The following is a 72,089-nucleotide window of genomic DNA, read 5'->3' as shown; positions in this document are numbered from 1 at the left end:
GCAAAGGCGCTTTTCAGATGTAGGTAGTCTTGGCGGCGAGACCGCAATCTTTGCGGTCTCGGGTGGCGGTATCAGGCCTTGGGCGGAATCCTTTAGTCCATCTTCCTCTTTGCGGCGGCGATACCAGGGTTCCCCGTTAAAGGGGTTTCTGAAGGGAGGCTTTGGCCGTGCGCCGAAAGGTTGTCATTGCTCTCCCCTGCGGCGGCGGCGTAACGGGGGCGGCTGTCTCTGCTTGAACATATGTTCTCCAGAGCCGGCCCATCCCCCACACACACACTGAAAAACCCTGATGCTCCCTAGATCCCCGGCTGGGGACTGGGGAGGGAGAACACCCAATGCCTGAGCCAAGGTCTACCCACATTTGAAATTCAATAAAGTTGTGGCCAATTTAATCCCATAGCACGTTGTCTCGAGTCGTTATTCCGCATGACGGGGGGACCGCGGGGGATCTGGGGACTCCGCCTGTCCACGCAATGACCGCTCCCCGCTTAAAAACGGGGGGCGCCCTTTGCGTGGACGCGTGCAGCCCCTGGATCTCGAGCGGCTCCAATAGCTTAGGCTTGGCCTTGCCTTCCCTCAGGTGGGGTACCTGGAGGTCTCCGCCTACCTCAGTCATTTGCCCAATCCCACCTGGGGGAAGCGTTGCCAAGGAGACCAGTCCAGGTAGGGGAGGGATTACCTGCCCACACAATAGAGGGAGGATCTTACCTGGGAATCCTCACTTGGCTCCAGAGCTTCTCCCACCCTACCCACCCTCAGTTAATGCCTTATTTCGCAGGTTAACTTTTCTTCACAGGTTTCGCAGGTTAACTTTTCTTCACAGGTATGCGGGCGCTGCTACGTAAGGTCGCTGTTAAAGGGCCGGAAAGGAATTTCCCTGCATTGGCAGGTTTCGCCTTTCCCGTAGCAAAACGTCACAACTTTGGCAGTATCAGGCCTTGGGCGGAATCCTTTAGTCCATCTTCCTCTTTGCGGCGGCGATACCAGGGTTCCCCGTTAAAGGGGTTTCTGAAGGGAGGCTTTGGCCGTGCGCCGAAAGGTTGTCATTGCTCTCCCCTGCGGCGGCGGCGTAACGGGGGCGGCTGTCTCTGCTTGAACATATGTTCTCCAGAGCCGGCCCATCCCCCACACACACACTGAAAAACCCTGATGCTCCCTAGATCCCCGGCTGGGGACTGGGGAGGGAGAACACCCAATGCCTGAGCCAAGGTCTACCCACATTTGAAATTCAATAAAGTTGTGGCCAATTTAATCCCATAGCACGTTGTCTCGAGTCGTTATTCCGCATGACGGGGGGACCGCGGGGGATCTGGGGACTCCGCCTGTCCACGCAAATAAAGGTACAGCCTGCTCATAAGCTTTCTCCACTAATATTTTAAAAACCTTCCCACCCAAAAAAAAACCCTACATTTTTACTGGACTGAATGTGTCATTCACATTACCAGTGGGCACAGCAAAATTTAGGCATCCAACTGTATGGGAAGACTGTCATAATGCTGAAGACTAAGGTATATAAGAAGGAAGGTGAAATATTATTGCTGTTAGGGGAAAGAACTCTGAAGAGATATGTCTGGAGTGGAAAGCAGAACATGCAAAAGCACAGCTGCCCGAAGGAAAGAACAGAAGTAGACATCCATTAAATAATTGAATTAACCTCTATTCAGCCTTTTCAACTGACTGCTATTTACTTTGATAGCTTGCTGTTTGTTTTCTTCCAGGTTCACACACAATATTCTCTGAGCCTCTCAGCAACTGCAAGAAAATTTGAAGTCTGTATCTCAGTGTTGGTAAAAAGTGCTCTGCCTGAAGTAACTATATAGAGAAAAATTAAAATAGGACCTCTTGTTGCAGTTGAAAGTAGGGTGGCCCAGTTTTCTGTGAGCCCACTCTCCTAAATATTAATAATTCTTATAATATTTTCAGCATTTTAACATTATTCTCTGATGTTGTTGCGTGCCCATTTCTGCAGTTGCAAGAAATTGAAAGAACCATTCCATTCCTTTGGGGCATAAACCAGATGTCCAGTTCTGTGCTAATATCTGTTGCCACCAAAATATTTTGCAGCAGTTCTCATGAACCAATCCAAATATTTGACCCAAAGGACATCTCCACCAAACATGACAAAAGCCTGCATGTTATTATTGCTAATACTGCTAGCATTGTACTTGTGGGGCAACACTACCAGGTATCCTGGTAATTTGCAAGGTGTGGATTGTTATGTACTGAAGTTGTCACCCTGGGTCAGCAGGGGTATACTGTAGATAGTTTTCACTCAGGTCCACATATGCAAATAAGGGACTGAAAGTGACGTTCAGTGATTGGATAGTTACAGAAAGTGTTACAGTTGTGTTGTAGTGGAGCTCTATATAAGCAGGCTGGCTGAACCCTTCAGTTCAGTTCTGTTCTGGCCTTTGAATAAACAAGAGCTGTTTGAAGAATCACTGTGTCGTCTGATATGTTCACCCATAACTTAACATGGATCAGTTCTGTGCTAAACAGGTTTCGATTTGGAGATAGTCCAGGTAACTGGGTATTTGGGTCCATGCTGCATCCCTCTTCATCTTGATGCACAAGATTAGCAAATACCAAGATATTGAAGAACAACTCTCAATGAAATATCTCTGAGATACTACCAGTGCTATTGACAATTTATGATGCAGGTACAATTCCACAGGTCTTCACCAGTTTTGTGCCAAAGCTGACACTCTAATTCCCAGTTTTTAGATCTTTGGATGAGTTGGACCTTCATGGTTCAGCTGGAGAAGTGTAACATGGACTCTCAGAGCCCCATATTCTTCAACAGGACATACATACATACATAGTTCTTATGTTATTCTTTGATGTCATTCCAACCTATGCATTCTAAGCTTTAATACTTCTTGTGAAATAAGCTTCATTTGTGATGTTCTGAGTAAACATGCCTGAGTTTGGATGAACAGGGCCAAGCTACACATTTCACTGCAGCTGTGTGTAATGGTAACCCAATAGCCCCTTTCCTGTTGTTGAGAATATTAACAGTTATGCAGGTTTCAAAGGCACTTCATGTCTCTGATAGGCAAATGAATATTTGCTGCCTCAACAACACTTCTGCACAGGGCACACTGCAGACACACCTAATAGTTAGACTAATTGTATGTGTGAGTTCTTTGGGGACACTGCTGTGATAATTTTATCTCCTGTCTCCCCTGGAAAATAATTATGGTCTTATCAAGACAATTGTTGCAAAGCATGTCCCTAGAACAAGATAGATTTTTAGGGGAAGTGGAGAAGGAAGGAAAGCTATGCTGAGGCCTCCTCACCAGTGTGCCTATTGCATGATCCAATGGGCCACTGTTGGGCCAATTAATTGTGTGTAGAAAGTAGATGCAGAAGTCCTTCTCTTAATCCTAGAACTTGGGGCAATCAATTCAGTACAGACGTAAGGAAGCACTTCTTCATACGGTGCCCAGTTAAATTATGGCTATTTTTTTTAATGTACCCAGTACTAAAGGAAAGAGTACAGTATTTCAGAATCACAAAAGCCAAACTACACTACCAACACTTGACTCTATTATCACCCAAAGCATGTTTCAGCATTTGACAGAGCATGTGACTGCTCTGACTGTATATGGCAAGCATCCCCAAACTCAGCCCTCCAGCTGTTTTGGGACTACAACGCCCATCATCCCTAGCTAACAGGACCAGTGGTCAGGGATGATGGGAACTGTAGTCCCAAAACATCTGGAGGGCCGAGTTTGGGGGTGCCTGGTATATGGGACAGAGGCATGTACTCTAACATCCTGGTGCACATCACCTAGTCTGCTCAGTCCCTGACCTTTCCCATGTTGAGTGGCAAAAGTCCAAATAGAGCTTTTATTCATGTTCATGTGAATGCAAGCAGAACTTTCTGAATATTTGAAGATTCTGATAAAGAAAGCTTCCTGATCATGTGAAGGGTTCAACTTGCATTCAAGTGAAGATGCACACAAAAAATAAAATCAACACCTGAGGGTTGGGGGCTGAGTGGGGCATTGCTTTAGATGCATTTTTCAGCAGGACTGTATATAATTTCAAAGTGAATTTCTAGACGTTTATGGCTGTGAACATATTTCTAAAGGTAAGTGGATCCACTCTCATTTCAGAAGCCAAAGGGTTGGCTGGATAAGATTTCCAATGATTGCAAGGCAGGACTTCAGTGCCCTGAATACTTCCTTGCCTCTTCCTGTGACAGAACAAGAACCAACAATGAATAATAGTTTTAAGAAGCAAAGCAAATTATGCAATGTGAGATCAAGTATGCAAATTTTCTTATTTTCTTAGATTTAGGTCAAATAGTCAGAATTCGCCTCTTAGTACTGTATTTTGGGCTGCCTTGCAGCAAGAGTTGAGGTTTTTATTTCTTTAAGTACACACAGCCCTGGCTAATGGTTAAGGTATTCCCCTTAACCTCTCCTAACTCCAGTGACTATATGGAACCAATAGGTAGTTGCCTCCATATAATAGCAATCTTGCCATAGACAATAAAGCTAAAGTGCTCTCTACAACCTACAGAATTCCAGATTTCGCTTAAGTAGCTTGCTTTCCATCAGCTTCTCTTCCCTTTAGGGCATAAGACTCTGGTTGTGCTGTTTTTGCATTACAGGGAGGCAGATCAGGTCCTCCTTCCTTTCTTTTCCCTAACCCCAATTTAGTTACACAGCACACTAGAAAGCATCATTGTGGTGCTCCTAAGAAGAATGTTAATTGGAATCTTGGGGGGCCAATAAAAAGTCTTTATTGTTGTAACCCTTAGGATTTCATCTCCCTCTGCCTTCCCCCCGAACCCCTGACACTAGTGCCTTCCTTCCCTCCACCACCAGCCCTAGCTCCTAATCCTTATTGCAGCCTTCAAACTGTCTTGCCCTCCAGCTGCAATTAACATCCTGAATATATTTAATTGCAATTAAAAAGTCACACATTTCATGCCGCACATGCATCCTATAATGTGCTGGTGTTATCACTAAAGACATTGCTTTCTGCCCTTGAATACAAGAAACCTCCTTTTCTGAAGGTCACTAGAATAGCATAAGCAGAATCAAAGCCCCTTAAGGAGAGCTATGTTATTTTCTGACATACAGCAAAACCAAAATAACTTTCAGCTGCACATAATGGAAGAATCCAGAGACAAAAATAGAGAGCTGAAGCCAAACTGCATTTCTTTCTGTCTTTCTGATATAAAGCCATGGCTTGGAAGTGGGCAGATTCCTTCTTTAGCTGAATACATGCATAGTGATCTCAACTTTTCCATTTTAGAACAGCCTTTGGGAAAGAATTGTTTTGGCTCAGTTCAAAGGGTGCCCATCGATGCCTCCACATGTAAGGATCTCTGCACTAAAGAGATGGTTGTGCTGGTGCTGTGTTGATAGGGGACTTGGTCCAAACAGACCAGACCATCTCCTTACTCTGCATATTGATTCTTTTAGGTGGTAGAGCCATTAAGCGAACATTAAGAGCACTCTTCCCAAATGTTGGGTGTGGATGTGGGTGGTCGTGGTAGTGTCTGAAAAACAATATCCTTTGCATTTCAATGAAAACATTATCAGAATGGAGAATAATAAAACTGTAATGAAAATAACAATCACGCAACAATCTTGATGAAAACATGGAGACAGCACCATCACACACCAGGTTGTCTCCATGTTAGTAACCCCACACTTAGGATCACCACCAATCATGCACATCCCTCCAGTCCCTATTTGTGAAACAAGCCCCAATAATTGGTGGGGTTGTAGTGGGGATGAATATCACTTATGGTCAAACTGCTGGAGAGAGAAGTTTGGAAGAGAGATTCTTACTGTCTCACAGCAGACTTGGCACAATGGCAATTGGTGCAAGCATATTAAAACTTGGTTAGATCTACATCTGCCTTCATCCACCTTTAAACAAGTATTCCTCACAAAAAGTTTTAGGCTAGAATAAATCACAGCCACTTAGCTTTGCAAATATCTGAAAATATTACTCACAGTTCCGGGAGTTACAGCAAACATTTCTCCAACCACTGGCAGTAAAATGAAGAAGAAGAAGAAGAAGAAGAAGAAGAAGAAGAAGAAGAAGAAGGGAGGTTCCAAATGACTTAAAAAGAAAGAACTTGTTTCCTTACAAAAGAATCATGCAGAAAGATGCAAGCGGTAAAAATCTCCATTTAGAAAGACTTTTCATTCACGTGGTTTGTCTTCAACTGTGAGCCATACTGCAGCTCCAGCTTCTTCCAGGAAGGACAGAGAGAAAGGAAGAGGTAAATGCTTCTGGTGGCCTGCTGAGCCCTTCCCAACTGGAAACTGAGCTCAGGGCTCAGGTTAACCCTTTTATGCATGCAAGTGCAAGTCAGTAACTGTATATTACAACACAAACTACACATTATTTTGAATGTGTGTAACTACTTAATATGCACAGTTTTTGTTCTTTAAATAGCAGTTGGTGGGGAACTGAGCAGAATTGGGATTGTGGGAAGAGGGTTAAACCATTTCGCCAATTCTTCCTCTGCCTGCCCCTGTTGAAGTAGCTATTTATCTTTAAGGGAAGCTTCCATCAGCCATTCTTACAATGAAAGAAAATTCAGTCTGCAGCAAATAGGGTGCTGGCCACAGATATCATAGTTGAACGTTGCTTCTTATTGTTGAGGGATATAACAAATATGGGGGCAATGTAAACATCTGTTTTGAGTCTCTATTTCAAACTGATGCCGTGACAATCAATGTTCAGTTGCCTGGGATATAATGTTGGATCAAATGCAGAGAGCACAACATACAAATGGCAAGACATTCAGGTCTGTAGGCAAGAGCACTGAACTCATGCCAGAGCAATGGGCTTCATGCCACAGCACTGACTGGCAAAGGAGCTCAGCTGGGATTGATGATCTAAATGACCCTAAATGAGTCCTGAGCTTAGCAACAGAGGCTGAGTCATAGGTAGCAGGTTGTGCTTGTGGAGCCAGTCTTGATTAGAGAATCTATGGAAAGTTGCCTTCTCCTACAACATGCCACTTTACTTGCTTGTTTGAGGAATCTGGAACTGTTTTCTCTGCTAGATCATGTGTTAGCCTGTGACACAATGTGACCTAGACTGCATAGACTGAGAGTGATGTTGGTGTGTCGGCTGGATGACAGTTCCTTCCCTCTTCAAACTATGTAGAACTGCTTTAAGACAGTGTGTTTTACGCTACTTATCCTCCACAACTTTCATTTATTAAACAAATTTTAGATTGCAAGACCCTTTACAAAATAACAGTGTATTTGTTTTATAGAAATACATTCACTCTAATCAATGCCTGTTTTATTAAATCTGAAGACCTCAACCAAAACTGGAAATAGAGCTACTATGCATATTGGCAAACATGCATTTTAAGCCTAAGCTAATATATGTTTCATAAATTGATGCACACCTTATGAACCTGTCCTTTATAGGTTGTATCCTAGGGGACTGAAAAACTTGTTATTTATCTTCTTTTTTAAATTGGGAGCAGAATCTGAAATATATATTGAAGCCATTCATAGAGAAAATCTGAATGCAACTGACTGGTGTATTTAATTGCTTAAATGTATCAGCTCTGTTAACTAAGTGGAGCAGCAAAAGAAAATAATAGAGATAAAAGAAATTAACTCAATATTTCTAGTCCTCTCTGAGCCATATTAATTTAAAAACAGAGCCACTACCACAATGTAGTCTATATAAATTAAGATAGCAACCATATTTCAAAATTCATTACTATATATATATATACCCCAAAGTTAAAATTGAAGCAATTTTTTAAACCTAGGCTTCGGTATAGATTGAAATCAATGCATTAGTTTTCTTTTCTATATTATTTCAGCAAATGTCTTAACACAAAGAGAAAATTGTTCTCTGGTGTATTATAATTGGTTCTACTACAGTAATATCACAATTGGTAAGAAATAAATGGCAAGGAAATAAATATACCATATATTTGCTGTGGGGTGAAAAATAGAACAATGCTGCAAGTCTTTCTACATCACAAAAACACATATTTTGGAGGTAGGGATGAATGGGCCTAATGCAATCAATGAAAACAAATGAGTCCTCTTGAATGAAACCAAAGGCCTATCTAAACCAAATGCACAGAGTGTGAGAAACAAGACAAATTTGAGCTCTTAATACAGGATGGCAAATATAACCTAATTGGCATTACTGAAACCTGGTGGGATGAGACTCATGACTGGAATGTAGAAATTGAGGGATATAACATATTCAAAAGGAATAGACCAAACAGGAAGGAAGGAGAAGTAGCATTATAAGTAAAGGATGTGTAGACTTGTGAAGAGATCCATGACCTTAGAGGCAGACTGAGAGTATATGGGTAAAAATTGTGGATGTCTACTACAGACTGCCAAGCTAGACTGAATACTTGGACGATGCCTTCTTACAGCAGATTACCACACATTCAAAAATGAGAGATACAGTAATTATGGGAGACTTCAACTACCCTAATATCTGTTGGAACACAAACTCTGCCAAGAATATAAGATCCAACAGATTCCTCAATTGCCTCACTGACAATTTCATGTCCCAGAAGGTGGAAGAAGCAACAAAGGATCATTTATCTTGGGCCTGGTCCTCTCCAACAGAGAGGAACTGATTAATGAAGTAAAAGTACTGTGAACCTTGGGAGAAAGTGATCATGTCCTCCTAGGTTTCATTATACAGAGGTAAGGGAACTGAATGTAGTTGGACATGCACTCTGAACTTTAAGAAGGCTGATTTCAAAAAGCTTAAGGACCTACTGGATGAGATCCCATGGTCAGAAACGCTCAAAGAGAAGGGAGTCCAAAATGGATGGGAGTTTCTTAAAGGTGAAATACTGAAGGCACAAATCCAGACAATTCAACAAGTAAGAAAAGTGGGAGGCATCTAAAGAAACCAGTGTGGCTGCATAAGGAGATGAGCTGAGATATTAGAAGGGCAAGTATAAGAAATGTTAGAAAGGGGAAATCGTGAAGGGGTATACATGAGTAGCCAAGAGCTGCAGGCTGAATACGAGGCAGGCTTAAGCTCAGAATGAGCTCAGGCTTGCAAGAGAGGTTAAGAATAATTTAAAAGGTTTATTTGGCTTTGTTCGAAGCAAAAAGAAGAACCAGAAAGTGGTAGGTCCTCTGCATGGAGAAGATGGAGAAATGCTATTGGGTGGCAGAGAGAAGGTGGAAATGCTCAACACTTTCCTGGTCTTTGTCTTCACCCAAAAGGAAAGTGATGCCCAACCCAGTGATAACAGAACAAATGTTGTAAGGAGGGAGCTGCAGTTCAAGATAAGAAAAGAGGTGGTAAAGGAACACCTAGATACTTTAAAGGAATTCAAATCTCCAGGGCCTGGTGAGCTACTGTGTCTATGCATGTGTTACCTTTGTAGTGGCTTGGTAAATCATATTTTATCATTTAGAGAACAAGCAGAGATGAGCCTCACCTCACCTATTCTCCCCTCTCCCTCCTTTTTGTCTGAAAACCTCTGATCTGATCTAGATTAACCTCAACAAACTGACCTTATTAATTTCAAACCATACTTTAAGAAACAGGATCCTTTCAGCAAACCATAGCCAAGTTTCATCACAATTTAGGGCCTGGACGGCAAAACTTGTTTTTAACCAGTTGGCCACCTCTACCAGGGTTGCCTCCAGTGATAACTGTGGCAAATGTTTATTTACATGTGTGCAGACACACACCATAGAGACACAAATACATGCACACTCGCCACATATTCAGCACACACAAACCCACACATGCAGCACACACACTTGCAGACACTCTCCCCAATGCTGAGATGGTGTTTCAGAGAAACAGCTTCCCTCCACCCTACCCATCACAACAATGATGGAGTGGAGTGAACACAGCCTTTCGCTCTTCACAGATCCGACTCAGGAAATATGGATGCATTCAGATATAGGTCTCCATAGAAAGGGACCAAGCCCTTTCCTGCTGCTATGATGTTGCACGCTCATATGTGAACTGATTTTACCTGTGTGGTGCCTTCCAAATACAACACATATGTCTCTGGACAGGTTCCTAGCTATGATAACATGCCTAAGGATATCAGACCAGCAGAAAGCTGGCCTTAAAGAGGTGGCTTAATTGGGTGCTTCAGTATACGCTGCCTTTTTCTCTCTCCTCCTGAACAATTATGTCGCTTTTTCCTCACAGATGTAAGTGGAGCAGAAATGCTTCCATTGTGACACCATTACATTGTCAGAGATCTGATCTGTCAGATTTTATCTGTGTCAGCAGCAGCCTTGTGAAAGCAAAACCATCGTTATCATTTAATTGCCTTAATCCAGGACAAATATAATTTCGGGGATAAGGGATCCTGGTTTTTACAGCATAAGTTAATCAAAACAGCAAGTGGCCACGAGATAAAAATAGATGAATATTCTTCCTCCTGAAAATTAATGCTTCAGTCATCAGGGTAAGACTGACGGGTTTGGCAGCATTTAAAGGAGCATGCTTGTTAAAATACATTTGCTATAAAAATGTGTGAAGAATTATGAAACTTTATAGTGATTGGAAGTAGTGAAGAGCAATTCTGATATAGGAGAGCTTTGGATATTTTCACTGCCCTCATGCAATTCCATGCAACTTGGCGTTAATTTTTCAGAGTCTCTATGAATGGCCTATATCATTTATATACTGGAGGCCCTGTTGGTGATCCTGCTTATGGGGAAAATATGTTTGGCAGCAACATGGGACAAGACCTTCTCTGCAGTGGCACCCTAGCTGTGGAACTTCCTCCCTTCAGCTATTTGATGGTTCCCCTCAATGATGACCCAGTTGTGATACATTCACCACAGTAGTAGAATTCATCATTATCAATTATTTCTACTACTATTACTGGTGGTGGTTGTTGCTCTACCAGTACTGATTTTTCAATATATCTCACATTTGTTTCCTCTTTATCCTCATCCTTATTATAGTGTTTGAGGATGCCAGACATGAACAAGTTGACTTTTTGTCTTTATTCAGCTTTATAAAACCTGTTGCCCAGTAAATATATTTGATTTGTACCATAAACTTGATATAAACTGTGGAAGCCCATGCATTTTATGATTGCCTTTTCCTGTATTCATGAGCTTTATAATTTACAACGCTCACGCATTTCCACTTCGGTACCTACACAGCAGGAAACTATACTCTTTTTTTGGTAGAGGGCCAAGACATACACAGAGGGCATATATTTCCATGTCATTCAGAACAGGATCTTTGTAAATACTTGATTCATGTGCAAATGGGTACTTGTCACTCAAACATTTACACTAACCTAAGATATTGACTTGGCAGCCACAGGCATGCCAGTAACTGAAAGAGCCATGTCCATCTCAAATTCAGTTTGTGCACAAACACTGTATTTATCCATTGAAGCTCAGCTGCCAAAGATGTAGCCTGCCATACCTTATGCACACTTACTTGGGAACAAACTTCATAGAACACAGTGGGATTTACTACTATGTATACTTACGCAGGATTGCACTGTTAGTAGAAATGTGAGATTTGGTTTTCCCTTTCTTCTCTGTTCCTTGGCTTCCCAGCCCTCACTCAGTACCACTGCTTCTAGAATATTTTGCCCCTTCTTGACAAGAGTGAATAATTCCTCTTAACCTGATGCAAGATCACACACAAACATTGGCAGCACAACTAAACTGCTATGGTCTGTTCTTTGTCGTGGACTTTCTGATATTTAAACTCACCCAAATCTCTTTGGGATCCCATTTAGCACAAGTGTCTGCCTCCAATGTCCTATATTCTCAGCACCAAACAGCAGCCAATATGGGCTGGGTTCCTCTGCCTTGCGTAGATGTATAGGAGAATATTTGGGCTGCTCCGGCTTATCAGGCAGCAGTGAAGCTGAAGCTACTAACATTCATGCTGGATCATAGCTCATTCGGTAGAGCAAGGAACTCTTAATCTCAGAGTCATGGGTTTGAGCCCTTTGTGGTGCAAAAGATTCCAGCAGTGCAACCAGATGACTCTTTTGGTCCCTCCCATCTCTGTGATTCTATGATTCTGTTAGTGATACAGAAGCCCTGGCTGTCTTTATATATTTTCAGCCTATCAACTACAGCAGCAGGATAACTTAAGAATGAGCTTTATGCAGGTTGTCAAAGGGCCTCTTCAACCACCCCTTTTATTGCCCATCCGTGATGATTTATGCTCATGATGCTATGAGGGCAGGCATACATGATCTTTACATTCCACCTTGGTATCTATTTAACACATAGCTGTCAACGTTTCCCTTTTTTAAAAGGAAATTCCCTTATTCCGAATAGGATTCCTCACAAGAAAAGGGAAAAGTTGACAGCTATGATTTAACATGGAGGCAAATTTGAATCCACCCTTCCCTAAGTACTTGTTTTCTGACACAAGGCAACTAAGAGAGCAATCCTACGCTCCTCTGGAGAGTGGGCAAGAGGTTGCAGGATACGGTGAACCTCCTTTTCTGCAGATGGAGAGGGCGATCCACGGTTGGATACCTTCCCTGTGCAATCAAATAAAACTCTGCTGCCATTGCTGATACACCTTTATTAAGGGTCAAAACTGGGTGTCCTAGGACAGAGGCAGATCAGGGGCAAGTTTGGGAGGTCCAAAGCCCCTCCTAGGTCATGGCTCTGAATGGGTCAGAAACTACATCAGCCTTGTATCTGGTTCAGACATTTCCCCTCCCACTGGAACAAACTGAAGGGGAAATATCCTAAAAAGGAAAAACAACAGTGAGGAGGGGGAATGTTGCTCCCTTCCATCCTGCCCAGGTATGAGCCCTGCATGGTTTAGGAAGTGGCAGTTTCTCCACCACTATCTCCCTCTTCCCCCCAACCTTCATAGGGTTGCATTTGCTAGAACTTTTGGGGGTTCTGTGGCCCCTTGGGAAATACAGCACAGCAATACATTTGTTTCAGCTAATGAATGTTGGGCTGTGCAGGGACCAAGGTAATATTTGATGTAATTCCCATTACTTTGAAACACGTTTCCCTTCAGTGTTATTTAGAGATTGCAATTCCCCAAAGATACAGCTTCTGACAGCCATTCTAAATTCTTTAGCACCTGGGGAGTCAAATTACAATAAATCTCATAAAAATCCTAGCTCCGAAATTGAAATGAATAATGGTATTTAGAAAATGTGATTTAGATGTCTGGATAGATCCGCTCGTACATTCTAATCGCCTCCCACAAGTCTGCCTGTCTGTGCTTGCATGCTGTTCTTTTGCATAATATAGCCATTCATGTGGGACTAGCCTAAAAGTTATTTCTGGACTATTAATATTTATGAGGTTTGGTAGGACTATTGCTCTTGCTTTAGAGGCACCTAATGTAACAGGGCAATTAAAGGACTAATGTGAAGGCGGAATGCCTTTCTATAACACACACAAAACAACGTAATATCGGCGTCCATGGCCTCACTGCTTCCTTGTTTCCAAATCCTCAGTACTCCAATACTTTTGCTACATGAGCACGAAGGAATAATCATGTGGCTTTATGACATTTTATGGTGACTCACAAAATCTAAACACAAAGTTAGATACTTACCTTCATTTCCTTTTCCTCTCTTTATCTTGTCAATAGATTAGGCACTTTGAACTTACCCTTCTTTTCCCAAATGCATCATCTTATACTGCTATGCTCAACAAATCTTCCCGGTTTGGGGAACACCTTTTTAGGCATCATGGGTGACTGGGGTTGGAGGTGAGGCTACAGAAGTGCTGCTGACATAGTGTTGTCGGTAAACAACAGAGCTGCATTAACAAGAAGTTTCTCGCTCAGAACCTGCCCCTGCCTTTAACTCACTAAGTGAGTTCAACTCTCTCCATTTCAGTTTCCCATCTACAATATGGGGATGATCATATAATGTTGTTTTGACCAAACTGCGGGAGGTAGTGGAGGACAGAGGTGCCTGGCATGCTCTGGTCCATGGGGTCACGAAGAGTCGGACACGACTAAACGACTAAACAACAAAAATATAATGTTGTATGTACAAAGCCACGTAATGCATGTGTAAAAGAGCACTTTGGAATTCAAATGAAATTTAATAGGCCCACTTAAGAAGCAATGATAAAACTGCTTTCTAAGAGGGCATGCTAAATTTCCTTTGATGTCAATAGTAATATAACAGAGCTAATCGAGAAGAAGGAATTGAGACTTGCACACACAGCAAACCCCTGAACTGTCTGGGGAAAACCGGGACATCATGTTCTTTCACGTGAGAGGACAGCAGCCATTTTGGGTGCCACAATCTTACCCCCCCCAAAAGCGTGGCCCCAGAAGACAGTGTCCCAGTTTTTCGCCTTGATGTGTTAGAAGGTTTGACCAGTGCTTTTTTCTGGAGATACTCAAGGGTTAAAATTGTGGCACTTACTGTAATAACTTCATAGTGGGCACCAGCCATGTTTTTCTAGAAGAAAAGCACTAGGTCTTGCTTTGAATCCAGGTGAGCTTGTACACATGCACATTTCCCTCTCCTAACCTAAAACATGATCAGTTTAAAGGGCCCTAATAGTTTAAAGGGCCTCAATGCCTTTCTAGGTTTTCCTGTTTTTTAACCTGGGAACTTCCAGCTTCTCTGAGAAATGTTTGGACGCTTTCAGCCATGGTGGTAGGTGGAAGTGGACGACTGCAGCTCTTTTATTTCCAACCTTTGCAGGCAGCTTATTAGAAAGGGAGGTTTTGCAGGGCTGGAAAAAACTCCCTGCTTTTATCCAGGTGATTCTATAGGTGGAGATTTATTATGGTAGTTAACACATTCACAGGTAGGTCATGGCTGGATTCATATTATTCAGCTATTATCTCTGGGGACTCCTCTATCCTCTTTTGTAACTCATTTCTGACCATCCTCGTTAGAGAACACCCTGGCTCTCTGCCAGACTGCCCCAAAGTGTTAAACTCTGTTCCCATTGGGAAAGCACAATTATAACACACTGCCACAGGGCTTAGCATTTTGTGTTCAGCTTTTCAAGCCAGTTAATGAGTTCAACGGATGTGCAAGCCACCCTCCATTCCTCATATGTGACATGAGGAAGGATACATTTATGGTGCGGCAAGAGAAATCAGCGAAAGAAAACCAAACTTGAATCTTATGGTTCTTACCTGATTGCTGCTTCTCATTAAAAAGGGAAGAGGAGGGTTTATTATCTGTCCATGTTTGATGGTAGCTAATAGCAGCTAGCAATGTGATGCAGGTGAGACTGCATTGCCCTCCTACAAGTTACCAAGGCAGGGGGGTTTCAAGGCAGCTGGGAGCTTAGCACAGTGCAGGATCAGTGCCAGAAATGTCTGCTGCTTTGCCAACACAATGCAGAGCTTGGTCAGAGGCAAAGGTTAGCAGGGTCAGAAGCTAAAGTGGATGTGACTCTTTCCTTTGTACTGTAGGTTACATTCCATGCCCACAATAGCCAAAGGTTTCTGCATCTCTCCAGCCAGACAAGGAGGAGTGTTGCCACTGTTCAAGGACATGTTCCAACCTTACAAAAGCTCTCAAGGAGAGATTGGAGCAGGGGCAGAGAGAGGTGGAGCTTGGGAGTGGGGCATGGCCTGCCCCGAGGGCTGTATTCCGCCTGTGGACCTCCATCCCAGTTCTGTATGTGACTTTTCCACCTTGTGGTTTTCTCTCTCCCATCAGTGTCACCGGCATGTTTTTCGAATTGCCTCTTAACTGCTAGCGACACCATCTATTTCTTCTTCATTAACCTTAGATGGCCCCATCCCAGAAACCTCATCATGCTTCCTGACAAAATTGTCTTGCCATGTGCTGTAATTGCTGCCATAATGCATCTTTCAAATCCAGTGCAGCAGCAAGACATTGTGATCCACCACAACACTCAGGAACAGAAATATGCACCAGTATAAATTGGTTGCTTTCCAACTTTCAACCTGCAATGAACTCTTTCCATGGTGACTCATCATTTGCTGGGGAACACACACACACACACACACACACAATGCCCAATAAAATTGAAATAAACCATGGCAACTGTTAATTCTCCTCCACCTACTGGCTTTGGAATTAAGTTCAGGAGCAACCGTCATAGCTGGCTGTAGAGCAGTGCTGCAACCAAGAAGCTGTGGAGTAACAGCAGATGAGGCAATACAATGAAATTTGCTTGAATCTGAGATTTCAAAGGCAGAATTAACGTCCGGGGGGAATTTCCAGCTGGAGCCTTTAGGCTGCTGTTGAACTAGACTGCACAAGGAAACAGGCAAAAGTGATAAAGTCCTATGCAAGTGCAGATTGCCTTGAGTTCTGGCACAGGGAACTTGGGCATCACAGTGGGAATGCAACACTTGATCTGGAAAGAATCTTACCAAAGGCATAACAGAAGATGTGTGCAATGGTGGCAAAGACAGGTGCGTGGATTGAATAAAGGGAAAGAGTGCAAGGCCCCCCATTCCCTAACAGATTGCAAGGCACCCAAGGAAGCCACAAGATCTAGTACACAGTGTGTGAACCCATTCAGACACCTTGTCAAGAAGGAGGGGAGGTAGGAAGACAACCAGAGGGGAGAAAGATCACATTTTACTCCAAGGCTAAGGTATCTCACCTCCTTCAAACCCCAGAAATGTTGAACCCCAAACCTGACTGCTGTTTATTTACATTTCATGTTTTGTGCATCTACTTTTGCCCTAAGCTTGTGTTCTGCAGATATGTCCCGTCTCTCAGAAGTGTAAATTCATATTTTAAATGAAACATTATTATTAAGTTCTAGTTTTATTATTTTTAATGCAGCGAGTAGGTAGGAGGTTCATCCTTGGAGAGAACATCAAATGAACTCTGAAGCTAGAAATGCTTTTGTAGCTAATTAATTTAGGATATCACTATATCCATGATGTAAAATAGGCAACCTTTATGTTTTTGATCTTGCGTGCTAAAGATGTAAACATGAGTGTTGTAAAGAGCATGTAATTAAATGTTTGCCTGCCTAAAGGAAAAAGGAATTCAGATATAGCATCAGCAACATTCTTAAAGCAGTCAGCTAAGCATGTGACTGTATTAAGGATGGAGAAAAATGTGTCTTGGATTAAGAACATAAGTGCCCCAGTGGATCAGGCCAACTAAACATAGTGGTTAAAAAAATTGAATTGTGCAAAGAGCTAATAGAGAGATATTATTATCTATCTGTCAAAACATTAGAGCTCTGGGGCAATCAATGAAACAAATTCTGTTAGCCATAATAAATCAGAACGGGGCTTCTGTGTTCAAAGGCAGTACATTTCTGATTAAGAGTGGCTGGAGACACACAACTGAAGACGGTATTTATTTCCAATGTGCTCTGTTTGTGAATGCTTGACCAGATGGACTCTGATTTGATCCAGCAAAGCCATCCTCAAAGACAACAGACAGCAACAAAACAGGTTTGCCATAGCTTCACCTTCTAGGGAGGCAGAGTTCATTCTATAGTTCCTAGACAATGCAAAACACTGCAGTATTTTTTTTAAAGCCTCCAAATCTCTTCTTCTTTTTACACATCACATGCTGCCTTCTTTCCCCTTTCTCCAGGGAATGTATACTGATTTGTATATGGTTTGTTCATTTGATATGTTCTTCTGTTCTGGTGGGATTTTTATTGTACATTGCCCTGAGCTCCTTCTAGAAGGAAGGCAATTCAGTTTTATGATATGCAAACAACTTTTAAAAATATAATAAGGTCCGGTCAAAAAATTGAGTTTGGATCAAAAATAATTCAAAAATTTGCTGATGTTTATATTTAATATCATCTAAGCAACATATCAGAAGGTTACTATTTTTTCTTAAAACTGTTGATTCTCAGTACTGTCAGAAAAGGAAAAAGCCATGAAAAATTAGACAAAATCAAGATGTCCTGAGCCATTTTTTTCATCAAAGCTTTATTTTGACAAAATTGAAGCCATCCTTACTAATTAGCTTCAGTTGTTTATTTTTGTTCAAATATATATTGTTTATATAAATAAGTGAAAAGGTTTGTTACAACTTTTCAAAGAGTCTTGCGCGAATAAATGAATATGAAACATTCTATTCCATGTACTTATACTGATCAGTTTTGGCACAAATGTAGTACAATAAATATACGTTCTTCCCAGTCAGTACAGTGAACAAGAAAAAAGATCTCTCTCAGCAGAACTCTCATTAGCAACATGGATTTGGTCCAATTCCCAGATTCAATCACAATACAATTTTACCCTGTCAGTTTCATAGGGAGGGTCATTCTTATAAATGTGCCTGCTATTTAATATCGCCTTGGGGCTCCTGGCAGGCCACAAGCATTTCCTAATGTGATAAATACCACCTGGCACCATGTGGAGGTGCATTTTATAAGAACACTCACCAGGTGAAATTGAAAAGGTAATGTCATTATGTGGTAACTTTCTCGTCAAAAACGAACATGGGAATGTGGTCCCTGCCTCATCTGAAAACTGGCTGGCTTTTAATAACACTGGAAAATAATCAGTTCCATTTCCCTCTCTGAATTAACCATCCAGTGTTTCCTTTTTAAAAAAAAGATTATTCTTTCTCTTTCAAATCCAGCATGTACAGCTCTAGGTAACTTGGCTGCAATATGGTCTACACAAAGCCACTGTAAATTGTCGGCATCATTTGCTTTCCATTCTTAACTCCATCCTAATCAAAAACGTCACATGAGCAGGTAGCACAGACATATAACACAAAAGAGAGTGACTGTGAAAGGTGCTTCTGGCTGCAATCCCACATCCGCTTACTTGGGAGAGTAAGCCCCATTGAGTTCAACGAGGCTTACTTTTGAGTAAGGTATATGAAGGATTGTGCTACACATCACACAGAGACCAAAAGACATAATGTTAGATGTGTATATAAAAATAGCACAAATGCTAGTGCTATTAGTAATCTTCTAATCACTACAGACTAGCAGTGCTCAACTAAGAGTATGGACAAGTCATCCAACATTTCCTCTGAGACAACATTTGCCTGATTTGCACCATTTTTCGACAGAACAGTTGCCCTGAGGTGCATTTTCCCTTTTTTGTGATGAAGTTTCCACCATCCTTATGTGATGGGCCAATGATTAATGTTTCCTACAATTTTCTAGGGTGTTGTTAATTCTCAATCAGACCACGTGGAGCAATTTCAGGAAAAGAATTGGGAAGTTACCAGCTTGACTTTTTCCACCAGCCTCAAACATTAATTAGCAAAGAATACAGATCTGAAATCTGCATGCATTTAGGCCTCAATTTCTATTTTTCACCTGAAGAACGGTGACACAAACAACAACAAAAATCTTGATATAATGCCAGCACAATATGATAAGCAATGCTTTGCGCATCTTTATATATCTAACAGGCACTACTATACACATTAATATGGCACTTTACAGTACATCTCAAAGCTTTAAAAGAAATGACATCTCATTAGCTTGATTTCATGTTAACATACTTATGCTTAATATTGTCATCCATGTTAATGCCTTATCAGTTGCTATCAAGCATCTAATCCAAAATAAAACCACAAAACTGCCTGGCTGTAGTTTCTGCCTCTGGTCTCATAATCTTCTAACAAATCTTAGAAGCCTGTTGATGGCAACAAACCAAAAGGTATTCTTAGAAGCCTGTCTTTTTACTGAGATTTGGCATGAGCCAGTCAAAATTCAGATATTTCATTCAGAACGGTAAGAATGTACTTAATTTAGGCTGAAATGTGAACTTGTTTCAAGGGGTTTGGTAAACCCTTTGCTACACATAAACTAGATGTGGTAATAAAAACAGTGGCAATGAAGTCATGATTTGCACTGAGATTTAACAGTCACAACCCAATAGAGTTAGAGACCCTAACACAGCTGCCACCCACATATTGGTGGTGACCAATGTTGATGGAGGGTGTGGCGGCAGGATGGCACATTTGCATATCTGCTGGGGACCAACACTGCAGGGGTGAAATCATTGCCATGGCAGAGGTCCCAGCTGTGCCCTGAGGGGCAGAAAGCTACCATTCTCTCCAGAATGCTTGGGGTTATTAAAAACCACAATAATAGAAGCTTAGCTAGAACTGGAAAAGGTACCACCAAGACCAAGAGGGTGCCAGAATGGGTAACAAGCAGTCAAGGAAGTAAAATGGAGGTGTTGTCGAAATGAGAACGAAAAGGAATGCAAACTTTGGCAAAAGAAATGCAAGTAGACAATAATGGATGGAAGGAAAATAATAATTTAAGAAGCATGTTGTTAAAAATGTTAAACCCAACAATCCCCAAGAATAAAAAACACCAGGAGCAGAGAGGTAAGTGGATGTTTAGACAGCAAAGGAGTCAAAGGCCTGCTAAAATAGGAAAAGGAGACCGTGGAGAATCTGAATGAATTATTTGCATCTGTTTTAACTGTGGAAGATGTAAGGCAGATCCCTGAACTAACTTTCTCGGGAAGGGAGTCAGCATCTGAGGCAGTGGTGACAAAAGATGAAGTCGTAGGCTTTACTAAGAAATAAAGTGAACAACTCACTGGGTCAGTGTGGAATCCCCCCAAGAGTTCTCTCAAATGTGAAATTGCTGGTCCTGTAACAAAAATGTGCAGCATGTGTTCTTATTTGAGATTTAGGTGCTGAACCTCCAGGCCATGGCTGCTCCATGATGTGATATTCAAAACAATCACTTTGCCAAGGATCTAACTCTCAGTATGTTTTAGTTTATAATTCAGGCAAACATGTAAAATAGATACAGGAGGTTCCTAAACTGCTTTTGAGGTTGTACCCAAGGAAGGCTCAACTGAGTAAGATTTTATCATGTCCTATATTCCTTTAGATCACCGCTATCAAAGGGGCTGGCTTTCTCATTTGAAGGACTTTTTCGACTGGCATCATAAGCCTTCTTGAATTCATAAAAGGAGGAAGCCTGCTTAGGAATAAGCTATTAATTTCCCTTACCCACCTCTGAAAATCTGCTGCTGAATTAATTTGTGGCTATGGGACATACAGTGCGCCTAGAATCTGCTGGTGCTCTCTGAAGACCTGATTTTGTCCAGTGAGAGTACTTCCTTTGGAACATATCAGTTTATTCTCAGCAAAATATGGAGGCTGAATTATGTAAAATCATGGTGTTACCTCCTGAGAGGACTATCTGAGTGTTCATTACAGCAATAGCTGAATTAGACATCGGGATGCATTTCAGAAATTGCACATAGAGTCAAGAATTCAAATGCAAAAATAAAACTAAAGCGAGCCACTTAGTATACAGAGGTTTCATGAGGTAAAATTGATTTTTCCTTTATGAAGTTTCATGAAGATTGCAAAAATAAGAACCTTTAGAGATGCCAACCTATACTCACTTTCTATACCTAATATCCAATGAGTAGACCTGGATGGGATTGTGCTGTTAAAAGTGAGTTACACCGCAATTCTAACCATGACTACTCAGAGGTAAGCCCTATTGAATTCAGCTGGGCTTATTCCCAGGTAAGTGAGGCCAGGATAACAGCCTTAATGAAATTCAGTTTTTGTAAAGTGGAATTAATAAAGCTATGCTCAGTCACACCAGCAGCAGTTCTGTCTGTGTACATTCGGAAACTGTCAACTGTGGCTTAAGCACCGCTGACTTGACTGAAGCTTAAATATGGAACATGTTAACTCTGGGCAAATTAGTTCTGACACTGCAAGAAAAAAGATCTTTTTATTGCTCTAAATGAGAGTGATTCAGCCTATGAAATAGACCCACCTATAATCCATTTCACGACAGCATATATATGGAAGGAATCATGGGGACAGGCCCTAGTGATACAAAACACAGTATTTGAGGCTTGAATTCATTTATCCCCCCCCCCCGAAAAACCCTAGGCTTTCTGAATAAAAGCTTTTTGCCAGAGAACAAGGATTTATAGGGAAACAGATGGTGCATATGGTCCTGAAAGGATAGCTCCTGTAGCTCATAATGAAGTGAGCAGCTCTCCCACTCAACAAAGCCTTTGCTTAGCTCTTTGCCTACTGCCTCAGCCAGGATATTATTGTACAATGAGAAACTGACTGTAGCATAATTCCAGGGTTCCTGGAGCTTCCTATCTCTATCAACTTGTATGTATTTGGCAGATCTCAAATCTTAAGATTTCGGAGCGACTAACATACCATATGACACAACATCTCCCGACTCTAACCGTGAGAAAGATCATTCATTCACCACCTACCCAGATCTATGTACACAACACAGTTCAAGATGTACCACAAATGCCATTATTCATTTCACACATATAATTTCGGAGCCATGCATTATATGTTGCTGCCACTCTGGTTTGATGAAATTGCATAATAGGTGAGCTGATCTCTTAACTGGATTCCATAGGCCAATTGGCAGACCAACGCTGTGCTATAAAGATGTCTGTGAACATGACATGAAGTCTGGCAACATAAACCCCATTGTATGGGAATCCCTTGCAGATGACCGCAGTGCCTGGAGACAGGCAGTCAAGTCATGTATCCATAGCATAGGAGAAATGACTTCTGGGAGGATCACAGAGAGAAGAAACGCCATGGTGCATCTGCAACAGAACAACCGGACGTCACCATCTGCCCCAGCTGCAACAGATCATGTCTCTCCCACATCAGTCTCTACAGCCACAGTAAGTGTTGCAACCTGCCAACAGTTTGATCTCACCAGTAAAGGAACACTTGTCCATTGTCTCCCAAGACAGACGGGTGCCAACTAATGTGTTTCATTTTTGTTTTCAACACCAGACTCTTTTTTTGTGTGCTACACCAAGACAGAGTCCTCTTGTCTGGCATTGCTACAAATGTCTGCATCTGCAGTTAAGCTTATCCACTATAGAGCTAAGAACAAATTACCATTTCATTTTGCCTAGCATGTTTTCTGTTCCAAATTGTCTAACTCTTATCAGTTTGGAAGCATAAGGATTCCAATCATTAAACAGCTTGCTCATTCCTATGGAGCCATGCAAAAAGGTATTAGTGCTATACAGGAAACTTCTAAAGTTAGAGACCCGAGCTTCAATTGAGAAATAACACATATCTAATCAAATTACTCCATGGGAACTGATGTAGAGCCCCATGGAGAGACATGCAATGTTCTTACTGCTGATGTTGCTAAAGGTGCTGCAGCTGTATTTCTAGGAAAACTCTGAGGCTGCAGTCTTGTGATAAGTTAGGCTGCTTACTTACCACCAAGGGTCAAAGCAGATACAGTTGCTGGTCCTGGGACATATGCCAGATAGCCTAGATTGGCCATGGCTGCCTGTTAAGTGTTTATTCAGTGAGGTGGCCCAAGGGCAATTGATATCATACAATAGGCAGTCATTGTTTTAAGATCACAGCCTTCAACTTAAGCTCTCTGGATGTGATAAACATAGTTCTTGTCAACTACAAGCCATTCCTGTCAAAAACAGATCCGTTTTGGTTAATGCATTCATCATAGTGTTCCCACCATGAAGGTTTCCCTGCTTAATAGATAGGTTGCTTGTTTACCATGTTATTAGAATGATGAATGCTTCTATAATGTAACCAAGCATAATGCTCTAGCCTGCAAAGAACACCATTGTCATAATTTAAATAAGGAAAAGAAAAAATAAACCAAATAAGAATCTCTTAACTGAGCATTAAGTGGTCTAGAATACACTACAGCCTCACATTGTTTAAACATTAGCTTGCAGTGGAAATCAATGATAGCAGACATGCATATAGTGTCTCAACAGAGTATCTGAATTACACAAAGACAGTACAGGCAGAATGTATTTTAATTCCTCTTTTCCCAAAAATTATCTGAAGGTTTTCTCTGAATGGTATGGAGGTGATTTAAAACAAACAAGTCATTCTACTGTCTTGAAACTGAGGATTTTCAATAGAAACACAATCTGTCGCAGCATTAAGCCTGATCTTAGGCATCTTAAATATCCAATAATTAATTCCAATATATTTCTTCAGAGCCCTTAAGAGTTCAGTAGTAACGTTTTGGTTTTTTTGCGAGAAAGAGATCTTGTCATTCCTGTTCAAGTGGCATATTAAATTCTGATGAAAGAGATCTGTATAGTTGTAGGGTACATTCTTGTCTTGATGTACGGCGAAAATACACAGGCATATCAGCACACATCAAAGATGAATATATACCCCTAAACTACAGCTGACTGTGTTCAGTCCACTTTAGGGACTGTTTGGTCTTTTGAGGTAAAAATGTATTTTCTGTCTAATATGGCACATGTTTCATCTACACAATTACATCACAAAACAAAAGATGGCCTTAGCATGGTATTGTACTACACCGTACTTATAACAATTAAATCTTGCTCCAAGTAGGATGCAGTACTTAATCTTTTACTATGTTAACGATGACATTGTCTTAATATACAATCTATAATAAACTCTAAGCACACCAAATAGGTATGATTTGTTTTTATAAATCCTTGATTACATATACTTATCTACCAATGACACTTTATATGTAGAGAGTGGTAAAAATATATAGATATGTATTCAGACTTCAGTTTTGTAAGGTTTAGAAATGCATCAATCTGTTGCTGCTGAGTATTATGGGTGGAATGCTGAGCATTACTACAAATGATCCAGTCAAGGAGGCAAGTTCTCAAATGGGGACCAGATAAGAGGCAGACCCACCTTATGCCCAGGACCCAAATGGGTCTCAAAACCCCAAACTTAGTATTAAAAGATTAAAAACCAGTTGTCTTATATGCCAAAGAAAGGTGCTTGGCTCCCTGTGTCTATGCCTTCTTTCTTTCTTTCTTTCTTTCTTTCTTTCTTTCTTTCTTTCTTTCTTTCTTTCTCTTTCTAGTCTCCATCATGAATCTCAGCAATGTCTGTGAAATACAATCTGATTGACAGGTAACATCACACCAGTTACAACGATGTCTACAGGACCCTATATCTTCTCGTTTAAAGAAAAAATGTTTGAACAGAATAAAGCAGTCCATATGAAAGGTGTAATATGGCTTTGTATAAAAAGGATGAATGTTACTTAGGTCTGATTTCTTTCTTTTTTCTCAGAGTGCTTTTCGTTCTTTTACAGTGCATTCAACTGGCATATTTTAATAGCCACTCTTTTTTTCCCTTTCCTGTACTACATCCCTACCATTACTTACAAATGCAGAGAGAAGGAATAGACTCTATTTACAAACAGGTTGGCACTTAACAGAATATATTATTGATATTTGCTCCTTTTCATCTTCTTCCTTTCCACCCTGTTTTCCAGCCCAGGGCAGGCATGTTCCAGGCTGACTGGCAAAACCTGCTGCCTCATTATGTTATGCTACATTAACATGAAAAATAGGATTCCGGCTGGTACACATTCTCCTCCCAATGGTTTGCTTGTTGCCGAAAGGCAATACCTTCCACCCCAATTCATGTTCGATGCTCAGACATTGTTAGTCAAGAGAAAGCAAGGGCTGCATATTTTCTTCTTCGTTTTTATCCATGCGCTTTAACACTCCAGGGTCCACAACTGACTGAGACCTGTGGAAAAAAGTATTTTTTTTATTAAAGAAAAGCCTGATATTAAGACAAATGAAAGTAGACTTCACTTATTTATTTATTTTTTAAAAGCTAGCCAGTATCTAGAAAATCACTTGGGAAATATGGTGTGATACCTACAACCAGTGTATATTTAATATTTAAAGATGTACACCTCTCCTACACACACTATATCAGGGGTGGGGAACTTATGACCCTCCAAATGTTGTTGGAAATCGATGCTTATCAGACGCTGCCAGCATGGCCAATAATAATAAAATTGTCATTATTAAGTCACAGATGATGGCAGCTATAGTCCAACAACACCTAAAGGGCTACAGCTTCTCCATACGTCCTCTAAAGAAAGCTGGTAAACTTTTCTCAGGACAGATTCAAAATGTATTTTTTTGAGGTTTGTCACCCCAGAATGCTACCCTGAGATACAAATTCTTTCTATGCTAACAGATAAATCACTTTCAATCATTATTTTACACTAACAAAGAATACATTTTTTTGGTCATCCATGTGCCATTCTCTTGATGAAACTGATCCACTCACCAAAGAGAACAACACTGAATTCTTTATATCAGGGATCACCAAGGTGGTGCCCTCCAGATGTTGTGGACTACAATTCCCATCAGCCCCAGTTAGGATGGCCAATGGGCGAAGATGCAGGGGCTTGGAGTCCAGCAACATTTGGAGAGCACTCTATTGGGTACTCTCAAGTTTACATGATCACTTACTCCATGATAAAAACATATAGAAGTTAAGGGCTTCTTATCTTGCACAAATCAGTGAACCTCTTATAATTCACTTCAACATCCAATTTACTCATTTTAGATACAGAAATAAGTCAGGTGTTGAAATAGTGTGAGAAACATTAGTTATACAAATGGAATTGAATTCATTGGTGGGTGCAAGCAGAAGGCATCTTGAGCAACCAACCTTTCTCTTCCTCTGCAGCCCCCTGTACCCACAAAGCCCCTTCAGCAGGTCAGTGGGCTCCTGTATGGTCTGGGGCTGCACCAGGAGGGGAAATCACCCAAAACTGGGCAAAAGTATCATGTTCCAGGTGGGGCAAAAGCATCTCTACCAAACAGGCAGCAGTCTGCCCTCCAGCAGAGAAGAACCAGGGTTCCAAGTAAGTAATTCTGAGCACATTTGAGCTAAAGTCCCTTCCAGTCTTTTGTGTTTCAAAAGGCCTTATTCCTGAACACAGTGCACAGATGTCTATAGGTGCATGTGTCCTGAGTGAGTGCAGAGACATCAACTTAATTCACAGGATGGCAGCTACCTAGTAGAAGTGAAACTGCTATGGATCAAAGAGGACAAACCACCCTGAGATCTTGTGATGAAGGACGGTATATAAATCCAAGAAATAATAAAAATAAAATTCTGACTGTAGAAATATCAGATTAAAAAAACCACACATATCTGAATTCAATGAATCTTACGAAAAAATAGTTTTACTAGCTATTACTGAAGTCAAGCAAGGATTTCCATGCATTTGTGCTAGCAGTAAGGTAAAAACGTCCTGTTACTGAGGAAAGGGGATTAGATTTCATACAAAGTCTTGCCAGCTGCAAGCTGCTGGCAGTGGAATATTTCCAACACACCATCTGGCTAATAATGCTCTGAAACTGGCATCACATGCTACCTAGAGGCCCTACTTGGCCTTTTCAAGAGGAGCATTAGCAGGCACCCAAAACAGTATTTACCCCAAAGCCATGGAGCAGAATGATTCTTGGCTGAAGCAATACATGCGCCAGCTTCTTGAGATTAACTTGACCACTAGCCGAGGTGCAACAGAAAAGCTTAATCTACTTGACTAATGAAACAAATTGTTTGTAGATCTCTGGTGGGTGGCTTGGAAATGCCCAAGGAGAATATTAAAACATGAGTGGGTGGATGAGCTCAGGCTGTGGCTTAGGAAGAAAGGATTCAAACAGATACTTTGGGATAGTGACACATGGCACCCCCTGCACTTGAACTTAAATGGACTGGCAACCAGCCTGCACTAATATTTCTGACAACGCAAAGGGAAATATGTTACCCTATTATCACTGAGCAAGGACCGTTTCCTTCAGCAAAGCTGGTCAACTAACAGAGAACAAAGCTTCAGAGTTCATGCAGCTACATTCCATTAAATTTTTTTTCATCAGAAAGAAACTGCAGTCACTGGAAATGCAATGCTGTTTTTTCTCTAAAGTCCTCCCTTCAAATGTAATTTAATATTTGTTACTGATGTTGTTGAATTGGATGGCTTCAGATCTCAGCATAATAATGTAGTCACATATGTGGTTCCTAACAATACTGTCTAACCTGTTACTGAGAGGTTATTTCTCTGGTTCCTGAATTTCTGAGCTCTGTAGCACACAGCGTGGCTTGCACAGGTGTGGCAAATGAGCAATGTCTGACAAGTTGGGCATATCTCCTTGGGCTTGCTTTGCTGGATTCGTGTTTCAATTCCATAGCTTTTGTTCTTCCAGCATAATGCCTGAAGGGGGAATTCACTTGGTTCCCCCATGATAATATCTGATATCTGTGTCCCAATGGGTTGTCCTCCACATCTGGAATCACACAACACTCCACAGGGCTGATATGAAAGTGCCATGACTTGCAATAACTTCACACCATCCCGCCTGCTCCCTTAGATCAGAAGGAGAGGCCATCCTCTGTGTCCTGCTAAGTGTGGAAGCACAGCTGCGTGGGACAAAAGAGAGGAATTCCATAGGGGTGAGCAGCTGGAGCATGAAACGTGGATGGAGAGAATTCTGACTGGCTGTCAGACTACCAGGTAGTACGAGCAAGGGGGGGAGGGAACTAATTCCACCCACCCACCCAGTTCACTGGCAGCTCTAGCAGCCTGGACACTGATGAGCTGTAGCTACTGGGAAGAGAGATGAGGTGTGTCCGCTGCCAATTACTGGACAGCCCACCTATAGATCTGTAATAGGATATCACTGCTTTTGTCTGTTGCTGGGATTGAGATGGCTTGTGAGGAGGCTTATCCCAATCTCTTGCTGAGAGCTTGACTTCAGGGAACAGTAGAGGGGCTGCTGCCCACAAACACACCCCTTTGTGATCAGTGTGTAGGAGACAAGGCGTTTGCTGCAGTATGGTTCTGTTTGTAGGTATTTCTATTGAATCAATGTCCTCTTGTTTGCTGGGATTTGTATTTCAATCAGTAGAGTAAATGATTATTCAGGCAGTATGTGCAGAGGGGTGAGGGTGAATGTTTAGCCTGTGTTTTAGCTGCTGTTTTATAATTGTTTTCTAATTACCTATGATCATGTGATTGTTGATTTGTTAATGGTATTATATGCCTTGGTGGGGTCAGCTCTAAATTGCCCAGACATTGTAATTGTAGCCTACAGCTGTGGCTGTTCTTTATTGTTGGTAAGCCACGTTGGGACTCCTTTGAATGGAAGGTGGCGTAGAAATACATAGTCAATCAAATCAATGAAGTGCATTTGGTCCCTCTCCATCACTACTTTCTGTTCTGGCAGGCTTTTATTATATGAGACAGACAATATTTTTACGATCTTTTTAAACTGCTGACCCTCTCTCTTTGTATTTTACATCATTAATGAAAATGTAATGTTCTATGTTGCAAGCTGCCTTGAGCGGAGTTTTCTTTTTCCACTTCAAAATGCATTAATACAAAACAATGAATGTTACTGCATCAATATGCATTACAGTTTAATGGAATGGCTAAATTACATAGGGGAAGCACCACAGCTCATGCTTTGCATCCAAAAATCTCAGATAAAATTCCTGATATATCCAAGTAGATAAAGAATACTGCTTGAAAACCTGCTGCCAGACAGTGTCAACAGTGATGAGCTAAATGGACCAACACTATGACTGAGTCATGGCAGCTTCCTATGTTCCTAGGAAATAATATGCTACTGTCCTGGCCCTCAGCAGAAGTCATTTAGTCTAGAAAATCAACTACATGAGAGATAGCTATTGACATGCCCTTTAGAACTTTGTGGACTCCGACTCCCATCAGCCCCATCCAAGCATCGTCAATGGTCAGGAATTGTAGTCCATCCAAAAATCTGGAGGGTATCATTTTGTCTACAGCCTTCTTTTCTGCTTCAACAGGCCTGACTAACTTACCGCTTCATGGATTTGGGAGACAGGTCCTTTTCGACTTCTTTTGCAGAAGTGTTGTATGAGTCCACACTGTATTCGCTGTCGTCGTCGTATTCGTGATCAAGCAGCGTTCTTGCCCACGTGCCCATATCGTAAGGTGGCAGCATTCCACCAAATTCAGAAGGCAGAATCTCAGGGTGGATTAGCTGGTGCAGGCTGTTGAGGTTATTTCCATGGAGAAATATCTGTTAAAAGGATGAATCAAAGACATTACAAGCCAGCACCTTCAGCGGATATCAGTCCTTCCTGACACAAGGCAAATCCATGCAGGGTTTTCAAAAAGCAGCTATGTTGGGGATGTCTGATGTTCAACAAGGAAAAGTAAAAAAAAATATCCCACTAGTGCATGTATCTCATTCTATGGATCCTAGATAATAAATGTATGTGTGTAATGTGTATGTATATGTTCTGCTAAACTCTAAGGAATGTTGCATTTTAGGACTACTTAAAGGTTTCTAATTTATTAGAAATCATGCGTACTGGATTGTACCCAGTGCGATTAGAAGTTCACATACCTCTTCCCCAATGTAGCCTCTTGTGCCCACTGAAAAGCTTCTCCAAGGGCAGGCATTCTCAAGTATGGCCTGAGGTGTGGGGCAGGAGGGTACAAAAGGGAAGGAGGATTGCCAAAATTAGGTTGAAGTAGCCAGTGCAAGCAAATGGTTGCAAAGATACTTCTTGGTACAAGTGGACTTCCATTCACACAGCACTGGATACAAACCCGCTGGGCAGAATTTTAAAATTCGGACCACTTCCAGTGCATCTCATGCCGGAATAAGTTTCATGCAGCTGACACTTTGTGGCAGAAGCTGAAGGGAGAATGCAAATATATCCATCAAGATGGCTTTTCAGTGTGTGTGTGTGTTTATATTAAAAGAATAGGCAATCATAGGTTCATAAGTGCCCCCAAATATCCCCAAGCATATTTTCCAGACTAAAAAATAAAAAAATCTGACATATGACCGAAAAACACTACAGTGTTTTTGGAGAGAAAAACCCAGAATGAGTTGGATAACACAGCATCTCTGCTTCTCAGAAATCTAAGATAAACCACAGCACCCCGCCAGGGTCTTTTTAAATATCCTACTGAGTGGGATCTGTGATGTGTGTCATGGAATTTATTTCTTCTTCCTTCATCAAATTCCACTTGCTCTGACTACAGCAGGACATCGCATTTTGCTTCTAGATAGTTAGTAGCTGCCATCTAGCTAGCCTTTGCATGTACCCTCAAGGGCTCCAGCATGTACAGTGGAACTTTCTTTTCTTTCCCTTCAAAGAATAGTGCTACTTAGCATGTCATTTCAAGCTGCTTTTGAATTTCCTATGGATTTCAAAGGCAGCGTATGAATGTGGTGCAAGAGTTGTTCTTGGGGAAAGGATAAAAAAAGCCCTAACACATACAGTATGAGTGGGTTTTCCTGCTGGTGTACTTTCCTGGAGTTTGATTAGTGTCCACATCAAACAAATTGGTACACTGGACTGATGAAAATGGGCAATGAAAACACAGAGTGCTGCAGTAATCAATGCCCCAGAGTCCAACCACCATTTCTCTTTTAAGCCAGCAGGTCAGATTTCCATTTATGACTCTTGTGAAAATGTACATCACCATATGTTAAAACACAGGTGTCGTATTTTTGTCTAATGTTAAGTTAACATGAGCCATTCATGACTTTATAACTTTGACTAATCAACATAGTATTCTGTACCAGCTGATACTTCTGAATATCATCTGCAGAGATGATATTCAGAAGTATCAGCTGGTACAAAATACTATAGTCCAGTTATAGGATGGAATTAACCTGCACCCAACATAACCAAGATTTGTGAAAATGTACCTCCCCATAAATTAAAACACAGGCAATTTGATTATGTCCCATTTCATGACAGCTTCTTTATTAACTTACACATAGCATTTTTAAACTATGCTTACTGCATTAGGTTCATAACTTTTTAAAGCACTGTAAAACTTATAAAATCAGGGCTAGCTTTGATTGATCAAGGAACAGTGTTTGAAGGTGAATTTAGTTAGTCTCTGTTATCATCTGGATGCTAAAGTCTATTAGTATCAATGTTTTATCTCTTACATAAAATATATGTACAATTGTTCTTACTCTTTAAAAAATATGATTACTGTATTACGATTTTGCAAAGCTTCCTAATATCTTGGAAGTTAAAACTCTTAATAGAATAACAGAAGCCATTCCCCATTGGCACATTGCATGATGAAACAAACATAGTTTTAGAATGAGTGAATGTGTTTCATAAGGAATTTATTTCAATACTAGGGGCACTGCCTCTGCTGCTTGTGTTGCTTGCCAATCAAAGTGATCAATCTAGAAACAAAGAACAATTTTGCAAAACCATGCAAACAAACAAGAGAAAAATACCCTTTTCCTTGTCTTTTCCTTCAAAAATGGCCGTATAACTGTATAGAGGGCATGGATGTACCATGGTTGATTTACAAAATGAATTCCTCCAAAGCGAGCTGGAAAACTGTCCTAGGATATAATACATATAAAAGATGGTTAGTGGCCTTGTTTTATTCATCACAGTTGCAATTTGCTTCCTTCTCATCGCAAAGTGTACCCTCACACAACCTTGCACAGTAGGTTTGGCTGAGATTTCGGCTAGTGCAATCATGCTTGAATGCGAATCTGAATCCAGACCTTCTCACTCCAAATCCAATATTCTATTGGCAATTATCACACCTAAGTCATTTCATGCATGGCATTTGAATTCTCTATCCTAAAATGTAGCCACGTTGTTTTAAACATAAAAGTCAAAGAACAAAAGTAAGGTAATATTTAAACAATGGAATTCCAATTTTTCATTTCAGGATAGCAATAACCAAGATGCCCAATTTCCTGTCAGTAGCTCTCTCTCAATCTTTCAGATAAAGAGATAGCAATTTTGCCTGCTAGGTAGTAGTTCAAATATGTTCATTCTAGATACAAGATTTGCCATCTAAAGTTGTTTTCCCCATCCATGTACCCAAATTCACTTTCGTTTATCTTTTATGAATGAACACTATTCTTGTTTTATATATGTTGTTAGCTGCCTTGTGAGTCTTTGATTGGGGAGGGGGAACCTATAAATGTTTCAATAAATTAACACAGTAGTTTGTCCCATTCCTCAGTCTAACAATTATATATTTGCTTTCCTATGTTATAGATTATTAAAAGAGACGAGGGATTTACAGGTAAATACTTACTCAGTACTCACAATACATCATAAAGCTGAAACTACATTATGTATTCTTTAAATGTGACTGTAGAATATTTATGAACCTCTGTCTATGCTGCACACTCAGAGAGATTTTTCTATAAGAAATGTAGGGAGAAAGCTTCTCTACTGAACTGCTTTCTAAATTGGTTTTGGCTGTTTCTCTACAGGCGGCTATTAAAGAAACATGAAAGAATGGAAAATGTAACCGTGCAAACCAATTTTACAAGCAATACTTGACTCTGTTGCATTACTTGGCGGCTCACAGAATCTGTGTACAGAGGGGCAGGTTTCTAATGATTTTGTTAAAACCCTGGAATGTTGGGTTTTCATATTAAAATGCAAGTTCCAAGGCTTCATTGTTGCAAAAGAAAAAAGGAAGTCTTGAAAACGTAACCTAGGTGAACCTTCCTATCTATGTTCCAGTCCATCTATCCCTCTCACTTTTTTCCTCTCATGCCACGTATACACCTCTCCCTGTGCGCACAATTATCCATCCTCTCTGTAGAATCATAGCCTCTGTCTACAACATCTTTCCAAGTTATCACTTAAAGCACATCCTTCTCTCAACATATTGTAGTTTTTGTATTAATTTTAAGCAGCAAGAGAAATGCTGCAATTTCATAAGTTTCAGCAGAGCTTTGATTATCAAGAATATCCTTTCTGGCAGGTTCCAAGTAATAAATTCAGTTATTTAAAGTTTTACGCTTCAGTACAGGCACATACACCCCGACACATGTTTGACTTATGTGCAACAGCAAATACATGCAAAGCCAGGAAATAAGTAAATAAATAGGTTTAAACTGCAAAAAAGGCATGGAAAGGGCAAAAACAGCCTGAAAAGAGCAAGAAAACACCTAGCAATCCCAGGAACCTTTGCAACTGCAATCCCACTTTCGGGTGCTGGGTCTACCCCCTTTGTCGTTATTTTCACATCATCCTCCAGTGATGAGGAAGGCTAAGAGACATCATTGCCACCATTCATGCCAGTCTGGTAAGTGCTGCTGGTTTTTAAAGGGTTTTTCAATAGTTTTCGGGTGTTTACAGGCTTTTCAGATAGTGTTTGCACTATACACAATTCTGCATGGTACCTGGGAACGTAACCCCCACATAAGTGGGGAGACACGCCTATATACTGCCCCTCAACCCAATGTGCATTTCCATACATTACTGCTATGCTCAGTCCTGGGATATGCTCATAAACTTTATTTATTTATGTCACATTTTCCTAGCAAGATTGCAATCCTAAACTAATCAGCTAGGAGGAAGCTGCCTTAAGCTCAGTGGGTCTTACATCCAAGTAAAGATGTTTAGGCTACCACTATAACAACCACATCAGTGTGTGTGTAAAAAAAAGAAGTGTCTGATTTATTTTTGCAACAACACAGTGAGGTAGACCAGACTAAGATGTAGTGTTGTTCCTGGCAAAGGGGGATTATTTTAAAAGCAAGATTTGTTGACTGGTTAATAAAAAAAGAATACCTTGTGTACCTTAAGTAAAACACTGATAAAATCAACAGACTTCAAAAACAAGTAGACATAAAATTATCAAAATATAAATAAAATTAACAGACTTTTAAACAAATATACATAAAGATCTATCATACGCAAATACACTAAAAACATGAGTACATAGATATCAAATACAGTATACATGACTATCTATTATTTACAAATATACACTAAAAGATCTATTCCTTGCAGGTGCAGAACAAACATTGTATTGTGTGTGTAAAAGATTGGAACCTTATTTACCATATCTGCAGGCAATATTCTAGTTGTACTTCACTAGCTCTTAGGGAAATTATACAAGTCATTGTGCAAAGGAACAATGGATTTTTAAATGTCAATTTAATGTAATTGCTGAATATCCATGTACAACTGTATAGTTGCAAGAGCTGATTAGGGAACAACACAAATAGCACCTGGAATTTTTAATGCTACGATATATTTGTACTACAATCAGGTCAACTTTTTGGTTGCTGACCGACTGTCAAGATTTACGAAGAGGCTGGATCATATTAATTCAAACTTAACAGCCAAGTCTATTATGCAGTAGACATGTACCCTTTGTCACCTTCCTGCTTTCCAGTCAAGCCTGCACCATGATTATTCTCAAATGAACAATTCAAGCAAAGATGTTTTCCCAACTCTGAGGGCCTCTCTCAGAAATCATCCCACTGACTTTTTCCTAAACTTCCTGTTAAGAGATTCACTGTTTCCCTTTTTAGTTCAACATCTTCTGATGATGATTTCATGATTTCATAATATATTGCCCTTCCTCACATGGGAGCCCTCATATATAAACCGTTCACCCACTTTCTAAATGTGAGGCAGACACACTTAAAACTTCAGCAGAAGTTTAAAATGTGACTTTTATTATCTTCTTGAATCATCCACCTCTTTCTCTCTCCCCCTCCCTACAGAACACCTGAGTTGCAGAATGCATGGTCAGCAAAACAGGAAAAGCTACCTGGTGAGAGTATAAAACAGCAGAATCAGCCGTTTGATGCAGTAAGGGTCATCAGTCTACAAGTGCTAATCTTCACATGTGGTTTTTCTTTTCCTTTCTCCTGAAAGCAATGTGGTACTTTGGATAAAACCCGGAGTACCTGTGTCTTTTGTTCCTATGGCAGCTTAATGGCTAGTTTATTGGATTTTCTGTTTTCTATCGATACTAAAAGCTGTGGATACAAAATCTTCAACCACACTGCTGATGATGACGGTGTAGACTCCAGCAGTGTTCCCAATTTGTTTTCAACTCAGAGAAGGCTTGAGGAATCCACAATGATGACTCATGAAACTGACCAACAGATCATTTCTCTGGAGTTATGTTCCTGTGTGCATTGCAGTTCCAAATCAGAAACTCTCATTCAGCTTCGTGAACTTTTAAATATGGGTCCACTAAATCCCCAAGCTAAAATGCCATATAGTTCGTCACTGCATATTCCCAGGATGAGAGCACACTTCTCCCCCTGTTATTTTACAATATAAAGTTGATCTGTGGTTGACATGACCCTAGAATGACATAACATGCAGCTGATGCCTTCAGATTGGGGGGGGGGGGACACATATCAATGAAAGAAATGGAAAAAACCAGAATCTAGGAGTTTAGTTGGAGCTGTCAGATCTGTTCCTGTTCTACGATCCCCTCAGGTATACAGCTGTTGCTACACATTTCATTAGCTATGGGTCACACATTTCATTACTGATGAATGAGGTTTTATAAGATGGAAAGCTGATTCGTGTGTTTCGTGTGTTTTGCAGATAGATCTGCAAGGAAAAAAACCGCTAATTTTTTAAACCTCACTTTTGTTCAAAATGAAGTCCTCTGAATAAACTGACTAGATTTATCCATACCTCCTGAAGTTTCTGTGGGTATGTCTTTTCATGTGTCTCCTTTTATAAGAAAAAGCTCCTCAGCTCAAGGTTCACCAACCTGATGCCCTCTACATGGTTGGCAAAGGCTAGCAAGGGTTGGCAAAGGCTGGTAGCCTGAGGACCCAACCAAAGGAATGCCCCCCAAGCCCTGATAATTGAAGGGCTAAGCTTTCTGGGAACCATTTTAAAGTAAATACAACAGATGACCAAAAAAAAGGTTCTGCTTAGAGGCAAGAGCAACATGAAGGAAGTAGCAAGAAACCACATAAGAGCTGGTTACCCTTGGGAAAGCCCTTCAGAGCGAGCTAAGAGAACCCCTACAGAAGGAATCTACCAAAATCATTGTTCACTGCGATACTCGCCAAGGAGGCAATTATGAATGGGCATAAAGGCCAGGATGACACTTGGCAGGAAGTAAAAGCAGCAAGAAAGGAACCTCACTTGTTTACAGAGAGATAAATAGGAAGCACAAGTCTCTGCAGATTTTGCTCTCAGCAGTGAAAGCAGTATTGCTTGTGCAAGGAGGGGAACACCCAATAGACTCCAGGACAGAGTATGTAAGATAATATTGCAGGGGTTTGTGGGGTAGGGGTAGTACCTCTGGTGGGGTACATGCCATGCTCCTTCTGGGATAGTTTGTCAGCCTTGGTCTCCACTCAGCTCTCATCTGTGTCCCCTAGAAGCTGTCAGCATGCAACAATGGCTACACCCTGGCTTTGACTGGCCAGCTAAACCAGGGTAGCTGATGGGTCTCAAACCGTAGATAAGTTAGGAACTTCCCCTGCATGCAAAGACAGGCTCCAATAGATTGAGCGGACAACACCAATAGCTGCAAGGACTGAAAGTCCCCACCTTCCCACTGGTCTCTAAGACCCCTCCCCCAGGTGCTTCCCCAACAACCTGAGGCTCTTTTGTCTTGTCTCTCTTGCTCCAAGCTCTTTATTCCTCTCTGTGTTCTGGAACACTAGAAGGGAAGGGAGATGGTCACAGCAGGAGACAAATACTCCCTAGCTTCTTCAGTCCTGCCCCCACTCTTCTCCAGCCTCCACTTCTGCCTCTGATTCTGGACTGCACTCTGTTTCCGCCTTTTCCTGCTCACTAAACCCTGTTACCTCCAGGTTTCTCACACCTCCTCCTCCCAGTCTGCCCCCTCTTCTCTCTCTGACCATTCTTGTCCCACCACCAATCTCCTGGCTCTGAGCCGTCTTCCCCTGGGGGTTCCCTTGGGGGTTCCCAAGCTGGTACCTCCCACCACTTCTTTGCATCCAGCCTGCCCATGACATCAAGCAAGTAGGCTCAGGGGCAGGGAGGACTGGGGAGTCTATTATTGGGGGTGGGGAGCCATCAGAGTCCAGGACAAAGAGCAGAGTTAGCAGAGAAGCAACTTCTGTATTAGGAGAGCAAGCCAACCAGACCATCACAGAAAGCATGATGTCGGTTGGAAGAAGTGCTCAGATAAATGAGGCGTTGGAGATGACAGCTGAAGCTCTTCAGGATCTGCAAGGGCAATGATCTCTGACTGACCTGCTAGAAGACAAAAGCTAGGGACATTCCATCCATTTCAAGATGGAAGAACATTTGTGATTTCTTTATGAAGTTCCTTATTGTTTTCTAAGAGTTTTTTTCTTGGTTCTGAAGTAAGAGAAGTTAATACCCCAAAGTGGTCAGACGATGCAAGAAATGGTAAGAGGTGGCAGAAGTCATGGAAATGCTGTGAATTTGGTGAGATAAGGGAAGACCCATTGAAGTCAGTGGGCATGATTAATGTAAGTGCATTCATTTCAGTGGGTCTATGTGAGTATGACTTAGTTGGATACAACCCAGATAATGAATTACAGCAAAGCTGCAGATGCTGAGGAGAAGAACAGAGCAAATACTTCAGGCCACAAAATAAATTGGAAGCATCAGATAAGAATCTAGGAGCAGCAGTTTAAAGCAGTATCATTAATGGGAAAAGCAAACAAAAAATGCAACATCTAGTCCTAATCTCTACACCACCCTACATAAAAATTGTGACATGATCACCAGGCAGTTAAAGGGGTGGCTCTGGATAGGAGATGCACATCATTTCAGTGGAGCACAGATGTACATCCGAATGTGAATGGAGCTGGTATGTATTTTGATAAACACGCGGGGTGAGGCACAGTATATAAATAGATATATGGTGCCTCCTTCCAGTTGCTACTGCACACCCGACACACCCTGTGTGCCTGCCCATGCTAGGCATCACCCTCTGTTCTTACAGTGGTTTTCAGGGTTCTTGCTTTTTGAAAAATTCATTCTGCTTTTATGAAACTATAAGCTGCTTTGAATGTCATGTCTGACAGGAAGATGGCACAGAATGCCTTAAAATAAATAACATTACCGGAGCTAGATCAATGCCCAAGTGTGCAACAAAAAGATTTGCACCAGAGTGCTCCTTAAAGGGATCTGCGAGCTCAAGCTCCTCTTAAATAAATGGCATCTGCGGCATCAGCATTCCCAGAGGATGAGGCTTTAATCCCAGAATGAGAATTGCCATCTTTTCACTGAACAGTCAAGAGCCGCCCTTGGAGAAAAGAGGCATATTCTCACCAGCTGCAGGCAGCCTCCGTCAGTGAGGCCATATGACAAGCAGAGGCACAATCAAAACTGCTCTTGCTTGATGCAATTTGACTCTGCTTATGCCGATCTGCCATTGACAGAGGATGCAGGTGCTGAGACAGCCTAGAGATCGTGTCACAAAAAAAAGTCATTTTCACACCTCCGTACAGATACACAGACAAAAGGAGCCAGCAATCAAACACTTGAGTGAGTCAATAACAGGTGCAAGGTCACATGGTTGGCGGCAGCAGGGTGTATTCAGAGCAAATGCCAGACAAAGTGCTGAATCTAAGGCAATGTTGGCTGAAACTGTCTTCTTATATAAAGCGGGATTTAAAGCAGTGATTTTTGATTTTTGATTTTTGGCCCCAAACTATCAAGACTTGAGTAAATTGACATGTTTTATTTGGTGTTTATTAGTCATTTGATATAAATTTAAGGTGACAGAATAAGGACTGTATAAAGTTAATATTTCCCTTCTGCTCCGAAGGCACAGAAAATCCATTTATGGTTGCAATTCTGCACACCCTACTTAGTAAAGAATTGATGCTGGTAGTATCTACTAGCAATTGTACAGGGTACTGATCCATCCACTCCCAATTCACTTGAGCCATCCCTTTCAAATACCCAAGGAGAAACAGAAGCTACCTACTGCTGGAGCTTCCTGAAATAATTTATTGTCAAACTAAAGCTCGCCAAATACATATCCTCTAGCTTGTAGGGGCATATCTAGAAGTAAAAGGTAAAGGTACCCTTGCCCGTACGGGCCAGTCGTGACCAACTCTGGGGTTGCATGCTCATCTCACTTAAGAGGCTGGGAGCCGGCACTGTCCGAAGACACATCCGGGTCACGTGGCCAGCGTGACGAAGCTGCTCTGGCGAGCCAGCACCAGCACAGCGCATGGAAATGCCGTTACTTTCCCGCTATAAAGTGGTACCTATTTATCTACTTGCACTTAGGGGTGCTTTCGAACTGCTAGGTGGGCAGGAGCTGGGACCGAACGACGGGAGCTCACCCCGCCGCTGGGATTCGAACCGCCGACCATACGATCGGCAAGTCCTAGGCACTGAGGTTTTACCCACAGCGCCACCCACGTCCCTATCTAGAAGTAGTTTCAGCAAAAATGCACTGTAAGCTGCAAATACAGTATTATCTTTTTAATGTTGGCAGTTCAAAACAACGCAATGTTCTGATTTAATAGAATTAAAAAATAATGTCCCTTGTCTAGGCTTCTTCTAAGAAGCAACAGTGCAACACTTTTCTACTTCCATGACGCATCTAAAACTGAAGTACTAACAACATATGTAGAATGAGATCATACAGCATTCTATGGCACCTTGTTAAAACCAGTAACAAAATTCTAAAAGGCTCTCAATAGTTTTGGATTGAACATTTTGGAAAAGTAACCCTCAAAAAGTATCTTTAAAATTCAGCTTAGATTCCAACTTGAGCTATTTTCTTTGGTCTAAAATTCCTCCCTTAGCTTCACATAAACAAAGTAATCTTTCTTTGCATCCTGAAGTTGTAAGAAAACTTGCTGTGCACTTTTTTTCCTTTCTTTTTTTAAGGCAACTAGGAATGGTTGCATTTGCTTAATGGAATGAACAATGGGTCAAGAACTGTAAATTCAGCAGTGACTTATCACAATTAATAAATTGAAGTGAAATGCTGGCTATGCCCCAGAAATGCGTACTTCTTTTAAAACCTTCAGAAAGGTCAAGTTGATTGAAATCTACCATATTCCATGGCCTGTGCACAAAAGATGTGATAAGCTAGCACTATTTCCAGCCACGTTTATTTTCACCTTTTCCCCTATATGTGACATGCTGTCACCTTGATCAACAAGGCTGAATTATAGAGAGCTGGTGAATGTACTGTCCTGGGGTGATTCATTCTCTTCCAGCTACATGAGTCTATAATCTTAATGATATTAGCATCCTTAGCCTAACCATTAGATGGACAAAAACTGAGAGGGAAATTCCATGAATCAATCTGGGCCCCACAAGGAGGAAGGAAGGAAGTTTACTCAGAATTTCTTGCCCTCATTCAAATTCCAGCAGAAATAGATATAAGGGCCTAGGTTTGGGGAAGATTTGTAGAAACTGCTTACTAGAATTCACAAGTATTCTGCTCATTTTCAGCAGTCACTTATTGACTCCAAGCCATGCTTGCTCTGTCCAGAGCCCTGGAGGTGCTGAAATGCACCAATCACATAACTAAGACAGACTGATATCTAAAGGCTGCTGGATGGTAACTGCATGCCCAGAAGACACAAATGGGCTATGTCCATTAGCCTAGTGATCCTGCAACAACTTTCCTGGCACACTGAACTCCCTGAAGCATTCAGAGTGGCCCATTCTAACTGCTGACAGCAATTTGAACAGCACAGATTTTGTCTGAAGATCGTATCTGCAGCTGCACGCCTGAATTTAAAATGCACAGAATGCTGTCCCAGCAGTATTACATTTATGAGTTTATGGGCTTTAAATCAGTAAACATTCAGAAAGTTGCACACTATTGATTAGACAGGTTTTAATGGTTGTTCTGGAGCTGTTATTGCCTGCTGTTTAAATACATAATTACAGAGATTAGTAGCTGTTCCAATCTACTGTCTAAATGCCCGATAAATAATAAATATTAACAAATGCACACCATATAGCTCTTCTCACATTCAAAAGAAATCACCCTCTATTGTGGAAATATATACTGAAACTTGTTTGGAAGGAAAGGTGGAAAACCACCAAGGGTTGTGTGTTTGCATCTATGCAATCAAACAGCATCACTTTATTCCAGCAGTAACTCCAACAATGTTATGTTTCACCTCATTACTGTCTATATTGCTAGCCAGCTCCCTACTGATTTGGCTGTGTGGAAAGTCCAGAGTAAGGTACTTTAATGCTGGACTAATTTACTGCTGTTGGAAAGTGCAAGTATGAATTCACCCTGAACTATTCCAGATGATGAACGTTCACTTAATTATGTTTAGTTTCTTCAAGCTCATTCACACAACATGAGCGTCATGCACTGTTCATTATCATAGGATTGCTTGGCTTTGGAAACATCATTCACAAATCAGACCATAACAGGAAAATCTAATCACATTAATATATTGCCCATTAGTGAGGGCAAGATTTTTAAGGGACAAATCTATCGCTTGGAGACACCCAAAAAGTAGTTGCGGAAAGCCCAGTGGTCAATCAATAAACAAATTTTTCAGGTTTTCTCAGTTGTTGTCATTTCAATTTGTTAAGTTTGATGAAAGTCACGAAGTAACTGACATGAAAGAACCTCAGGCTAATGCTACATGCCAGCTCACATAGATCTAATGGTGATCATCTTGAACCCTGTTCAGGGCTTGAATAGGTTGGTTGAATTGAATGAGCATGGTGGACGTGTGTAAGGGAGCAGCATCAAATCATGGCTTCCTGATGTGTGTTCTTTAATATTTAGAGATGCACACCTGCCCTCCACACTATGTATCTTGGACAAGGAACCTGTGACCTTCCAGGTGTTGACTCCAACTCCCGCCAGCCTCAAACAATGATCACAGGTGACTGCAGCAGTAGACCACCAATATCTGGAGCACCACAGCTTCCTCATCCCTGCTATATATGTTTCCTGCAGGAAACCCCCACTGCAGTATTAGTGTAGGCGGTGTAAACATGACTGCTAGATATTGTATGAACAAAGAAGCTCTGAGGGAATATTTGGAGACTGCCAAGCCTAAACATCGTCTTGGCAGCATATCTGAAAGCGATGACCCTATGGATTCTTAATGATTTTTGAAAATAAGTACCATCCACATTTGGATGTCTGTACTGGAACTAAAGAGGATTGAAATATCTTGCATTTAGACAAGTTTTAAATTTACACTAATCATGAAGTTTTTATACAGATATGGGTGGGGGTTGACCAAAAGCACCAATATCTAGGCTTAAAAGTGTTCATCCCCAAATGGACAAGGATGGTTTTCATAATGCATATAACATGCATATAAAAAGTGTCCTGTGGCAGAACAAAAAGTATAAATATAAACATAATTTATAATAATTATATTCAGTAATTTGTACACAAAGTTCTCTCTCTCATGTGTGTTTGTGTGTGTGTCCACACAGAATACCTCAACAGGTCTTTGAATGGGTTCTGCAACTCAGAAATAGAACTAAATACTGGATAGAACAAAGCTCCTTCAGCTTGTTTTTATTCACAGAAATAAATGTAGATATATAGCTCTTTGAAAACTGTCGTTTTTCAAAGCAGCAGTTGTTAAACGGAGGATGCTGACAGGTTAACATGCCCTTATATAAACTACATCATATATATGTCACACACAGAAAAACCCTCTTGTAGGAATCATAACATTTGAACGCAGAGTCTAAGAGCTGAAAGCTTAGACTGGGTCCACAAGATATTAATAAATAAATAATACGGTCATTAAATAATTCTTCTATTACACTTACATAAAGGTTTCCTTCAGTGCTACTCTCCTACACAAAGCAATAAAAATTATTGAGGCTTTTTGTCATCATAATGTGAGTGAAAGCCAAAGAAAATCCATCATTCCTATGGAGGAAAAAGAGGGATTTATTGTGCCCTTCATGGCCATGTTTCGAGGTGAATGGATATTGGAGGGAAACAATAAAATGCTGAGTTGTTGTCCAACCATCTATGTTTAACAGCAGCAACAAATAAATATATTCTCAGAAAAAGAAGCAGTGGGGTACAGGATTGTAGCCTAAGACTTTTACCTGGAAGCAAGCCCAACTGAATATAAAAGGCCTTACTTATGAGTAGGTATGCATAAGGTTGTACTCTAAAACAACAAGTACTTGAGAATTGTGTCCAGTGCTGAACATGCATAGTTCTCTTTGCACAACAGGACTCTCTCTTTCTCTCCTCTCTCTGTGTTCCCCCAAAACAGGTTCTGAAGGGTCTGCCTACGCTCTGGAGAAGATTTTGAGAGGAAAGGAAATGCAGAGGAGAGGGACGACAGGAAGTTCTGTTGTACAAGCCGAGGTCTGTTGAGCAAGTGCAACTGTAGCATTGGATACAACCCTTAGCTATTTTCTCAACAATGAAATCTTATTTCCAGGTGTCACCTAATCTATGCATATTTCCTGGATTCTGTTGCTACCACTACATTTCTGCTCAGCTTCTTAAGCACTGAAGTCACAGCTCTACAAAGTCATTTCCCTGCTACAGATTTATATAATTTCTGCTCCACCAAGTCCATCTGCAATCTATTCGACTGGCTAATTTGCAACCACGCCTACCGTGTAATTGTAGTAGGGTTGCCAACAGGCCAGAAAACAATTCAGTGTACCTGTCCTCCTCCTCCCCATTTCCTGAAAAGCAGAAGAGGAAAATAGCAATAAAACCCCAATAGTGCATTGTCTGATTGCTGCATAGTTTCTGACAGAAGGCCAAGCCCCCATCCATAAACCCTAACAGAACAAATTGAATGTTGCCGTCCTTCGTATTTTTCAAAGAAAATCAAACCAAACTTTGAAACCTATCACTCATTTTCTCCAGATTCCAGTTTTTCTTTTTAGAAATCAATATGCCTGAACGTTGCCTTTTAGGTCAAAGCTACAACAATTCTGACCTGTTTGCTTGCTTGCTTGATTTGGAGGAACTAAAAAAAATCAAATCATTTCCTTCCCTACCATTGGTTACAAACTTTACTGTCAATTGAGAGAGGTCTCTGTGTGGTGCCCCCAGAGCAGCAAATCCAATTGTGGAAAGTTCATTAGGTGACTCTTTTTCTTCAGATGGCTAAGAAAATCCAACCAAAATCTGCTCTAGAACCAACATGAAGCCTAATTTGATCAGTCATTTAGCAGTCAGGAAAGAGCAGGGGGTTGTTTGAATGGCAGATTACTTTTTTAAATTGTCTATTTTCAAGTTTTCTAATGTATCTTAAGAACCTACTGGCTGCCCTTTAGAAACATTATGAGTTAGAAAGAAAGAAAAGAAATGGAGCAATTTTCTTCACATAGTTCACAACTATTCGCCTCCCGCTTTAAGCATCTAAGATCTGTGTTTATTCTCCTGTACCACAATTTAATGCATGTTTGCATACTAACTGATCAAGGCTCACCATGGTAACTGTCAGCTTAAGTGAGGAACTGCTTGGCATCCAAGTATACAGAGAACTATGCTGATAACTGACAATATTTCCAGCATTACTCTGACATGATTTTCGTTGCAACTCAACATTACCTTAGACCAGAACTGCTAATTAGCCTGGCTTGAATAACAGCCGTTAATGTCATCAGCATGGTTTTTTATGCCATTACAGGAGAACAAGCAATAGTAATTAATTGCTCATTGACAAGAGTGACGATTGCTTCCCTTTCCATTCAATAGACTTGAAAAGAAATGGGAGTTCATGGATGGATGTGTTTGATGATAGGTTGTCACTGGACAAAGATGCAGGAACCCTTTTTCAAAATTATATACCTTATCATATCAAAACCCAGCAAGTAAAAGCAATGAAGGTTTACCTTAGACAAACATGAATACAAATTGAATAGCTGAGATTAAATACAGATTCTTTCCCATTGCCTATGCCAGCCTTTTACAAAATCATTTTGGGGAATAGATAGAACTTTATTTACACAAAAAAGGCTCAAAATGTAGAGAAAGCTACTGTAAGTGCAAACTCAGACAGCCCTTCCTTGTCCCTCTCAGGCATGAACAATACATTCTCCCATCTGTCAGCACACAAATGAAGAGCAGCAGTATTGTACCACTGTGCCTACTTTGGTTTTTGTTTTTTATCTGTTGCAGCAGATCCCAGAAATGACTTCACCAAATGACAACACTGGGAAGCTTAGCTTCTTATAAACAAACTTGCTCTATTTTTCTAATACATTTTCTGTGACTCAAATTTAAATTGCAGCTTTAGCATTTCTCTGGTTTCGCTTTAAGATACTTCCAAAGAGATGGAATGATAATAATTTTTAAAAGAACTTCTGGCATTTGCCTTCTGCCTTTGTGTAACATTAAATAAGCCCTTAAAGAGAGCAAGTTTCCCCCCCAACATGTGTTTCCAAACAAAGATGTAAAAAACAATGATTCTGTCTAAAGAGTCCACCCACGATCAATTTATAACACCTGGAACATTCCCTATTTCCCCTTCCCTCATTTGAAGTGATTTTTTTAAAAGTAGTCCTATCACGTGATTTATTTACACATCCACAGCGTGCAATTCTATGCATGTTTTCTCAGAAGAAAATCCCATTGTGTTCAGTTAGGGTTGCTCCCTTAGAAGGATGGCAGCCTAAACTGGATATCCTTTTCCCTCCCCCTCCTTGTACTTTGCCTCAAATAGTTAAATATCACCTTGACACAGACATTTTAATAATGTGGCACTCTGACTATCCTTTCTCATATATATATATATATATATATATATATATATATATATATATATCAATCACACAAACACCTTTTACTACACTGCTACCTTCACAGAAATCCATCCAGTGTGTTGATCTGCTAGCTCATCGCTAACCTTTGATGCTGCGACATAATGTGAGCAACTAGCCAGTAAGCTCAGCAAAACCAGGAGAAAGAGAGGGAGCACAGAACAGGCCTGGCTGCCCCCTTGTCCCAGCCATCCGTGAACCAAAGCGTCATGCTGAATGCCATTCTCTAAGGAGGCTTTCAAATATCAAACTTATCTGGACAACATAATGGTGGGAAAGCAGGGGTCAGGGGGAAGTATAAATGAATCTCGTCGAGATGCAAAGAGGTACCTGGGAATCAGTATGATGCTGGACAATTCTCAAATAACCCATCAGTCCCTGGGAATATAACTACTAAACACTGGCCCTGCGGGAGGTGCCAAGCACTCAGCACTGAGAGAGAGGAGAAGTGGGGATAGGTTATTATGCTTGTATGCAGGAAAGGGGAATATGGAAGCAGATCAGGGATGATGGGGAACATCAGGCCCAGGGGCCAAATGTGGCCCTCCAAGCCTCTCTGTCTGGCCCTTGGGATTCTCTCCAGGCCACACCCTTGTTCCCATGCCACACCCCTTACTGGCTATGCTTTTGTATCCTCTTTGAGTACCCCATTTTGTGCAGCTGGAATGCTTCTTGCTTGCCTGGTTGCAGGATAGGGAGGGGTGTGCAAGTGTGTGAAGAAACAAATATCACATTCCCACTTGTTGCTCTGCCCACTTTTGCCCCTGGCCCTGCCCACCACTGGCATGTGGCCCCCGGAAGGTTGCATGGAAGGGAATGTGGCCCTTGGGCTGAAAAAGGTTCCTGAGAACTGAAAGAAAATTCTAGTATTCCCAGTAGCTAGGGTGTTGGAAGTGTGGGGCAGGGATCATGGTGTAAGTCCCTGTTCTTCACTCAGTTATACTGACAACAGGAAGCGCCATGACACACAGAGCTTCTCCTATGTGTGTGAAATTATGGAAGTGTTAATTAACATCACAATATTTTCATGCAAGGAAGAGCTGTATGTTCTTAAAAGGATCCCTATTAAGTAATTTTTGCTTTAATTAATTAGCAGACTTCCTTGGAAATGCTCAGCGATGTGTGAAGGCCAATTACATGTAATAACATAAAAGGGGGAAAGGAAACAGGGACAGATTTTTAAACACTAGGCTTGTTAGCTGTTGGGTGCATTAATAATACAGTGGTACCTCGGGTTAAAAACTTAATTCGTTCCAGAGGTCCGTTCTTAACTCGAAACCATTCTTAACCTGTGGCGCACTTTCGCTAATGGGGCCTCCCGCTTGCCAGCATACTGCCGGCGCGCGATTTCTATTCTCATCCTAGGGCAAAGTTTGCAACCCGAGTTTGTAACCTGAAGCATTTGTAACCCGAAGCGTTTGTAACCTGAGGTACCACTGTACAGACAAGAAGACCTCCTTCACCAACCCCTGAAGGCAGGGGAGCTGGGCAAGAGGGGACTTGGGAGCCCAATCCTGCGTAACGACCACTGCAACAACATGGAACTGCTCAACATCAGATCTGTCTGGCTTCATTGTCCCCTGCTCAGGCAGCAGTAAGTGCTTAAGACTTTTACACTATTTGAAAACTATTTGCTACAAACAAACAAGCTCCAGTGTGATTTTTGTTTCAACAGTAGAGCCGCCACACTTTCAATCCAGGTTACCTACAAAGCTTCAATACAATTTGATACACTTTTCTTTCTTTTTTTGCCAAAGCACTGCTTCAGAGTCTTGTGGTAGGTTTTTACATGAAAATGCACTTTATTATAATCCCTATGATGCAGAAGGAGACACAATGAATGAGTTTTCCCATACTGACTCAACTCTACAAGCTCCACAGCACTGAGCATAGCGTAAGCCCAACGCTCGACCTCTTGCATCTATTCACGTTGACTTCTTGCCTTGCCCAGCACTGGTATAAGACAGCCTAGAAGAAAATGTGGCCCTCAGTCTTCACCTCTGACCAACATGCCTGTTGTTTTCGAGAGAACAGGGTTCAAATCCCCACATCACAACACTCAGAATCTGGCTTTCTATGCAGCTTGACTACCAAAATTGATCAGATTAATGACACTGCTTACCATTCTACACCAAGAGCAAGATTTTTCTGAGCTAAGCGATGAAAATGAAGAACTATGAAACAACAAGCTGTCCTTCAAAGAAGAGCACCAAACTCTACCATTTCACTTGTATTAAATTATTTTTCAACTCATGAACTGTTTCTGGAATTCAAATGTCATCCGTACAACATAATCAGGTAGAGTTGGACCAAATATTGCCTAATGACATCCAGAGGGAAATCATGCATGTGGGTCCAGAAAGTGAGACAAGACAAAAGGGCATCCTGGAGGACTCACATCCATGTATTTATCCCTTATCTCTCACACACAATCAAGGTGCTTCTGTACCTTGCAGGAAAAAAGGTCACCAAAGAATCACTCAGTATGCATTCCAACCATTTTTTGGAATAACAGTTCAATCCTCATGTGCACAATCAGAAGTCCTCAATGGACCTCACTTCCAGGTTAGTGGGGTTAGAACTGCAGCTTAAGGAGCTATTGTAGACTGCTCTCCACCCAACACCATCTGGTCACTGCTGATCAAGGACTGGCAATGTGGTGACCTCCAGATGGACTCCAACTCCCATCAGCCCCAGCCAATATGGACAACAATCAGAGATAATGGGAGCTGTAGTGCAACGTCTGGAGTACAAAATGTTAGCTATCTTTAAGCAGGCTGATTTGGTATACAGGTGTACTTAGTGTTAAACAGCCTGTGTTAGTCTATTGGAGTCTCCCATCCACCCATCTCTATGTCTTTTTTCTTTTTCTGTAAAAGCAATTAATTTACTAGAGTGCTAGTTTTTTTTTTCTTCCTCAGCTGCCATGTGATCTCGGCAAAGTCTTGTAAGCCAAAGCAAATACAATTCCACTGATTAAATAGCGTAGCTGTTTATCAAGACAGCAAGTACGCCGTGTGTACTTATTGGTTACGCTCCTTTTTCAGTATCTCCCATCTGTACTTTTCTAAGCTGCTCTGCAACTCAGATAGACCAGTTTCTGATGTGCACATCATATGGCAAGAAAAGGAAAGGAACCAGTTTATAAATGTTCTTTTTTTCTGACTGTCACCTGAAGGTTTTCATTCAGATTCAGCAAGTGGCCTCCCAACACAACACTTTAGCCCATTCAGGGCAGTCATCATGAGTCCTGAATGGCTCCTTAAAATGTTTTGGTGGGTGCTGCTGAATTAATGTTGCAGTGTACAAGAATGCTTTAACATTGATAAATAGGAACATAAACAAACAGATGATTTGTAGAACAACTGACAGCCCCCAAGCCAAATTCCAATGTATCTCAAGGAAGTATAATACCCCCAAACAAATCCACATGTGAGGTGTCAGGAGAAGGGCACTGAAGGCTGCAACCCTATAGCCACTTATCTGGGAACAAGCCACAGTAAACACAATGGAACTAACTTCTTCTGAGAAGACATGTAATGGATTGCTCTATAATTAAGTCTACCTCTTTAGATTAGTTTTTGTTTGAAAAACCTGTGGGATGTCTTTATCTACTCCAAGGGTGGGCATTTTCAAGGGAAGAGTAACCACAGCTCATGTGGAATGGAAGAGGAAAACAACATACATAAGAGGCAGATTTAAGTTCCAACTGAACATTTCCATTGTTTCCATGCTGCTCCTTTTGTTCTTCTGGTTGTTTCCTGAGCACTATTTCCTTTCTGATTTTCCCACAATGTCATTTAAACTTATGGGCTCGGGTGATTTTGTTTCAATATGCCTGTGGCATCATCATGTCAGAATACTATGGTGACGTCACATGGCTTACCACCACCAATCAGATTAAACAACCGGGTGGGCAAACAGGGCAAAATACAGTAGCCCCCTTCAGGCATTCTAGCTCACTCTTGCAGTGACACAGGAGCAGGAACAGGCCAAGTAGTATCCACCTCCTAATATCATGTGTTCTGGGAAGGCCCTCTCCCAGCATCTGTGCAAACAGTGAGAACATCTGTAGATGTTTGTACATCCAGCTGTATGTATGGGGGAGCACCTTCCCAGTAGACATCTACTCTCTATGTGTGGATGCCAGCAGACTGGCTTCTCAATTTGCATCACATTAGAGGCAGGGCTACTGAGTGCAGCCCTGCTCCTATGTTCTGCCACACAGAAGCTAGAAGACCTGAAGAATGTGCTAGAATGGGCACATTCCTGCACAGAAGCAGGAAAATGGTGCCCAGAAGAACAAATAAGTGTGTCTAAAGTTTCCAGAAATGGAAAGTGACTTTCTGCACTCAGGGGGGAGGGTGAGAAATGAGTCATTTTTGCCCCAGCCCTAAAGAAAATGTGCATTTCCTCAACCAAGCTGGCATTTATCTAACAGTCTTGTGTCAAGTCCAGGGACATGTGAATCCATTTCATTAGCCTGATATATATTGGGTGTAGAATCGACATGGGAAAGTGGCCTTAGATCATAACTCTACAGAAGAACGATGAAAATTCCGGCAGGCCCTGCTAAAATTGACTGCAATATCAGAGCGCATAAAAGCTCATAGAGATGGTTGCTCATTTGCTTTATAGGAGTCATAAAAACATTTCAGAGCTTGAAATGTAAGGGAATGAAAGAATTTCCTCGAGTAAAAGCAGAACTGACTGCAGTAAGAAATGAGGCAAAAAACCTCAATATTTGGATATAAAAATTCAGTTCCCTCTTAGATAAACATTTGCTTTGATGAAGATAGTTTTGCATTTATTAAATACAACATAAAGCACTTATGTACCATGATTCAATGATTTAACATTGCAAGAGAAGCACTTTAACCTATAGATAACTTTAATCAAGTATGCAGTTAATGGCTAAGAAAAAGCTCACAGCAACCTCCATTAAGCATTAAGGTATCAGCAAACTCTCAAGATACAGGGTTGAATCACACAACCATTTACTGCATAGTGGCCTCTGAAAACATTGTGCTGTGGTGCCTCTAACCACACTAATGAACTCATTTTCTGTTGCCCCCAGGCCAAGAATCACCCCACTCCTAAACATGGTAGAAAATTGAGAGAACTGGGTGTGTGGTGACAGCCAGTTTACGGTATAGCCTGGAACTACAAACAATAAGCTCTCCATGTGGTTTGTGAACTACTGAGGCCACCTCAGAACTCTATCCTGAGGACATGAAGATATGTTTTAGCCAATCTAGACATTACTTTCACCACAGCGGTCAATGTCCCAGTAGCAAATTTCCTACCTCCCAAATAAATGCTGTGAAGCATTTATTCACCACATGAAACAGGGCCACTGTGCATTACTCAAGGCAATGGTGGCAGCTGGCAGGGCTGTGCAATACACACACACACTCAACTCATGTGCTGAGCGATGCTTAGAAACAGACAAGGTGGGAAGCTTGCATAGGAATGACATTTTGCATACTGAAAGTAAGATCTTCACTATCTCAGAAATGCATTTCCATAGCCCTGAGGTGGCCGAAGCGTGGCTAGTGTAAAATTAATTCTGCAACCATTCATACAAGCATGGATATCCAGTTATGTGTTCTGTCTCTCTCCTCACAACACACCAGAAACCTAATGTAGCACATCTGTTACATTATAGGTTTGTTGGGGGGGGTTAATTTCAGTTTTCTTACATGTGATACATAGCAACTGGCACAACCAACTTATTCTGTGTTATTAGAAAAGATATCAGTGAAAAACCATGAGTTACAGAAGGAAGAGGCCAAAATGCCATCGACTCCACCCACTGGCGGAGGAACAGGGGTGCAGGGGAGCGCACTGCTTCCAGCAGCACAATCCTGGTGGGGTGCCATCACGGCTGCCCCCCCCCCGCGCGCTGGGCACCACACCCCCGCAGGCGGCACGCCACATCCCCAGAATGCGTGTCACGCCCCTAGGACATGCGTTACGCCCCTGCGGGTGGCATGCCACACCCCCAGGATGCACGCCAGCCACGCCCCTGCCTGTTCTCCACACACCCCGCCAGAGCTTGAAGCTCCGCCACTGACTCCACCTCCCTGCATCTATTTTTTTTTATAGATATTTATTGAAATTTTCAAAAAATAGAGAAAAAACAAAAAAAACAATTAAAAACACATAAAATTTACATTCCTTATTTTCAATAACAAATTTCCTTGACTTCCCCACACCTCCCCTTCTTGCATTCCAGTTCCAATTTTTAGCTCAGCAAGTTCTTGTCCCCAAATTTTACCTTATTATATTTAATTCATTTTAGTTAACTAATTTTAACTTATAAACCTCAGTCTTTATACATCAGTACTTATTCTTAAAAATCTTTTTCTAAGGTTGACCCCAATTCCCTTCCACGAATTCCCCATTTTTATATTAGTAGCAAAACAAAATAAAAGGAAACAGAGTATAATTGTACACCCTTTGAATTCCCAAAGCCCCACCCCCCCCTTTCCCGGTTTCGAACCACCTCCCTGCATCTAGATGCTCTTCCCCACCCGCAAGAGGTCAACTGCTGCAATCCAGACTAGTATGTGCCCCAGGTAAAGGTGAGACAGACACAACACAGAGGGAAGACTCCAAACAAGTTCATAGGGAATGAACTTATACTCCACATTTGGGAATCCCAAAGTTAATACCACTATTGAAGAGGAACTTGCTTTGGCTGGACAACACACAACATCCATCAGGAATCCAACTCTGCCTCCTTTGGGAGTTTTTGTTATTTCTCTTCCCTCAATAATAATTTAGAGCTGATTGATTTGAGGCAACCATCAAATATGTGACTCAGTTTCTCAGCCATAAAATAAACAACCACTTCATTATTCTTCAGTTAGGTCACAAATTGAGAGAAATGAATATATATCCTAACATTTCAATTACTGGGTTGTTTGAATTTATATTCTTCTTGTTCTGTTTTTAGCATGGAACCACACCAACTGGGGGCAGGGGGTTGGGGTGAGGAGGACGGAAGATTAGGAGATATATGAGTAATGCTTTAAAAAGGTTTTTTACCTGAAGGCCTTCTATGGCTAATCGAAGCATACTTGGTGTCAGTTTAGAAGCCTGTTTGAAAGTGAAGTTGCTCCAGTCTATAATCAAAACAAATCCATTTACTTGAAGTTCAGGATCCTCAATCATGGCTTCTAAGGAAAGAAGTATGGCACGCAAAATATCCACCAGGGTGTACCTGCCAACAAAGACAAGATCGTATTAAGCTAGCTAAGAATATTCCGATGCTAGAAGAAAAGATATTATTTGCAATCTGCTGTCAAAGTATCCAGTCTGCACATGATAAAGTATGGTAATCACAGTTTCACTATATGTGATCAGATAAATACACAAATCTTTAAGACTGGGGTGACACTGCAACACAGCAGTATTTGTATGAAACATGAAACTTATGTGGCTGAGTCTCAATGAGTCCAAGTGAAGTGTCAGGTTTGTACACTTCCACCCCCACCCCCTTCTTAGTTTATAGTTTCAGTTTTAAAGAGTCTGATCTTAGCTTTACTTGGCTTGCAACAAACTTTGCCTGGTTTAATAAGAGCCCAAGCTTTGAAGTTGGCTTCTTATTAAATGTGAAACTAAACTTAGCATAAATCCTTCCTCCAGTTTCAGAGGAGGCAGAGGGGGAAGAGAGGGGAGAGTTTGCAAGCCCAGCACTTTGTTCAGGCTCACTGAGCCTCATCCACATAGGAAGGTGTTAACACCTAGTCAGACCATTGGCTAGCTTAGTACTAGGTTCAAGGGTCTGGAAACCAGGGTCCCCCGGATGCAATTGGACTTCGCTCCCACCAGCCACAGCCAGCTGGCCAACTATCAGGGATGGTGCAAACAATATCCAGAGGTTTCCCATCCCTTTCTTGTCCGTACTGACTGGCAGTGGCTCTCAAGGACTTGGGGAAGTAATCTTTCCCAACCTACTTGGGGATGCCAGGGATTGAATCTGGAATTCTTTGCATGCAAAGTGTATGCGCTACCACTGAGCTATGTTCCTTCAGTATGTTTCTCTATGCCTCTCCATGATTTACCTGCCGTGGAATTTTCATTAGCTAGCTAGCAAGAGAGAGTAGCAATACTGGCTGCAGTCCTGCTCCCTGTTGAGTTGCTTAAAGCTCATGGAAGTCAATTGGATTCTTGAAGCGTAACTGTTTCCAGGTTTGGAGCCATTAACTTTAAAAAGAACGGAGCATTTAAAGAACCTGTTCATCCAGAAAGACCTATTAAAAGTACTTAAAAATAGCAGTCAATATGCAATCTCCGTGGGATACCTTGGTTTTCTTAAGTGGCCTTCTCCTTGCCTTACTTGGCATTGAGATAAGGAAGCTTCATTTTGCACCACCACTGATGAATAATAATATCCACTGCAGGACACAATTTAAGGCAGCAATTTTTTTATTAAAAAAAAATAGCTCAGTGATAAACCAGGGCCAAAGCTAGGTTTGAAGAGGCATGAGCAAAATGCCCTCTGTGTCTCCCTTCTCATGTTGCTGGATCCCTCAAGCATATCTGAAAATGGATGGGCAGTCGCAAGGATGGTTGAGAGCTGGCATTTAAATTTCTAGCAATGCTCCAAAGTGCCCAACATAATGTTAATCCAGAATGTCCTGGGAAGTGTAAATGGCAGCCGACAAACCCAGCAACTGGTGTTAGGACACCAGGTCTTGATTCCAGACTTGGCTAAGACATCCGAACCATTAGCCCCATGATACATTGTAGGAATCACAAATTGTAAGCTTTTGTTTTCAAAGCAGCAGCATCAAGCAAATTATGATGAAAGACATCTGCATTGAAGTCTTCCCACAGAAGGAACTATTTGCATAAATTCACCCTAGACTTGCAATATCCAACATTTCACCTCATCCTTATCGTTATTTATGTTGACAGCACAGTAAGGCGGGTGAATGTAAACTTGAAGTTCCATCACAGGCTCGTGACAGATTACATTAACGTATTCTCCTGAGTGATGAAACACAACACATGCTCCATTCTGAAACAGACCTTAAGGACTTAAATGTTATGTTTGAAGTAGAGCTGAAACGAAGTTTTGCTCAAATTTGAAATTTGCCAGCATTTCAGAGTTTGAATTCTGAAAAATTCCCAAGTGCTCAGTTCTGAGGGACACTTGAATTTGCAATCCTGTAAATCTCTTTGAAGGAAATGTAGTGCTTTTACAACTACCACCACATCAAAAACTATCCATGAGAGGACTGTGTGCGGAGTGGGGAGGACTGGGTCAACATGCATTCAGATTTCTGTGTACAAACTGAGTTTGTAGAATATGCTTCAGGATCCCCCAGCCCCAGAGTTTGTTTCAGAGCTAATTCAAACTTGGGAGTGCCTATAAAATATTTACCCAACCCATTTCAATGTCTTATCAAGTGATTAAAAGTAAGCAGTATGTATGTTGCCACATATGAAGTTATGTGTAATTTCCCAAAGGCCACTGTAGGGTGTCTGTAAGTCAAAATTAGACACAATTTAAGTAAGAGTAACCTCTTCCTTCTCAATCTTCAAGTTTTCTCAAATAAATAGTAAAGGATGTCAAGAGCTGAAAAAGCAAATTAGGAACTATTGCCTTTCAGTAACATAGAGAAAATTTGCATTAGCATGCCAGTAAATTAAATTCTATTTTATATCCAGCTGCCTTCACTGAAACTTAGTTTTCTTATAGTGTCTCATGGGTCACATTTATGTACTCAGTAGTGTATAACTAATTTCTAAAGATAATCTGAGATCCATGATTAATTTAACTGTGCTTAATGCCCCCTATTTATGCATGCTGTTAGAAAACCACTGTTTATCCCATTTCTAAAGTGTTGTATGCCTTAAGAAAAGAGACACAATTACGCATCTGTAAAGTGGTTGTAGCACTTGTGTGCTATAAGCAAAATTAACTCTTACCGTTGCCAACTCTCAAAACATATTTAAAAGTAAACGCACATACTGAGGCTGCAATCTTATGCACACTTACCTGAGAGTAATCCCCAACATGCACAAAATGGGCTTCCTTCTGAGCAAAGATATATAGGATTGTGCTATTGTTATTTTCACACTGATACAGCATGGGGTTGTACCAGCGTAAATGATAAACTATTGACAGAGTAGAATTTCCTTTTGGAAAGGCTTAATTTACAAATTATGCTTCAGCAGGTTTTAATCAGGGCTGTGCCTATTTCATGGTTATGTGCAATTGCAGGAAAAGCTTAAAACTGACAATACAGAATCCAGCATCCTGATGATGTCATCTTTACCTTTTTAATTAAACCCCGCCCCCCATCACCTTGTGATGGTGGCAGTGTTTAACATCAACTCCTGGGTGTAACTGCCTCCCCCCCCCCAAAGTGTAAGTGCTTATAAGCAAATATGGCTTCCTTGTGTTTCTGTTTCTGTTGTCATTTTGACAAGATATGTATTGTTCACTCTGCTCTATGTACAATCATTTGTATTACATGTATTAGTTTGATAAATGGAAGGGTTTGAATGAAAATTCAGAACTAGGTTAGTATGATTTATTTTCTACTACACTTCACCTCATGCCTCCTACCGTCTCAGTTCAGTTCCTGCATCTGATTAATACAGCTGTTGTCAATGAAAACCTATGCCATAATAATAAGGCCTATTTTGTTGTTTTACTGTTCCTGTTGAAGATGGAGCCAAACATTAATTCTGTTCCCTTCTCCATCCATTCAGTATATACATGAGAGAATGAGCAAACGAGAACAATCGCAGCACAGAACATGTACCGGTAACTCAAGGTTGTTTATGCCTAGTAATTCCTGCCCTCCAAAACCTTGGGCAAAGCCTTTGCTAGACCTGATAGCCAATCCCCTTTTAACTGTAGAGGAGGAGTGGGAAACCTGTGACCCTACAGATGTTGTTTGACTCCAGTGTCCATCAACCCAAAACAGTGTGGCCACTTGTCAGGGATGATGGGAGTTCAGTACAGCAATATTTAGAGGGTCACAGATTCCCCATCATTGTCCTAAAGCATATCCATCCCCAGCACATCAGAGAATCTAGTGGTGTAAACCAGGCTGGTCCCTTGCCTGTGCTCACACACACCAGAAACTGGGACCAGCCTGGGCCAGGAAGTCTGCATGCTCTGGAGACTTGATGGAGCCTTGCAGGATTTTATGAGAATAAAGGCATTTCTTTAGGGATGAATATTCAATTTCCTGCTACAATATATTTTTAGGACTACTCTGCTTTTGCATTTGCATTATCATTTCACTACATTTTAAGCAACTGATGTTCATTGCCTGGAAAGGCATCTGATAAATTTTAGGATAAATAGATTTACTGGCAGGAGTCATGGAGTTTGCCTCCAAGATAAAGTCCTTGCTTTTCCAAGGTACCTGCAAGAGGGTTGGATCAAGTGCATAGGGTGCTCCTTGTGGGCTCAGTAGCATTGTGACAGAGTGCTTAATCAGCATGTGTGCAGCACTTATCTCAGCTGAGTTCCATCAACTTCCACTGAACCAAAGTGGTAGAATTAACAAGTCAGAGTTCAAATTTTCTGTCCCACTATGATTGGCTCCCACATTTCATTGGTATCTGAAATTATATATCACAATGGGTAATTTCCATCATGCAGATACCAAGAGAAGTGGAATGTTGTCTTAGGAAGTACCTCTATCTTCTGGGCAACCCATGTTGATGCAGAAGTTCAGACTCTGCTGCTACAACATGGGGGATTACCAGAGGGAAACACTATAAAAATTACCTCCAAACTGAGGCAAATTCCGAGTAATTATGGGTTGAATAGTGTAGGACCAGGACCTGGGAGACTATGGTTGGAATCCCCACTCCTGCAATGAAGCTTAATGGGTGACAATGGGCTAGACACTATCTTTCAGACTTATCTAATGCAAAAGGCTGTTGTGAAGATAGAAGAGGGAGAGAAGCCTTGAGCTCCTTCAATAAAATATGTAATAAATAAATATATCCCTCATAGGTAACAGGATGACATTAAAAGTCCTCACTCCAAGAGACCAGAAGAAGCTGTTTTCACTTACTTCACCTGCCCCAATCTGGTGCCCTCCAAATATTACTGGACTACAATTCCCATCAGCACCAGCCAGTAAGGCCAAATAGCAAAGGACAATGGGAATTGTAGTCCAACTACATTTGAAAGGCACTGGGTTGGGGAAGGCTGTTCTAACAATGTTGTGGTGTTGGGCAGCCCACAGCACGTCTATGTGCCCACCCTTCGAGCATTTGGGTTAACACAGCTTAGGAAGAAGAGATATTTCCTTTCCTGTGAAATTATGACAAATATTTAGCCCCAGAGCCACATTTATATGTCGCAGCCAGGATTAGGATTAGGGATATTAAAATGGTGTAAAAAATATTATCATACCAAAATTTAAAATCCAACTGTCCTATTTGATGGACAGACCCCTCTGTGCAAAAATTTTTGCCCACAATGGCAAAGCCCATCTCAAGTCCTCAAAGTGTGAAGGACAAACACTACTGTACATCCTCAGCTGCTTTTGAGAGCTGGGAAACAGCAGGCCACATTGGAAAGAGTGGACAACAGTGACATGCAAATGAAAACTACTGAACGTCATCCTCTGTTTGTGTCCCAGCTGACTGCTTAATTCACAGAAGCAGGCAAAACTGCATTGGATAAATATGTCAGTGACAGGACAAACGGCCAACACTTTTGCTCCTTTACAGGCATCACAGCTCTTGTCACAGAAAGATATTAAAGGTGGTATATCAAGACCATCCCTCTTCCCCTACTGAGCTGGATCTCTACAATGCCTTAGCCGACAGCCCTCCAAGTGAAGGATCCAAGATAAAAGAACAAGTTTCCATTCACCATTCCCCTCTCCTACATTTTATGGCCCAACCTGGCCCAATGCAAATGTGAACCTAAGAATGTTGGTTCTCCCTGTCTCTGAGCTCTGTGTTTGGAAAGAATTTGAAGGACACCTATCAAACCACCCCACTATGACAGGACATCTGGATCAGATCATCAAAATTGCAATTTGCCACATGGAGAACTCAGGACAAAACAAGATGCCTTATGCCCAGCATTCTGCTGGCTGGGAAAGCAATATTAACATCATTACATCACTGGGACCAAACGGGATTTCAGTTTGCTATGATGAGGTGACATTTCTAGATTGCAGCACCATGGTAAATTCAGGCGAGTGTCTCATCTGACCCCAGCTGCCCACAACCAAAACTCTTATGTTTACCTGCTTTGGTCCCAGTTGGCAGCAAACAGAACCAGGATCTTCCTGCCGTAGTGATCAAGGTTAGCCAGTCCTCCTGGGAAGCCATCCTTGAGTGCCTGCTTGATGCCTGGGTCCGTGGCTTTGAAGCTCTTGAACATATCGAGGTTCTGCTGGCGGTACTCAAAGTACTGGGCCAACAAGCGAAACGCCTCAAAATGCTGGAACTTCCTGGCCCGAAGGAAGCGGAGAATGAAGGCGTCGTCCGTGCGGAGAAAGCCAATGTCTGGCCGGGTGATGACCATGTCCCGCACCTCCTGGATGTCCTGGTGCAGGGTGTCCGGGTTTTCGTTCAGTTCCAGCCGGGCTTTCTCCAGCGTCTTTGGGGACAGGCCTGCCTGCAAATGAGTCATTGTGCCACTACGTCCAATACTCCTCTTAAGTAAAAAGGGAGACAACCCCTAATGCCACAAAGTCTGTTCTTCTTCTTTCCAAAAAAAAGAGAGGGGAGTTCCTTATTTCCCTTTCCAGAACCGAGAAGTTTGGTGCTCCTTTGCCTCACAGCATGAATCTCTCCGAAGCAAATACCCTGATGTCGTCCAGTGTGCACAACCCGCTCAGCTCCTGTTTCTCCTTTCCATCTCACGGTGGCCCGTTCACAGTGACTCCACTCAGCTGCTGCTTTTCTTCCTCGCCCTCAAATTCCCACCCTTCCCACACCCACTAACAGCTCGAAGCTGCAGTATAACTATACCTTGCATATAACCAAACCCCCAATTGCTATCCTTCCACTGCAATTGCTTGTTGATTGACAGAAATAATGGCTTTGGCACGGCCCAAGTAGATGGAGCTAGTATTCTTTATAGCCTGGCTCTGGCAATGGTGCTCCCTGCCTCCCTCCCACACAATATTGTCCTTTGGGTTAACTAGTCATGTTGGCTGGATCACCAGATTCCCTGATCAGCAGGTACTGTTAAAGCAACATGATGGCAGAGAGGAAGGCCAAACAGCTGCTGTACAGTGACTTTCCCCAAGCTGGGGGCGATCAGTACTGGATATCTCTCTCCTCCCCCTCCCCCCACCACCACTGTCTTCAGATATTCCCACCTCACTCCTCTTTGCAAACCAGTGATCTCACCCTTGGTACTGGTGCAATGGAGATAGCAAGAAGAGCTGTATCAATAAATCAGGTGGCAATGCAATGTTTCCACCAGGGACTTCCTCCCTCCCTCAAAATGAGAAACTCAGATCCTCGTGGATTTAGAAGTCAGTGCGTGACAGGGTGCTAAGGGCATGCAACTGGTCTGCTGAAGGGTGCTTCTTTAAAAAAATAAAAATAAAAACCCGAGGTTCTTAATTGCACCCCCACCCCACCCCTTTTAGCCCATGGAGCTTGGGATGGATTCGCCCTCCACCCACCCACCCCAGTTCCCCTCCTACGTACACAGTGATCTCATCCACTACCAGCAAGACTGTCGCATGTCCCTCTCGCTCGCTCCCAGGTCTTCTCAGGCAAAAATATCCTCCAGGTCCTTTCCTCCCCACCACCCGCCCCGCTCCCCGCGAGGACAGACAGAGTCGCAGGACAAGACAGGATTCAGTCGCCTCGCAACAGAACAGCCATCCGCCAGAAGAAAGGCATCCGGGGCGAAAAGGGAACAGCCAAGTAATCCGCACCAGCAAAGCAGGCTGCAAAGCCACACAAGGCAATGCGGCACCTTCCGGCATCCATCAGCTACGGCAGCTCCCTGCGATGGGAAGCAGTGGCGAGGAGCGCGGTCAGACGAGCCAAGGACATGCCCATGTGGGTCTCCTGCTCCTCCTCGCCCTCCTGCCCAGATGCCGGCGCCGTCTGGCCGCAGACAGGGCGCGGAGGCGGGCGGAGATCCTCTTCGGAGGGGCCGATTCGCTGCCGCTGGGAAAGATGGAGCTGCCGCCTCTTTGTGCTCCTCTGGCGCGAGCCAGCCGGTGGCTTCGGCGGCTGTTTGGCTCTGCCTGGCGCTCAATGCGCCGCTTCGCGAGCAGGTCGACGTCAATCAAGGCTCCCTGGGCGGCAGCCGTCGCTGCTGCTGCTGCTGCTGTCGCCGCGGCAAGTGGCTCCCGATGCAGCCCCCGCCCCCCGCGCGCGCATTGTTATTACCCAGCACGACCCTTCCTCTCGCTCGCTAGTCTTCGGTTTTGTTGGCCGGGAGGAGGAAGCTGAAGGAAGGGCGCGGGGAGGAGGGGCGTTTTCCCAAGAAGAGCCCAGCCCCACCAGCCGCCCCGCATCGTGCCTCGCTCTCGCCACCTGCTCTGCCAACCCTCCCCGATCTACGCTCGGAATCGGGAACGTAGAAGCCAGATCACACGCACCCGAAAAAGAAAGCCCCCTGCGCCCCAATGCGCCTTGCCTGTTGCGCTTTTGTGCGCAAAGTGGCGCCGGATGAGTTGCTTCGGGCGGTTGCTTTGGGGCGCTCCCTGGGGCCCGAGGCCTTACAGGATTGGGGCTAAAGGCAAGGCAGTTTGGAGCCGCCGAAAGCAAGGTGGTGCCAGCCGGTCAATAACAGCCTCAAATATTGGATAGATTATTCATACCTATGTAGGCCAAAGGACACGACCCCGAGGGCAAGGGCAGGAAAATGGGCTCAATGCTATATAGGAAGTACTGTAGTGGAAAGTGCCTGGAAGTGTTTCTTGGTTCTCTAGGACAGGCACATATTTAGGCTTGTCCCCTAAATGTTCCTGTCAATTAGAATATTAAAGTGTGGCACCTCCTTCCCAAAAGCCGGGAAGCTTCTATCCGGCTTAGGGAGGGAGGCATGATGCTCATATGTGCGATGCCAGGACATCACGGTGTCACAACAGCACCCACCACATCACATCACAGGGGACTGGGGGGGGGGGGAGTTGCTTACAAGGTGTCAAATCACAGCTAAATATGTGATGTCCAACCCTATGACGATCATAGATTGACAGGTGCAATTCAGTCTCCACTTGAGGGGAAAATCTAGATGATGCTATAGTTGCCCTTGACTCTGTGCGTGATGATTGTTGCATAGATCTTTGTATACTGAAAAAGTGGCTTTATATCGTATAAACATGACTGCCATAGCCAAGCCAATAACTGGAAATTGACCTAAAGTGGTATGTATTCTCCCATGGATTTATCTTCCCTATAAGAAAATGTTTTCAGTAGTGCTTCCATCTTATTAAATAAGGTTTTGCTTCAGTAACTTCCAGTAATATGTGATAAATGGTAAGGGAGGGATCAGGCTATCGGTTCGGTCATAAAAAGGTGAGCGGCGGTTGACAGCAGATGATGCGACTCTCATCTGTATTCCTTGAATCATTCTTACCATGTCATAATTTTTTGGCAGCAAAAAGACATCTTTTGAAATGGCACACTCAAAGCTGGTGGGCACCAGTGGCTACTAGTCACAATGGCTGTGTTCTTTTGCCACAGCTGAACTCAGTTCCTTCTGGCAGGCTTCCCACTGACATCTGGTTGACCTTTGTGAGAACAGGATGCTGGACTAGATGGGCTATTGGCCTGATGGAGCAAGGCTCTTCTTACTTTCTTACAATAATATTGGCATGGTTGTTCCGGATTTCACACATTTATCGCATTTTAGTTATCTGCCAATAACTCTTACAGGGAAGAAGTATCACACTCCAGGGCGCTCAATGTAGGGTCAAAATCTGCCCATCCTTGGCAATAGTTCCCCAGCCTCCAGTGAGGTACACCTGACAAGGTACCAGACAGTGTTTCTGTGCATAGGAGATGCATCTCACCTAAGGGGTTCTTCACAGTATTCACATCTTTCTACTCCATAAATCCCTGTGATTGTATACTGTATATACCCAACGTACAGTTCTTCTCTTACATGGATATACGGCTACTAAACCAAGACTTTGTGGTACACAAAGAAGATTGAGGGCTTGTCACAGGAGGATGTTTCCAGACAGATGTTTATTGTGGGGCGGGTGCTCTTCACACATGCAAATTTTTCAAAGCATCCACGTGGGATTGTTAGTACCGACAGGATTTTCCCCTTTTATTGCAGATACACACTTTCCAGGAAAAATCCAATAATTTGAAGAATACATTTTGCTAACAACCTGTTCATAGTATCTATAGAAATGCTATATTGTCTACAAATAAGAAGAGCGTGTGTGTGTGTGTGTGTGTGTGTGTGTGTGTGTGTGTGATGAATCTGCACCTTCTGAAACCCCTATATCATGGGATAAGACAACAAATAGGTTTTTCAATCTGGACACATGTTAGTTCTGTATCAAAGGAAATAGTCTCCAGTAAATATGTATCTCCAAATGTCACCAGGTTTCTCTGACCTTTACATGTGCATCTGCAATATAATTCAGACGCAGCTGCCTGTCATTTCTGTGTCTGGTGGCCAAGATGCTAAACTGTTTCATGATATTTAAAGCCATAAACAGGGAGTCTCAGCATATCATTTTGATTAATCACTTGGATGAGTTTCATAGCAAAAATTCACTTATGGAATATTTATTCCTTTCCCCCCTCTAAGACAGATCCCAAAGCTCCTCCAAATGCACTGTATGTGCATAGAAAAGGTCTAGATGGAATTAAGAAACCAAAGAATATGCCAGTCTTTATGTGATATTCTCAAGGACTTTCATTAAATTATAGAACTGAAGCACTGTAAACATTACTTGATTTGCTGATTTGGCATGCATGGCAAAAAAAAAAAGGAGGAATAGAAGTGATATATAATTTTAATTTCTGTTTGCAAGACTCCTACAAACACACACATTCAGAATCTGATTTCTTAAGGTTGATTCTTTTATATGTGCAAACATTATTATTATGTTATTCTGAACCTCAAGAGTAAGTTGGCTGCATGTGATGACTCAGTCTGACTAGCTGATTTGTACAATTTGTTTGGCTATATTTCCACTCAGAATTACGATATATTTGCTGCTGCATCTCTTCACCCAGAGCAGTGCTGCCATGACACTGATAACTTGGTTGTTTTGGAGTCAGAATCATCTCCTGCAGTTCTCTAACCACCCAGAAATATGAAAATCAACTGATCAAGTTAAACATCAAGTTTTGTCTCTGAACTTTATAAAATTATAAACAGCAAGTTCTTCTGTTATGAGAGAGAAAGAAAAAATTCTCTACCATGCATAATTTTGTACACCTCTGTGATAACTCCTCTTAAGCTAACTATACAAGGTGTATACCATGCAGCTGGTTTTCATCTTTACTTAACTACAGGTGTGGGAAGATGGATTGTTATTGGGACTGCAGCACATCGGGAGAGGGCAGTTATCCATTCCCATCCCCAGCCATGATCCTCATTCCCCCCTCCCCCACAAATAAAAAAATTCACCCCTGCATGGCTATGAGACTACCAGGTTGGCAAATGCCATTCTGTAAGTTTGGTGATTTTAGCTTTAAAATCCTTATTGGGTCAAACTCCACACTGGTTGTCTCCTTTAGAGGTTATGAGTGTTATATGAGAAAGAATTGGATTACATATGGAAATTTGATTGTTAAGGAAGGGGGGAAATGGAAAATGAAACCCTATGAAGAAGTGAAAGAGTCGGTATATGACTGGTTGCACTATTTTCAAATAAATGAAATGTTTTAAAAAGATTTTAAAGAATATGGATATGCAGAGAAAGATTCTAAATTTCAAATAGAAATAATAAATAATGAATATAAAATTCTATCCAAAATGTATAAGATATTGTTGGAATGGCATACAAAGGATGAAGAAGTTAAATCAGTTATGATACAATGGGCCAGAGATATTGGTTATAATATACAATTTAATGATTGGATAAAACTATGGAATGAAAGTATTAAATTTACTGCATGTACTGCATTAAAGGAAAATGTTATGAAAATGATATATAGATGGTATATTACACCAGTAAAACTTGCAAAAATGTATAAAACATGTAAGAAGTGTTGGAAATGTAAAGAAAAAGATGGTACATTTTATCATATGTGGTGGGAATGTAAGAAAGTGAAAGGCTTCTGGGAGCTGATATATAATGAACTGAAAAAAATGTTGAACTATACATTTGTTAAGAGACCAGAGGCCTTTCTCTTAGGAATCGTCGGTGATGAAATAAATAGAAAGGATCATAAACTCTTCCAATATGCAGTAACAGTGGCAAGAATATTACTGGCCCAGAAATGGAAACAAGAACAAATACCAACGTTGGAGGAGTGGAGAATGAAGCTGATGGACTATGCAGAACTTGATAAACTGACTGGGTAGATCAGATATCTACGAGATCAAAAGTTCATCGAGGACTGGGGAAAGTTAGTTGAGTATTGGGAATGTATAAGTGATAATGGAATAACGCTAGTGGCATTTAAAGAAGCTCTGTAATAACATAAGAAATATTGTAAAAAGGCAAAATAGAAGTGGGGGTAGCCATAAAGGCAATAGCAAAATTTGGAAATGTGTAATTAAAGAAGTTATAATTGGGATGATTGGCAGAGAGGCTGAAGGAAGTCAAAAAATGGAAAAATTAATAGAAGTTGTAATGTGGTGTGAATGTATTTTTTTCTTTTTTTGATTGAAAATCAATAAAATATAATTATTAAAAAAAAATCCTTATTGGGTCCGATATTAGGCTAACTAGCCTAAAATCCATGGGCCTAATTCCATATTAACAAAGTCGGTGAAGTTTCCACTGAATAACAGCAAATATTGTTGAATGGTTTATTTAAATGTAAAGGTTCATCATTGTTGCACCCGATGTGTATGTCTTTAAGGGGCCAGAGCAAGGGCCAGAGTAAGATAACGAGACCCAGCTTTACAGCTGTGAAGCATAGCAGGTGCTGCTGAGTTGCATTTGATTAAGGTGTGTCAGCATTTGGGTGTAGTATATAAGGAGCAGCACCTAGCTCTCCCATTACCCTGGGGGATGGGTTGGTGGTTGGGTCTGGTTTGGTTGTTAATGTACTTAGTGTAAAAGGAGTTTTTGTTTTTCTTATTAAAACCTAGTTTAAGTTATTTTTGAGTCCTTTATTTTTTAATGCATGGTCTCCCCAGCAAGCTCTCTGCGCTACTAAACTGCAAACAGCCAACATCTTTGGTTATGGGCCCAGCTGCTGAGTGGATGACTGCATATTTTTGGACTCTGAGAAAGGTTTGAAAACTCCTTCTCCTGTTAGCGTAGTTCTGTGGGTCTGGAAGAGTTCCAGAATGGTTGACCGGGTTCCTGAAGCTGAGAAGGCTCTGGTCTTCCCACAGCTAACAGATGAGAACTATAGTTTATGGTCTTTTCGGGTGGAGGCGCTTTTGACCTCTAGAGAAGTATGGACCTATGTAACTGATGACCCTCCTGACCCTGTGACTAATGCTTGGTCGAAAGGAGATGCAAAAGCCAGGGCGATAATTAATTTGGCAGTCAGCGACCAGCAAGTAGTCTATATAAGAAATAAGAAAACTGCCAAAGAAATGTGGGACAGTCTTGCAGCAGTGCATGATAGAAAAGAGTCAGCATCTGCATTGACGTTTTTCAAGCAGTTGTACCAGACGAAGTTGCAGCCTGGTGGTGATTTGGCAGCACACTTGAGACGTCTGGAGGCAATACGCTGCGAATTAATTCGAAGGGACATGGAGATACCTGATATTCAGTATGTTTTTATCATTCTATGTTCCCTTAATGAGGACTTTGATGGTATAGCTAGCCAGATATCTGCTGTTCCACCAGCACAATTAACTGTGGAAGGGGTAACGGCAAGATTAATGGGTGAGTTGGATAGAAGGGAGGCTTGTGCCATAAGCACTCCTATTTCCAGAAGTAATGAGGAACGCCATATGCAAACTTGTGGTGATACAACTGTATTTAAAGCTGCCAAGCGTTGTTGGTTCTGCAATAAGCAAGGACATTTTGCAAAGGACTGCAGATCCAAAAGAAAGCAAAGTACTCCCAAGCCTGTTTCTGTTCGTCAGTCACGGTCGTCAGCCCAGCAGCCGACATCGTATAGTAGAGACAGAAACGAGCCGCGAGTTTTCCATGCTAGGACAACAGATCGTAAAAGACTTAAACGTGCCAAGTGGAAGTCTTTTGTTGTGGACTCAGGAGCATCTCAGCATATTTGCAACAATCGAAGCTTGTTTATTTCTTTCGAAGAGGAAATTGGTAATGTACATTTAGCCAATTCACAAGTCTTGCAGTCGCTTGGCAGGGGTACTGTTAAACTTGACTCTTTAAACATTACAATAGCGAACTGCATTTACTGCCCGTCAGTGGACAATTTATTGTCAGTAAGGTGCTTTGCTCGTCAAGGGATAACTGTGCGTTTCTTAAAGTCAATGTGTGAGTTTTTCGATGGGAACAAACGTCTATTATATGCCCGGGAATCTGATGGTTTATATAGACTGTATTTTCGCACCTACTCCCAATCGCCTATAAATTGCAGAGCAGCACAGTCAAGCCAGGGGTTGAGGAATGTAAGGCCACATTCCGGGTGTGTCCATGAGGCACACAGAATTCTGGGACACCTGAATTTTGCTGATGTAATTAAGACAAAGAATATTGTTAATGGCCTCAACTTAAAACCATGTAAATTCTTTATGCAATGTCTATCCTGTTGCAAGAATAAGATTAAGGTTGCACGCAAGGGTAGATGCTCAGATAGGAAAGTAACTGAGCCATTTGAGCGTGTACATTGTGATTTAGTTGGGCCACTCCCACCATCATTAGGAGGTTCTAAGTACTGGCTTACTCTGATAGACCAGTATAGTAGATATTGTTGGACTTATGCAATAGCTGAGAAGTCCCAAGCATTTGAGAAGTACAAAGTTTTTTGCAACTGGGTAAAAACGCACTTTAACAAACCAATTAAGAACCTATTTTCTGACCGGGGCGGGGAATTTGTTTCTGAGGATTTTGAAAAATTCCTGGAAGCGCAGGGGACTACTCATGAGTTATCTTGCCCCCGAAGTCCTTGGCAAAATGGGCTTGTTGAAGTTGTGCAGCGTGACCTACAGGCAGGGGTTAAAACGTATCTGCACGATGCTAATCTGCCCAAAGACTTTTGGGCTGAAGCGCTTAATGCGTTTTGTTATGTTAGAAATCGCAGTTATCATTCTGGTTTAGATGTCACCCCCTATGAGAAGCTGTTTAAAAAACGCCCTAATCTGAAATACCTACGCATTTGGGGTTCAGATGTAATTATGCATTATCCCGCTAAGCAGAAATTGGGTGAACGTAGTGTCCAGGGAAAATTAATGGGCTACCAGCAGGGGGCGTACAGAATTTACATACCAGCAACTGGCAAATTTCATATTACCAGAAGCATGATACAAACTGTAAATTGGAATGGAGTTGCTGTCTTCCAAGATACTGATGGTATAGATAATACTGAGGAAGAAGAGGAAGAAGCAGCAGCAGCAGGAAATGGTGCTTCTGAATTAATGGAAAAAGACAAAAAGTCTGTTGAATCTGATTTGTTTGATGATTTAAAGTCACAGGCACCCGAGGGGAGGTTAGATTCTCTTGAGTTTTCTGACCGTGAGCTTAGCCTACAGGCATCTCTTCAATCTGACAATGATTTACAACCTGAAACTAGTGGTTCACTTAGTCCCATTAAGTCTGAGGAGTCTGACTCTCCTTCTGGACTAAGACGTTCAGATAGAAAGAGGCAGAAGCCACAACGTTTTGCAGATGAACATTTTAATACTGTGTATGCCAATAAGGCAGTTTTTGAGCCAAAAAGCTACAATGATGTTCAGAAATTACCTTAAACACACCAAACATTATAGGTTGCAGTTTACAACATGTATTGACAAAGGTTTTGAAATTTTCTGCGATGCATCTCATGCAGTGGAACAAAATAATTGCAGGGGTGTGTCTGGTATGGTGTTTTGTTATAATGGTTGTCCATTTGAATGGAAGTCCCAGACACAAACCATTATTTGTCTCTCCACAACAGAGAGTGAATTATGTGCATGCGTTCAGGCCACTCGTGATGTAGAATGGTATCTGCAAGTATTTGCAGACCTACAGATGCAAGTAACACTACCAGTAAAAGTTTACCTTGATTCCCAGAGCGGACTTGCTATCCTGTGTTCAGAGACCAATACGCAGCGCACTAGAGTCTTAAGGTTACGTTTACAGTTTGTAAAGAAACTAATTGCTGACGAAATGATTGTATTTGAATATGTTCCAGGTGACAATCAAATTGCGGACATTTTTACTAAAGCACTTCCAAAGGTTACACATGAAAGACATGTACAAAATATGCTTTATGTTTTTGTTCCACAATGATGAACCGCAGGGGAAATGTTGAATGGTTTATTTAAATGTAAAGGTTCATCATTGTTGCACCCGATGTGTATGTCTTTAAGGGGCCAGAGCAAGGGCCAGAGTAAGATAACGAGACCCAGCTTTACAGCTGTGAAGCATAGCAGGTGCTGCTGAGTTGCATTTGATTAAGGTGTGTCAGCATTTGGGTGTAGTATATAAGGAGCAGCACCTAGCTCTCCCATTACCCTGGGGGATGGGTTGGTGGTTGGGTCTGGTTTGGTTGTTAATGTACTTAGTGTAAAAGGAGTTTTTGTTTTTCTTATTAAAACCTAGTTTAAGTTATTTTTGAGTCCTTTATTTTTTAATGCATGGTCTCCCCAGCAAGCTCTCTGCGCTACTAAACTGCAAACAGCCAACAAATATTACAGTCCAAATATTACACAAGGAAAACGGGAATAAAAACACAGTGTGTGTTAAACAAAGAAGGAAATGTTCATTCGTTGTAGTTAGCTTGGAAATGAATGCTCTCAGGCAGCTGTTTTGGACTACAAGTCCCACCGCAGTCAACCTTTAGCTGCAGCTGGTGGAAATTGGGGCTCAGCACCATCTACAGTTTGCTATGGGGATGGAGACTGCTCTAGGGTAGAAGAGGCTTTCAGAGAGGTTAATTGGGAATTCCCTCCCCCCCCCCTCTAGTAATACAGTATTGACATCTTGCTGAAAGGCACAATGAGAAACTATTGAACTTTGCAGTTGTGGAAAGTGAAACTGAAAACTAAAGCTCTATCAATATTTGATTTATGTTTTGCGCTGCTGGTGAGGAAAGTGCGCCAGAGGTGCCCCTATGCCTGCTGGCTTCTCTATTATTCATTGCGATGCATCACCAGTAAACACATGGAAAAATAGCCGCCGTTCTAAAATATTGTTTGAGAGGATGCTCGGTTATGCTGACAGGTCTAGACATATTGGGGGTTGTGCAATGCAGGGGTCAGCAAACTTTTTCAGCAGGGGGCCGGTCCACTGTCCCTTATACCTTGTGGGGGGCTGGACTATATTGGGGGGGGGTGAACGAATTCCTATGCCCCACAAATAACCCAGAGATGCATTTTAAATAAAAGGACACATTCTACTCATGTAAAAACACACTGATTCCCAGATCATCCGCGGGCCAGATTTAGAAGGTGATTGGGCTGGATCCGGCCCCCAGGCCTTACTTTGCCTACCCATGGTATATAGGGGGAAGCCTGGCTTTGCAAAGAGGTTCCTGGCTTAGTGGGGGGTCTGCAGAATACCAGATGGTGGCTCTCCATAGAGTAGGGGAGGGCTGAGGCTCAGTGGTAGTGCATCTGCTTTGCTTGCAGAAATTCCCAGGTTCAATCCCCAGCCTGTCAGTGTAGACAATACTAGCTGGGTCAATGGTCTGACTCCGTATGAGGCAGCTTCCTGTGTCCCTGTGTGCCAGAGACTTATGACTTACCACATCTTTTGTTGGCTGGTGTAATGTTACACTGGTGGTGGCCTAGGACATGGGTAGGCAAACTAAGGCCCGGGGGCTGGATCTGGCCCAATCGCCTTCTAAATCTGGCCCGCAGACGGTCCCGGAATCAGCGTGTTTTTACATGAGTAGAATGTGCCCTTTTATTTAAAATGCATCTCTGGGTTATTTGTGGGGCATAGGAATGCATTTATTAATTTTTTTCAAAATATAGTCTGCCCCCCCCCAAGGTCTGAAGGACAGTGGACCGGCCCCCTGCTGAAAAAGTTTGCTGACCCCTAATCTAGGACTTAGGACAAATCCTAATCTCCTCTGTTGTCATATCTAGTACATATAATTGCACTCATAGTTTTGGAATTAACTAGTTTGGTTCCTCAGTCACAACCAAGGGATTTATCCATGCTTAGCACACAGAAGGTACCTCAAAAAAAGTATTAGAATGACAATGTATTCCAAATGATACTTGTAGTTCTGAAGGATCTAAAGAACACGAGAGAGAGAGAGAGAGAGAGAGAGAGAGAGAGAGAGACTCCTAAGACTAAATTCATTTTCTACCTTTGTTAGCAATGAGTTGCCCTGAACTACTCTTTTAGCTTGAACAATATTGTTCACATTTTCATCTGTTGTTGCAGGCATAGCCTAAATCCCTCCTCCCTTTGATCCAATTCTAGTTTTCTGCAGTATTAGATTTAGCATTCCATTTTGTGAACAATTTCTGGAAATATCTAGGATAATCCCATACTCACATGCTTTTCTTCAATTTGACATTAGTTTCAGTAAAGCCATCTTCTTGCAATGCAAGACAGGAAATTTGAACATTGTCAGCATGTTTTCATATGCTTAGACACATCTTTTGCCATTGAAAGGAAATTGTGTTCTCTTGTGTATTCAGGAATGCATGGTCTCAGGGGACCTCATGTTATGACCTCACATGGGTCACCTTCTGTGTGCT

The 72,089-nt window shown here is 41.7% G+C and overlaps 1 protein-coding gene across 2 annotated transcripts; it reads right to left on the bottom strand.

Moving 5' to 3' along the window:
• Positions 1-24,698: 24,698 nt before the first annotated feature.
• On the bottom strand, positions 24,699-61,713 carry CLVS2 (clavesin 2). 2 transcript variants are annotated; one of them, XM_053381817.1, is made up of 5 exons: positions 60,845-61,713; positions 53,228-53,402; positions 31,942-32,052; positions 29,519-29,739; positions 24,699-25,396 (listed from the first exon to the last, which is right to left on the bottom strand). In XM_053381817.1, exons 1-5 carry the CDS (start codon positions 61,126-61,128, stop codon positions 25,309-25,311), a joined length of 879 nt encoding a protein of 292 aa, XP_053237792.1. In that variant the 5' UTR covers positions 61,129-61,713; the 3' UTR covers positions 24,699-25,308. The 2 variants fall into 2 exon arrangements, with proteins under 2 accessions (XP_053237792.1, XP_053237791.1); XM_053381816.1 differs by lacking the exon at positions 60,845-61,713 and adding an exon at positions 59,425-60,805.
• Between the last annotated feature and the right edge of the window lie 10,376 nt (positions 61,714-72,089).

The sequence above is a fragment of the Podarcis raffonei genome, chromosome 3 (assembly GCF_027172205.1).
Source record: "Podarcis raffonei isolate rPodRaf1 chromosome 3, rPodRaf1.pri, whole genome shotgun sequence".
Classification (NCBI taxonomy): domain Eukaryota; kingdom Metazoa; phylum Chordata; class Lepidosauria; order Squamata; family Lacertidae; genus Podarcis; species Podarcis raffonei.
The sequence above is the reverse complement of the archived record's forward strand: the minus strand, read 5'-3'. Positions and strand labels throughout refer to the sequence as shown.

Excerpts from the sequence above, each read along its gene's own strand:
- CLVS2 (XM_053381816.1), bottom strand. The coding sequence starts at position 59,813 with ATGACTCATTTGCAGGCAGGCCTGTCCCCAAAGACGCTGGAGAAAGCC. Across the intron at positions 32,053-53,227 it reads TAGCCATAGAAGGCCTTCAG|GACAGTTTTCCAGCTCGCTT; the intron begins GTAAAAAACCTT and ends ATTATATCCTAG. Across the intron at positions 29,740-31,941 it reads AGGAAAAGACAAGGAAAAGG|ATATTTCTCCATGGAAATAA; the intron begins GTATTTTTCTCT and ends TCCTTTTAACAG.